Below are 72089 nucleotides of genomic sequence, written 5' to 3'. Positions count from 1 at the left end.
AATGTCAACTTATCATTAAATAGGTTAAATAAGCCATTCATTCAACATTAAAATACCTATTTTAGGGGGTCGGCCCCATGGCCGAGTGGTTAAGTTCACATTCTCCACTTTGGTGGCCCAGGTTTCACCAGTTCAGACCCTGGGCACAAACCTAGCACCACTCATCAAGCCATGCTGAGGTGGCATCCCACATAGCAGAGCAGGAAGGACCTACAACTAGAATATACAACTAGGTACTGGGGGGCTTTGAGGAGAAGAAAGAAAAAAAAGAAGATTGGCAACAGATGTTAGCTCAGGTGCCAATATTTAAGGAAAAAACCACATATTTTAAACGTTTATTTTCTTTGAATTTTTAAAATTAACTTTTTCTCTGTTTTCCAAGTTTAAAAAATAATTTAGTATATCCACTTGTGTATTTGATTCAGAGGAAAATGAATAGCACAGAATATCTTAATAGTCAGAAAAGACCACTTAGCTTTTGTTATGTGGTATCCATGGAGGAACATTGAAGCAAAATCACCAGCAGACTCAAAAATCTGCTATACAACATCGTGCCTATAGTTAACAATGCTGTATTGTGCACTTAAAATATTGTTAAAAGTGTAAACCCCTGTTACGTGTTCTTACTGTAATAAAAAATTATCTTAAAAATCTGGTCTGATTTAATAACCTTTTGTTGGAAAACAGCTATACTCACTTCTTTCTGGAGTGTCTCCGGCTGTTTTCATTCTACAATGGAGTGTTTATTAGGTACTATAGAGACTGCATGACCGAAAAAGCCTAAGCATTTACTATGTGGCCACTTATGGCAAAGTTTCCTAAACTCTGCCCTAGAATTTCTAAACATTTTCTGATCCTTTCTCAGACACTGCTCTAGCCCACCTAGGATTCTGGTACTCTAGGACAGGGAACAGCAAGCTTTTCAAATTTGGTAAGTTGTTAACCATTATTATTTTTTTTTAACATTCTTTCTTCTCCATTTTCACTCTGCTTTTATTCTGCAACACCCATGTGATTGTGTGCCATTGGTCTCCTGGGCTCTGTTCGCATTTCTTCATGTTTTTTCTTCCTTTACCTCAGACTAGATAATCTCACTTTACTTCAGTTTGCCAATTCTTTTCCTGTCTACTCAAATCTGCTCTTGAATCCTGTTAGTGACTTTTTCAGAAAGAAAGAAAAAGGAATGAAGAAAAACGAGAAGAATCTGAGACCTGTAGAACACCAAGAAGCTTATCAAGACATAAAAAATGGGGTCCCAGGAGATGAGGAAAGAAAGGGACAGAAATATTATTTGAGGAAATAATGGCTAAAAACTTCCCAAATTTGATGAAAAACATTAATCTACACATCGAAAAAGCCAAAAGATATCCATGCCAAGACACATTACAATCAAACTGTAGAAAGGCAACATAAGATCTTGAAAGCAGCAACACAAAAGTGATTCATCATGTAAAAGAGATCCTTACTAAGATTAATAGCCAATTTCTCATCAGAAAACATGGAGACCAGAGGCAATGGAATGACATCTATATAATGCTGTATGAAAAATCCTGCCCACCAAGAATTCTATCTGAAAAAATAATTCTTCAAAATGAAGGAGAAGTCATGACATTCACAGATATATAAACTAAGAGAATTGGTAGCTAGTAGACCTTCTACAAGAAATGCCAGAAGATTTCTTCAGGCTGAAATGGAAGGACGTTAGACAGTAACTTGAAGCCATATAAAGAAATAAAGAACACTGGTAAAGGTAACTACATAGGTAAATATAAAAGTCAGTTTTATTGTATATTTGGTTTGTAACTTTCTTTTTTTCCTACATTGTTTAAAAGACAAAAGCAATAATTATAAATCTATGTCAATGGGAATACAATGTATAAAAATGTAGTTTTTGAAAATAACAACAAAAGAGGGAGAGAGAGAGGCGTATAGGAGTAGAACTTTAGAACAATATTGAAGCTAATTTGATATTAATTACAACTAGAATATTATAAATTTAACATGTTAATTGTAATACCTAAGATAACCACTAAGAAATTAATTAAAATATACAGAAAAAGTAATGACAATGGAGTCAAAATGGTAGACTACTAAAAATTAGACACAAAGAAAGACACTATTGCAGGAATTGGGGAACCAAAAATATATAAGATATTTAGAAAACCAATAGTAAATGGCAGAAGTAAGTCCTTCCTTATCAGTATTTACCTTAAATGCAAATTGATTAAACTCTCCAATTAAAAGGCAGAAATTGTCAAAATGGTTAGAAATACAACAATAACATGACCCATCCGTATGCTGTTTACAAGGGATTCACTTTAAATCCAAAGAAACCAATAAGTTTAAAATGAAATGATGGAAAAGATATTCCATGCAAATAGTAGCCATAAGAGTGCTGGAAATACTATGCTAATATATGATGAAATAGACTTTAAGTCAAACGTTGTTACAAGAGACAATGAAGACAAATATATATTGATGAAAGAACCAATTTATCAAGGAGGTATAAAATTATAAACACATGTGCACCAAACAGCAAAACACAAAAATATATGAAGCAAACACTGACAGACTTGAAAAGAGAAATAGACAGCTCTGCAATAATGATTGGAGATTTAAACACCACACTTTGTATGATGGACTGAACAATGTAGAAGAGATTAACATGAAATGGAGGACTTGACCAACACTATAAACAAATTAGACCTGACAGACATATACTGAACATGCTACCAAACAGCAGCAGAATAGATATTCTTCCCAAGAGCACATGGAATATTCTCCAGGGTAGAGAATATGTTAGGACACAAAGGAAGTATTAGTAAAGTTACAAAGATTACAATCATGCAAAGAATCTTTTCTGATCACAATGGAATGAGATAGTATCAATAACAAAAGAAAACCAAATGGAAAATTAAACAACAATTTTAAACTACCAATGGTCAAATAAGAAATCACAAGGAAATTTTTAAAATACCATGAGATGAAATAAAATGAAAACCCACACACCACCTCATGGCATGCAGCAAAAGCAGTGCTCAGAGGGAAATTCATAGCTGTAAATGTCTACTTTAAGTGAGGGGAAGATTGAAAAACCTATAACCTAAAATCTATAAACACATTAAAATCTATACACACATTAGGGAACTAAATAAAGAAGAACAAACTAAACCCCAAACTAGAAGAAGAAGGGAAATAATAAAGATTAAAGTGGAGATATATGAAATAAAGTTTTTAAAAACAATAGAAAACATCAATGGAACCAAAAATTGATTTCTTCAAAAGATCAACAAAATTGACAAACTTTTTGCTAGAAGGAATAAGAAAAAAGAAAGAATCAAATTTCTAAAATGAGAGATAAAAGTGGGGCTATTACTACAATTTTACAGAAATAAAAAGGATTATGAGAGAATACTATCAACAATTGTTACCATCAAACTGGATAACCTGGATGAAATAGACACACTGCTAGAATCATGCAAACTAATAAAATTAACTCAAGAAGAAAAAGAAAGTCAGAGTAGAATTATAAGGAAATTGAAATAGTACTCAAAAACCTCCCCAATAGAAAAACCCAGGAACAAATATCTTCATGAGTGAATTATACCTAACTTTAAAGAAGAGTTAACAACAATCCTTTTCAAAATCTATCAAAAATTTAAAAGGAGAGAACACTTTCTAACTATTCTATGAGGGCAGCATTACCCTGATAACAAAGCCGGACAAAGACAGCACATAAAAAAAAAAAAAAAAGCCTGCAGATTAAAGCCCCTTACAAATATAGATGCAAAAACCCTCAACAAAATACTAGCAACATGAATCCAGCAGTACATAAAGAGAATTATGAAACATGACCAACCAGAAACTGTTCTAAGCATTCAAAGGTGATTCAACATACAATCATACAAAAATCAGTCAATCAATAGGAATAAAGGGCTAAAAACCAGATGATCATCTCAATTAATGCAGAATAGGCACTTGACAAAATTCAACACACTTTCATGATAAAAAACACTCAGAAAAATAGGAATAAAAGGAAACCACCTCAACATAATGAAGGTCCGATATGAAAATCCCACACTAACATCACAGTCAATGACGAAAAACTGAGAAATTTTCCTCAAGATCAGAAAGAAGGTACGGATGCCCACTCTTGCCTATTCTATTCAATGTAGTACTGGAAGTCCTAGCCGGAGCAATTAGGCAAGAAAAAAAACCAAAAGGCATTCAAATTGGAAAGGAAAAAGCAAGTAATCTCTGTTCATAGATGACATGAATTTATATGCAAAACCTGTAAAGAGCACACACACACACACACACACACACACACACAAACTCTGTTAGAGCTAACAAGCAAATCAAACAAAGTTTCAGGATAAAAATTAGTATGCAAAAATTGTATTTCTGTATACTACCAATGAGCAATCCAACAAGGAAATAATTCTGTTTAAAGTAGGGTCAAAAAGAGTAAAATACATTAGAATAAATTTAACCAAGGATACAAAAGACACATACTTTGAAAACTACAATATCAAGAGAGTGAAAGGACAACCCAAAGAATGGGAGAAAACGTTTTTAAATTACAAGAAGTCCCAAATAAGTAGATACATAAGCGATGTCTACCTTATAAACATCAAATACCCCCAAATTTATTACAATTTTAATGCAATTCCCATGAAAATCCCAACATCGATTTTCACTAAACTTTTATTAGCCATATTGATATCGACCCTGAAGTGAGTTCACTCACCCGTTGCGCAGCAAGCCAATCTCTGACACCGGGTGTGATGGAAGAAAGTAGAAATTTATTATTGCACAGTGCTGAGCAAGGAGAGAAGGCAGCTAACACTGAAATTCCAAACTCCCCAAAAAGCTAAAAGGAAGGGTTTTTATTTGGGGTTTTACATAGGGGAGGGGGAGCACATGGCCCTGCTGGTTGGAGCTTTCCCACCAGCCTGTCTTTGGCCTTGAGACACTTGCAGAGAGGAGGGAGCCCGTGGCCTTGCTGGTCAGCAGCTTTCCCACCAGCCTGTATCTCTTTGTGGGGAGGAGGTAATGAATCCAGGCTCTTGTCCTTGGCTGTTTCTGTCTCCATGGATGATAGTGGATTCTGGAGCCAGGGAGTAAGCAGGGAATGAGTGTTTTGTTTTTAACCCCATATATGCTAGGTTTAATGTAGGGAAACTGACATCAGGGTCGGTATCAATATGAGAAAGCAAACGAATAGCTAAGATAACTTTGAAGAAAAATTAGGAAAGGGGACTCATACTAACAGAGATTGAGACTTACAGGCTGCTATCATAATTAAGACAGTGAAGAATTTACAATAGGATAAAGAGGCCAAAAGCAACATAATACGTGCATGCATAAATATAGGATAAATCACAAAAGTAGCATTATAGGTAAGTGGGAAAGGAAGATCTTCTTCCTCTGCCAGGTGTCTTTTTTCCCTTCCCTCCTTCCTCTCTTTTATCAAGGATGTGGATATGGTGGTTGGAGCTCCAGCCATCTTGTACCACAAGGAAATCTTGAAGTGAGAGACGTGCTGTTTGCGACAGTGAAAAAATATGATACCCTTCCAGCCCTGGCAGACTACCTGCTGGCTTATTTTACATGAAAGAATAGTAAAGCTCTTTCTTGTTTAAGCCACTGTTCAGGGGTTGTTACTAGTAGTCAAGTGCAATTCCTAAGTAACACTCACTATTTGCTTTCTTCTTCCCATACAAAAATGAGAAGTTAGGCACAAATAGAGGTGAGAGGGGAGGTTATGCAATCTACTTAACAATCTTTTGAAATTATAGTGATAAGTATAGCATCATCTTGACTACTGAGTTATGCATTCAGAACCCTATTCTGTCTCCCAAATCGAGTGGAATAAGAATTAATCAAAAGTGATAAATGCAGAAATGTGAGGGGTTTAGCAGGAGAAAAAATAAAGTACAAATCAATTCCCCACTACTTATAGGTTAGTGTCTGAAAATACTCCCTTTCCTTCTTATATGTTCAAAAACATTTTTTTTCTGTTTGGGTTTTTATTTTTATGATATTCTCTAAAATTTATTAATATTTCGTTTTTGAAGTACCAAATATGTTGAATCTGCAAGACACTTATAATCACAAAAAATGATCTCAATATTGCTTTAATCATTCAGCATCAATGTTAACAGTTCTGTAACACTCATTCATCACTATTTTTCCATTCCCCATTTTAATACTTTAAAAATACATGCTAATTAAGTGTACTTCAATAAGCAATTCCCAATATCTTTTTTTGTTTAAATATAATTGACATATCACATTGTATAACTTTAAGGTGTGCAATGTGTTGATTTGTTAGAATTATATGTTGCAATATGATAACCACCATAACAGTAGCTAACACCTCCATCATGTCACATAAGTATAATTTCTTTCTTGCGATGAGAACATTTAAGATCAAGTCTTTTAACAACTTTCAAGTATATAATGCAATATTGTTAGTTATAAGCACAATGTTGTGCATTAGAGCTCCAGAACTTATTCATCTTCTAAATGCAAGTTTGTACCCTGTAAAGAACATGTCCCCAATTCCCCCACCTCCCAGCCACTAGTAACCAAAATTAGATTCTCTGTTTCTCTGAGTTCAGCTTTTTTAGATTCGACATATAAATGAGAGCACACAATATTTGTCATTCTCTTTGTGACTTATTTCACCTAAGAAATGCCCTCAGGGTCCATTCTTGTTGTCACAAACAGCAAGTTTACTTTTGTGGCTGAATAATATTCCATTGTATATTTGTACCACATCTTCTTGATCCATTCATTCATTGACAGACAAGTAGGTTGTTTCCATATCTTTGGTACTATGAATACACCTGCAGTAAACATGGGAGTATATATATCTTTTTGATACCGTGTATCATTTCCTTTGGATATATACCTAGAAGTAGAAGCCTGGATCATATGGTAGTTCTATTTTTAATTTTTTTTATTAAGGTCATAATAGTTTATCACATTGTGAAATTTCACTTGTACATTATTATTTGTCCATCACTATATAAGTGCTCCCATTCACCCTTTGTGCCCACCACCCAGCCCCCTTCCCCGTGGTAAGCACTGAACTGTCCTCTTTGTCTGTGTGTTTATCTTCCACATATGAGTGAGGTCATCTGGTGTGTGTCTTTCTCTGTCTGGCTTACTTCACTTAGCATTATACCCTCAAGCTTCATTCATGTTGTTGCAAATGGGACAATTTTGTCTTTTATTATGGCTGAGTAGTATTCGATTGTATGTATATACCACATCTTTATCCAAACATCAGTTGATGGGAACTTGGGTTGCTTCCACATCTTGGCTATTGTGAATAGTGCTGCAATGAACATAGGGGGTACATAAGTCTCTTTGAATTTTTGATTTCAAGTTCTTTGGATAAATACTGAGGAGTGGGATAGCTGGGTCCTATGGTATTTCTAATTTTAATTTTTTGTGAAACCTCCATACTGTTTCCCACAGTGGCTGCACCAGTTTGTATTCCCACCAGCAGTGGATGAGGGTTCCTTTCTCTCCACACCCTCTCCAACATTTATTATTTTTTATCTTGGTGATTATAGCCATTTTAATGGGTGTTAGGTGATATCTTAGTGCAGCTTTGATTTGTGTTTCCCTGATCATTAGTGATGTTGAACATTTTTCGTGTGCCTGTTGGCCATCTATATATCTTCTTTGGAGAAATGTCTGTTCATATCCTCTGCCCATTTTTTTTATCAGGTTTTTTGTTGTTGTCCAGTTGTGATGAGTTCTTTATAAGTTATGGAGATTAACCCCTTGTAGGATATATGATTTGCAAATATTTTCTCCCAATTGCTGGTTTCCTTTGCCTTTCAGAAGCTCTTTAGTCTGATGAAGTCCCACTTATTTTTTTGTTTCTCTTGTCCGAGAAGGCATAGTATTCAAAATAAAGACTGATATTAGTCTACTACCTATATTTTCTTCTAGAATGTTTGTAGTTAAAGGTCTTACCTTCAAGTAGTCGATCCATTTTGAGTTTATTTTTGTGTATGGAAAAAGATAATGGTCTACATTCATTTTTTTGTATGTGGCTGTCCAGTTTTCCCAACACCGTTTATTGAAGAGACTGTCCTTTCTCCATTGCATATTCTTAGCACCTTTGTCAAAGATTAGCTTTCTATAGATGTGTAGTTTTATTTGTGGGCTTTCAGTTCTGTTCCATTGATCTGTGTGTCTGTTTTTGTGCCATTGCCATGCTGTTTTGATTACTATGGCTTTGTAGTACATTTTGAAGTCGGTGATTGTGATGCCTCAAGCTTTGTTCTTTTTTCTCAAGATTACTTTAGCTATTCAGGGTCTTTTATTGCCCCAGATGAATTTTAGGATTCTTTGTTCTACTTCCATGAAGAATGTCATTGGGATTCGGATTGGGATTGCATTGAATCTGTAGATTGATTTGGGGAGTATGGACATTTTAACTATGTTTATTCTTCCAATCCACGTGCATGGAATATATTTCCATTTATTTATGTCATCATCCATTTCTTTCAGTAATGTCTTATAGTTTTCATTGTATAGGTCTTTCACCTCCTTGGTTAAATTTATTCCTAGATATTTTATTCTTTTTGTTGCAATTGTAAATGGGATTGTATTCATGAGTTTTCATTCGGTTAGTTCATTATTAGAGTATAGAAATGCAACAGATCTTTTAAGTTGATTTTGTACTCTACAACTTTACTGTAGTTGTTGATTATTTCTAAGTGTTTTCTGATGGATTCTTCAGGGTTTTCTATATATAAAATCATGTTGTCTGCAAGCAGTGAGAGTTTCGCTTCTTCATTTCCTATTTGTATCCCTTCTATTCCTTTTTCTTGCCTAATTTCTCTGGCCCAGACTTCCAGTACTATGTTGAAAAAGAGTGGTTATAGTGGGCATCCTTGTCTTGTTCCTGTTCTCAGAGAGATGGCATCCAGTTTTTGCCCATTGAGTATGATGTTGGCTGTGGGTCTGTCATATCTGGCCTTTATTATGTTGAGGTAATCTCCTTCTATCCCAATTTTGTTAAGAGTTTTTATCATAAATGGCTGTTGGATCTTGTCAAGCGCTTTCTCTGCATCTATTGAGATGATCATATGGTTTTTATTCCTCATTTTGTTAATGTGGTGTATCATGCTGATTGATTTGTGGATGTTGAATCATACCTGTGTCCCTGGTATAAATCCCACTTGCTCATGGTGTATAATCTTTGGAAGTATTGCTGTATTAGGGTTGCCAATATTCTATTGAGGATTTTTGCAGCTATGTTCATCAGCAATATTGGCCTGTAGTTTTCCTTTTTTGTGTTGTCCTTCTCAGGTTTTGGTATCAGGCTGATGCTGGCCTCATAGAATGTGTTAGGAAGTATTCCGTCTTTTCCAACTTTTTGTAATTGTTTGAAAAGGATAGGTGTTAAATCTTCTTGAATTTTTCATAGAATTCGCCAGGGAAGCCGTCTGGTCCTGGATTTTTATTTTGGGGGAGTTTTTGATTACTATTTTAGTCTCTTTACTTGTGATTCGTCTATTCGTATTCTCTATTTCTTCTTGATTCAGCTTTGGGAGGTTGTAGAAGTCCAATAATTTATCCACTTCTAGATTGTCCAATTTGTTGGCATATAGTTTTTCATAGTATTGTATTTCTGTGGTATCCATTGTAACTTCTCCTCTTTCATTTCCGATTCTATTTATTTGAGCTTTCTCCCTTTTTTTCTTTGTGAGTCTGGCTAAGGGTTTGTCATTTTTGTTTATCTTCTCAAAGAAACAGCTCTTTGTTTCATTGATTCTTTCTACTGTCTTTTTTTTTTCAATTTCATTTATTTCTGCTCTCATTTTTATTATTTCCCTCCTTCAGCTGACTTTAGGCTTTGTTTGCTTTTATTTTTCTAATTCTATAAGGTGTAGTTTGAGCTTGCTTATTTGGGATTTTTCTTATTTGTTAAGGTCAGCCTGTATTGCAATGAGTTTCCCTCCTAGTACCACTTTTGCTGCCTCGCATATGAGTTGGTATGGTATGTTTTCGTTTTCATTTGTCTCCAGATATTTTTTGATCTCTCCTTTAATTTCTTTGATGATCCATTGGTTGTTTGGTAGCATATTGTTTAGTCTCCACATCTTTGTTCCTCTCTCAGCTTTTTTCTTGTAGTTAATTTCTAGTTCCATAGCATTATGGTCAGAAAAGATGCTTATCATTATTTTAACCTTCTTAAATTTATTGAGGCTTGGCTTGTTTCCCAACATGTAGTCTATCCTTGAGAAAGTTCCATGTGCACTTGAGAAGAACATGTATGCTGCTGTTTTTGGATGGAGTGTTCTATATATGTCTATTAAGTCCATTTGGTCTAGTTTTTCATTTAATTCCGCTGTTTCCTTGTTGACATTCTGTCTGGATGATCTATCCATTGATGTGAGTGGAGTGTTGAGATCCCCTACTGTTGTTGTGTAGTTATTAATATCTCCTTTTAGGTTTGTTAATTGATGCTTTATGTACTTTGGTGCTCCTGAGTTGGGAGCATAGACATTTACAAATGTTATGTCTTCTTGGTGGAGTGTCTCTTTTATCATTATATACTGCCCCCTTTGTCTCTGTTTACCTGTCTTTTCTTGAAGGCTACTTTGTCTCATACAAGTGTGGCAACACCTGCTTTCTTTTGTTTGCCATTAGCTTGGAGTATCATCTTCCATCCCTTTACTCTGAGGCTGTGTTTGTTGTTGAAGCTGAGATGTGTTTCCTAGAGGCAGCACATTCTTGGGTCTTGTTTTTTAATCCATCTCGCCCCTCTGTGTCTTTTGATTTGAGAATTCAATCCCTTTACATTTAGAGCGATTATTGACATATCAGGGCTTAATGCTGCCATTTTATCATTTGTTTTCTGGTTCTCCTGCATTTCCTTTGGTTCTCGTTCTGTGTATTTTGGACTTCCAATTCAATTAGCTAGTTTTCTGTGCTGCTTTTCTTAGTTTTCTCATTATTTATTATTTGTGTCTCTGTTCTACTTATTTGTTTAGTGGTTACTATGAGTTTTGTCTGAAAAATCTTCTAGATGAGATAGTCCATTTTCTGATAACCTCTTATTTCCTTAGACTAAGCTGATTTCATCCCTTTCCTCTTCCCCTCCTAAGTTGCTTTTGTAAGATCTTATTCTATCTTGTGTTGTGAGTTTGTGGTTAAAATGACAAGATTATATTTATTTTTGGTGTTTTCCTTCCCTTTATCCTTAACGTTATACTTGAGTTTCACTAACATGTTCTGATGGATAGCTACAGTTTTCTGATTTGGTCTTCCTATTTATCTCCTTACTCAGTCTTTATAACCCTTTTCATCTTTTTTTTTTCAGGTATGAGGGCTTTCTTCAGGATTTCGTTTTGGGGGGTCTTGTGGTGATGAACTCTCTTAGCTTTTGTTTATCTGGGAATGTTTTTATTTGTCCACCATATCTAAAGGATATTTTCACCAGATAGAGTATTCTTAGCTGAGAGTTTTTGTCTTTCAGAGATTTGAATAGATCATTCCACTCTCTCCTAGCCTGTAAGACTTCTGCTGAGAAATCCACTGAAAGCCTGATAGTTTCCTAAGTTATTTTCTTCTGCATTGCTGCCCTTAGTATTCTTTCTTAGTCATTGGCTTTTGCCAGCTTCACTACTTTATGTCTTGCATTAGATCTTTTTACATTGATATAGTTAGGAGATGTATTGGATTCTTTCACTTACATTTCCAGCTCTTTCCCCTGGTTTGGGAAGTTCTCCACTATTATTTCTTTGAACAAACTTTCTCCTCCATTCTCCTTCTCTTCTCCCTCTGGAATATCTATAATCCTTATGTTGCATTTCCTAAGTGAGTCGGATATTTCTTGGAGACTTTCTTCATTTATTTTTAGCCTTAGTTCTCTCTCCTCCTCCATCTGAAGCATTTCTATATTTCTGTCCTCAATATTGCTGATTTGTTCCTCCATAATACCAGCTCTATTGTTTAGGGAATCCAGATTCTTCTTTATCTCATTAATTATGTTTTTCATCTCCAATATGTCTGATTGGTTCTTCTTTATAGCTTCAATCTCTTTTGTGAAGTAGCTCCTGAATTCATTGAACTGTCTATCTGCATTTTCTTGTAACTTGAGTTTTTTATGATAGTTATTTTGAATTCTCTGTCATTTGTATTTCTGTGGGTTCAGGGTTGATTTCTGGGTACTTGTCATTTTCCTTCTGGTGTGGAGATTTAATATATTTTTTTCATACTGCTAGACAGAGTGGATTTGTGCTTCTCCATTATAGTAATATTTAATTGTCACTTCCACCTTCTGCCATTGGGTAGGGTCAAGAGCTGCATATTCTGAGCCCACCATGACCCATGGCTCAGTTCCCTGATGTTGAACTGCAGTGCCAGGAAGGAGGGAGGGGCACTTTATTTCTCCTCTGTGATCTCAAGGGCTTTTCACTCTGCCCTCACTATCTGCTTTCCTGGGGTGTTAGCTTGATGAAGACATCCCCATGATAGCCAGCCACCTCTGTGTGAGGCTTTGCCCTCGATGTGAGGGACCTTGGAGTGTGGTAGTGTTCCCAGGGAGGGCCTTCCCTTCCTCCATCTCATCCCCCCCAATTTCCCTGGGTCATTGTACTTTGGGAGGAAGATAAGATTTCTCTTACTCCGTTCCACTTCCTTAGAGGGCAGCTCCAGCACCACCACCTTCCAACATGTGGCTGCATGTGTCTCTCAGATGTCTTTTGTGTTGTGTGTGTCCCATTGGAATATGAGTGGCCTCTTCATTGTATCTTAGAGGGGAAAGTTTATAGGGAGAGTTCACTCTGTCATGATGCTAAAGTCTTCTATTTTTAATTTTTTGAAGAACTTTCATACTGTTTTGCATAGTGGCTGACCCAATTTACATTCCCACCAAGGGTGCACAAGTGTTTCCTTTTCTCCACATCCTCACCAACAGGTATCTCATATTTTGATGATAACCATTGTAACAGGTATGAAGTAATATCTCATCATGGTTTTGACCTAAATTTCCCCAATTATTAGTGATATTGATCACCTTTTCATATACCTATTGGCCATTTGTATGTCTTCTTTGGGAAAATGTCTATTCAGTTCCTTTACCCATTTTTTAAGTGTACTATTTGTTTTTCTGTCATTGAATTGTATCTGTGCCTTATATATTTTGGATATTGACCCCTTATCAGATATACAGTTTGCAAGTATTTTACCCAATTCTGTAGGTTGCCTTTTCATATTGTTGATGGTTTATTTTGCTGTGCAGAAGCATTTTAGTTTGATATAGTCCCACTTGTTGATTTTTGCTTTTGATGTCATATCCAAAAAATCATTACTAAGACCAATGTCAAAGAATTTTTCCCTATGTTTTCTTCCTGGAGTTTATGGTTTTAAGTCTTACGTTTAAGTGTTTAATTCAGTATGAGTTAATTTTCATGAATGATATAAGATAAGGGTCCAATTTCATATTTCTGCATGTGGTTATGTAATTTTCCCAACACCATTTGTTGAAGTGACTATCCTTTCTCCAGTGTCTTGTTTCCCTTGTCAAATATTAGTTGACCATGTAAGTGTGGGTTTATTTCTGGGCTCTTTATTCTGTTCCATTTGTCTGTGTGTTTATTTTTGTGCCAATGCTGTACTGTTTTGATTACTAAAGCTTTGTAGTATAGTTTGAAGTCAGAAAATGTGATGCCTCCAACTTTGTTCTTCTTTCTCAGGATTGCTTTGGTTATTTGGGGTCTTTTGTGGTTCCATACAGATTTTAGGATTGTTTTTTCTATTTCTGTGAAAATGTCACTGGAAATGTAATAGGCATTGCATTGAATCTACAGATGGCTTTGGGTAGTACATTTTAACAATATTAATCCTTCCAGTTCATGAACGTGGTATATCTTTCCACTTGTTTGTGTCTTCTTCAATTTTTATCATCAAAATATTGTAGTCTTCATTGTACAGATATTTTCATTCTCTTGGTTAAATATATTCCTGTGTATTTTTTTTGTTTTATGTTATTGTGAATAGGATTTTTATTTGTCTCTTTTTGAGATGTTTTGCCATTGGTGTATAGAAATGCAACTGTTTTCTTTATGTTGTTGTACCTTGAAAATTTGCTGAATTTGTTGATTAGTTCTCCAGCAGTGTTTTGGTGGAATCTCTAGGATTTTCTACATATAAGCTTATATCATCTGTAAACAAAGAAAATGTTGATACTTCCTTTCATATTTGGATGTCTTTTATTTCTTTTTCTTACCTCATTGCTTTGGCTAGGACTTCAAGTACTAAGTTGAACAGGAGTGGGGAGACTGCATATCTTGTCTTGTTTCTGATCTTAGAGGTAAAGCTTTTAACCTTTTATCAATGAGTATTAAATTGGCTGGGGTTTGCTGTAATGGCCTTTATTGTGTTGAGGTATATTCCTTCTATACCAAATTTTTCAGGGTTTTTATAATGAAAGAATGTCGTATTTTGTCAATTACTTCTTGTCCATCTATAGTATGATTATGTGATTTTTTTCTCTTTCTTTTTGGTGAGGAAGATTGTCATTGAGCTAAGATCTATGCTAATCTTCCTCTATTTTATGTGGGATGCTGCCACAGCATGGCTTGATGAGCAGTGCTAGGTCAGTGCCTAGGATCAGAACCTGTGAAGTGGACAACATGAACTTAACCACTACATCTCAGGGCCAGCCCCAATCATATGATTTTTATATTTCATTGTATTAAAATGGGGCATCCCATTCATTGATTTGCATGAATTGAACCATCCTTGCATCCCAGGGATAAATTCTCCTTGACCATGGTGTATGATCCTCTCATGTACTGTTGAATTTGGTTTACTAATATTTTGCATCCATATTCATCAGGGATATTGGTTCTTGGGTTTTTTTGTAGTGTCCTTATTTGGCTTTGATATCAAGGTATTGCTGGCCTCATAAAATGAGTTGGAAGTGTTCCCTTCTCTTCACTCTTGTGGAAGAGTTTAAGAAAGATGAGCATTAATTCTTCCTTAAATGTTTGGTATAATTCACCAGTGAAAACATCTGGTCCTGTTCTTCTCTGTGTTGGGAGTTTTTAAATTACTGACTCAATATCCTTACTCATTTTTGGTCTGTTCAGACTTTTTGTTTCTCCATGATTCACTTTTTTGGGGTTTTTTTCTAGGAATTGATCCATTTCTTCTATGTTATCCAGTCAATTAGCATTTAATTGTTCATAGTAGTCTCTTATGATCTATTGTATTTCTTTGATATCAGTTGTACTATTTCCTCTTTCATTTATGATTTTATTGATTTGAGTCTTCTCTCTTTTTACTCTGTTAGTCTAACTAAAGTTAGTCAATTTTGTTTATTTTGTAAGAAATAACAGTTTTATCAAATCTCTGAAAGGAAAAGAGCTCTCAGTTTTATAATAAAATGTTTACTTCAAAGTGCAGATGTTAACAAACAGCTGGACTTTGGAATTTATGTTCTGATTATTACATATAAAGCTCAGATATATTTGAAAGAGGTTCTCTGTTCACATTTTTGAAATAAGAAAAAAAATGAATTTCCCATTCTAAAAAGCAGTTGGCATAAATGCTTGGATTGCACATCACATTACTGTAAGGACACTTCTGCCTTCTGGAATTTTTTGGTTTGCTCTCAAAGTTTTAGGGAGGCAGGCAATGTTTAGCTGAGGTTTCATGCTATGCTGAATCTAATAGTTTGGGTTATTATCAGAATCCCACCTACAGTGCTTTACTGTAATAGTTGTGCATTGAACAGCATCCCCTCATGAGAAAAATTTATATGCTGAAGTCCTAACCCCAGTACCTCAGAATATGGTTTTATTTGAAGACAGAACCATTGAAGAGGTAGATAAGGTAAAATGAGTTCATAAGGTGGGCCCTAATACAATGTGACCAGTGTCCTTAGAAGAAGAGATCAGGACACACATAAAACACAGATCCAGGGTGGCCATTTAAACACACAAGACAATATTCTTTTTGTAAATATTTGTCCACAAATATTTGATAGAGTGGTAGCACTCTATCAAAACATTCAGGAAAATGTTTAAATCTGACCCTGAAATGGGAAGAAGCCCTCTCCTGACCTCTCCTGAGCTGATGGTAAAAATTTCACTGCCATTGGCCATTGCTCTCACCTGCGCAATTTCAAATGGCATTCCACGCTCAGATTGGAGTATGTTGGAAATCCTGACATCAAGTGGCTGAGGAGGGCTAAAACTTTAGTCTTCTGCTGCTCTCAGCAAAGTTGGCACCATTGATTCCCCGCAGCTAAGTTCTAATTTTAGGTTTCTCTAGGGGCTGTCACGTTTTCCCTCAATTTCTAAAAGAACTTGTGATGTAGAAACTATTTTTTTTCTGTTTTATTATTTTATCGCTGAAGTGGAAAGTGAGGCACAGAGAGATTGAGTAACTTGCTGGCCATCATCATCATCATTATTATTATTAGAAACTGTCAGAACCAGGATTTAAGTACAGGCACTCAACTCCAGAATCTATGCCTATCTCTGGATTCCTTTAGGATTACTAACTACAAAAATAGTATTTATCTAAAAGTTGAAATAATAACCAAATAAGTACACAAATGCTTGGCTTCTGGCCCAGATTCTGTCACCTCAGGGAAGAAAACAAACCTGCTTGCCCACAACGCTGTGTGTTAGTACCTGCTGCAGGTGCCACACCATAGCACTGTCTCCTGGATGGGATTGGACAGTGCACACGAAGCAGAGACTCCTAGCTGCTCCTCAACTCTCCTCTTCCTCCTGGGCACACAGCTGGGCCACGTCACCCAACCTGAGGAACAGAGTTTCTTGGGCAAATTAACTTGCCTAAAGTTATAAACTGGAGTGTGGAGAAGGCAGGATTCAAACCCAGGCCTTTAGGCAGCACTCTGAGATTGCTGCACTCTCTAATTCAGCGTGTATGTTTTCACCTGGGAGCAATCTTTCCTAAACTCAGATTTATTTCTCTTTTTATTAAGATGACTTCCTGCTTTTAAAAGTAAGAATGGAATATTCTCTACTTCCCCATAAATCAAATTTCTCCCAGAACATCCATTGCATGGGTAAACTTTGACCTGATTTTCTCAGTTGCTGCTTTGATTGGGACCACCCAAATCTTTTCACACATCCACTGATTTCCATCTGTTTGTCCTTCTTTACAAGAGGACTGCGTGTCCGTGGTTGTGTGGGACTCAGAGTTGAGGCCAGTTCTCTCAGAGACTGCATGGGTCATGGGTCATGTAGTTGGGACCCAATTAACAGTGGCAAATCTTAGATATTCTTCAGTCTATTTTTCCTTAAAGAGAGGACTTGTTATCTGCAAGGAGTTGAGGAGAATGTATAGCCGGAGGTAATCCGTGGTCAAAATCTTCACTGCTTTGCTAAAGGGCTATGTTTATTTGGTTGCCACCCAAGGTTAACCAGGGAGCACCAGTTCTTTTTTGAGTGTGTGTGAGATTCATAGCAGTTTACATCATTGTGAAATTTCAGTTGTACGTTACTTCTTGTCTGTCACCACATAAGTGCTGCCCTCACCCTCTGTGCCCACTCCCCACCCCCATACCCCTGCTGACCACTGAACTGTTTTCTTTGTCCATGTGTTTGTTTATATTCCACATATGAGTGAAATCATCGGGTGTTTGTCTTTCTCAGTCTGGCTTATTTCACTTAGCATAATACCCTCCAGGTCCATCCATGTTATTGCAAATGGGATGATTTTGCCTTTTTTATGGCTGAGTAGTATTCCATTGTGTATCTATACCACATTTTCTTTATCCAATCATCAGACGATGGGCACTTGGATTGTTTACATGTCTTGGTTATTGTGAATAGTGCTGTGATGAACATGAGGGTGCATATGTTAATTTGGATTGTTGATTTCAAGTTCTTTGGGTAGATACCTAGTAGTGGGATAGCTGGGTCACATGGTAGTTCTATTTTTAGTTTTTTTGAGGAATCTCCATACTGTTTCCCACAGTGGATGCACAAGTTTGCATTCCCACCAGTAGTTTATGAGGGTTCACTTCTCTCCACATCCTCTCCAACACTTGTTGTTTTTGTCTTGGTAATTATAGCCATCTGACTGGTATAAGATGATATCTCATTGTAGTTTTGACTTGAATTTCCTTAATAATTGGTGATGTTGGACATCTTTTCATGTGTCTGTTGGTCATCTGTATATCTTCCTTGGAAAAATTTCTGTTCATATCCTCTGCCCATTTTCTTCATCAGGATGTTTGGGGGGTTTTTGTTTTGTTTTGTTTTGTTTTTTTATTTTTTTCCTTTTTCTCCCCAAAGCCCCCTGGTACATAGTTGTATATTCTTTGTTTTGGGTCCTTTTCGTTGTGGCATGTGGGACGCTGCCTCAGCGTGGTTTGGTGAGCAGTGCCATGTCTGTGCCCAGGATTCGAACCAACAAAATACTGGGCCACCTGCAGCAGAGCACACAACCTTAACCACTCGGCCACGGGGCCAGCCCCGGATGTTTGGGGTTTTTTTGTTGAGTTGAGGTAGAACCTGATCTTAACTAGTACGACCACCTTGATTAGGAAAAAGATGCAGCCATATTTATTTTCGCTGCCAGCACCATTTCACTGCCCTCATGACACAAATAGGATGGAGGATTTCTCCTTCTTAACATGCTAGTACCTCCCTGTCCCCCCGGATCACAGGTATGTGAGTTTTAGGCATCTGTGTGGTTTTGCTGAGTATCCACCCATTTCCTCTCAAGGCCAGTGGTGACTCATGGTTAACAGACCCTTTTTTCAGTGTGGGAAATTCTGCAGTGTTGCCACGTGAAGGGCACCATTCCCTACTTGGAAGTGCTGGTATGTAAGTCCCTGTTTTTATGCTCTTGTGTTCAATTCCATGAGAAATGATACAGGAAACAGTTAAATACATATGCTGTATTTTAAAATGAGAAATACATTATATATTACTAGTAAACTTATTCATAGAATCACATACTATGAAAATTATGAAATTTATGACAGAAAGAAGATCTTTAGTTATTATTCTCATCCAATTCCTTCAACACACACTTAAGAGAACTCAAAACAACATATTTTAAGCAGCACTGTGCTCTCAGGGGCAGAAGACAGTAGACAGCAGAGCACAAGGTGCAGGTGTGAGCACTGCCCACACCTCTCAGCAGTGGTGTGACACTGGATGAAGTAGTGATGCTACATCTCACAAAGGCAAGACACAGCTGCCCCCAAGGATTGAGACACTGGTGGTAGCCATTATTCTGACCTACTTCAGTAATGCTGATGCAGAAACTGGCAGCCACCATTAGATTCCTTCCTCTAACCTGTGAGTGCTCAGGCCTGGCCCACCCAGTACAGCACTGGAGGCAATCAAGTGCAGCCAGGCAGCAGGCATCCTGCCTCAGGGACTGGCTCCACCCACCAAAAGCCAACAATGTACTTTAGGCAGCGTATGTGAGCCTGTGGGTAGCAGGGCACATGGGCCTCCAGCAGACATGCCACTGGCCATTACAGGTAGATATACAGGAGATCTTTGCTGCCTTCCAATGCCTGAACTGATTGTGAGCTGCCATGCTTGGGTTGGCTCCATCCATTTGCGCTCCTGAGAGAGCCAATAAAAACCATATGCCAGAGCAAGCTGCACCATAGTCCTGCAGCAATTGTGAGCCCCTGAGCCTAGCAACCAGCCATGCAGGAGCCTGATTCACTTAACAGCAAAACAGCAGTAGTTGTGTGCTATTAGACCTCACAACCAGCCATGCCAGGGCTTGTCCCACCCAATAAAGTGACCATAGCAGCTGCAGATGGCTGAGCCTTACAACCAGCTGGCCTGGGGGCCAGCCTAGTCTACCCTTGTGCCTAGCAATGTGCAACAATAGTAACCTTATCAACACAGAAGGGTACACACAGCCCACACAGAGGACACTCCTGGAACATTTGGCATAGGTGAAAAGAGAGGAGCACATTGCTGGGTGCCCTAAGGCCTCTCTTACATAAGGCCACATTTCAAACATTTGGAGATGTAATTTATCTACTTAATACATAGGTATAAGCACAGAGAAGTAAGCAAAAGGAGACAAAGGAACATGTTTCAAATAAGTGAACAGGACAAATCCTCAGAAAAAGAAATAAACAAAACAGAGACAAACAATCTACCTGATAAAGACTATAAGTTAATTGTGATAAAGATGTCACTGAATTTGGGAGAAGAATAGATAAACACAGTGAGAATTTCAATAAATAACTGGAGAATATAAAAAATAACCAACCACAACTGAAGAATACAATAATGAAAATGAAAAATTCCCTAAAGGGAATCAATAGCAGAGTAGATGACACAGAAGAACAGATCAGCGATCTGGATTAAAGACTAGAGGAAGTCACCCAAGCTGAATAGAAAAAAGAAAGAATAATTAGAAAGAACAAGGACAGTCTATGGGACCTCTGGGACAACAGAAAGCATACTAACATCCATATTATAGGGGTCCCAGAAGGAGAAGAGAGAGACAAAGGGGCAGAGAACCTATTTGAAGTAATAGTAGCTGAAAACTTTCCTAACCTAAGGAGGGAAACAGACATCCAGGTACAAGAAGCACAGAGAGCACTAAACAAGATAAACCCAAAGAGGCCCACACCAAGACATATTATAAGTAAAATGTCAAGAACTGAAGAAAATGAGAGAATCCTAAAAGACACAAGAGAAAGGCAATAAGTTCCATATAAAGGAAACCCCATAAGGCTATCAGCTGACTTCTCAACACAAACTTTATAGGATAGAAGGGAGTGGCACAATGTGTTCAAAGTGCTGAAAGGGAAAAAACTACAGCCAAGAATACTCTACCTGGAAGGGTTATCATTCAGAATGGAAGGAGAGATAAAGAGTTTCCCAGATAAAGCAAAAACTAAAGGGGTTTATCACCACTAACTAGGTCTTACAAGAATTGTTAAAGGGACTTCTTTAAGAGGAAAAGGAAAGACTACAAATATGAATAAGAAAATTATCAAAGGAAAAATATCACTGGTAAAAGCAAATATACAGGAAAGGTTGTGGATCAACCACGTATACAGCTAATGTGAAGGTCAAGAAGTAAAAGTACTAAAAGTATCTATTTCCATGACAAGAGGATAAAGGAATACACAAAAATAAAAGAGGTAAAATGTGATACAAAAAATGTAAAATGTGAGAGAAGGGGAAAAGAGCAGGGCTTTTAGTAAGAGGTCAACCTTAGAGACCACAACTTAATATAGATTACTATTTACATTGGTTATTATATATGAACCTCATGGTAATCACAAACCAAAACCTATAATGAATACACAAAAAATAAAGAGAAAAGAACCCAAAGATAACACTAAAGAAAGCCATCAAATCACAAGGGAAAAGAGCAAGAGAAAGATAGAGAAACAGAGAAGAACTACAAAAACATCCAGGAAAAAAGTAACATAATGTTAATAAGTACATACTTCTCAATAGCTACTTTAAATGTCAATGTACTAAATGCTCCAATCAAAAGACATAGGGTAGCTGAATGGATAAAAAATGTATATCCATGTGTATGCTGCGTACAGGAGACACTTCAGATCTGAAGACACAACCAGACAGTGAAGGGATAGAAGAAGATACTCCATGCAAATAGCAATGAAAAGAAAGCTGGGGTAGCAATACTTATATCAGACAAAATAGACTTTAAAACAAAAACTGTAACAAAAGACAAAGAAAGACATTGTGTAATGATAAAGGAATCAATCCAAAAAGAGGATACAACACTTGTAATATCTACACACCCAACATAACAGCACCTAAACACATAAAGCAATTATTAACAGGCAGAAAAGGGAAAACTAACAATAACACAGTAAAACTAGTTTTATTCAGGCTAAAAAATCATACGCAACAGCCCTACCAATTTTTTACTAAGATATTTGAAATTTAAAATGTAGAAATAATATCCCAGGAAAATATAAATTACAACAATCGACTCAAGAAGATATAGCAGGAGATGTCGTCAAGATGGCAGCGTGAGCAGAGTCTCAACTCATCTCCTCCCACGAACACAACCAAGTTACAACTATTTTTGAAAAAATTACCCTGGACAGAAAACTGAAAACTGGATAAAAAGAACCCCCACAACAAGGGACAGTCCTGACTGAGGCAGAAGAGGCAGAAATTCCTGCTGGAGAGGAAAAAAGTCACCTTCAAGAATAGCAGAGTTTCTCAACTGGCCAGGTGGGAGCCACCCTAAGGTACACAGCCCTCCCTGGAGGAGGGAGGTCCAGAGTGGGGCCGATACTGCTATAAGCATCCTTCAGAATCAGCCTAACTGAGATGAAGGTCTTACTGGCTGGCTTCATTGGCTTTTATGCAGTGAGGATACCCCCAGAAAAGCTATCGGCCAAAAGCTGAAAAGACCCAGGTCTTAAAGGGCCCACACACAAATTCACTCATTGCAGCAACCTAAAATCACCAGAGAAGGCTGACTGTCCTTTGGTGAAATGAGATTTACCTGGTGGGCTCTAGGGGCATCTTAGTGAGAGGAGTGACCTCTCCAGAGACTGAGACATTGGTGGGGGCCATTGTTCTGACCTGGTCCAGGTGTGCTGACACAGACCCCACTGGGACCTTGAGGTTCTTCCATTGGCCTGTTGGCCCAGGGGTCTGCCATATCCACTAGAGCACAGATTTAATCCAGTTCAGCCAGGGCAAGCAGCCCGCCCTAGGGACTGGCCCCACCTACACCAAGCCCTCAGCTACGTTTGGGCCTTCCTTGACTGGGTGCCTTGATCCTCTACAGCCAGGCGAGTGTGTCTGCATCTGTGGGGCAGGGCCTGTGTGAGGACCAGGTGAACTGTGGGGGGCATTGGTGGAGAGGTAGGGGCCTTGGCAGTGCAGCATTAGGGTATGCTACAGGGGGTTGAGAAGTGTGCATGGACCAGGAATGTGTTGAAGGTGTGTGTGGTCCTGTGGGGGGTGAGGCTTATCAGTAGCAGCAGACCTGTGCTTCACAAATAGCCATAAAAAAGATCAGCACCAACTTCCAAAGCCTGAAATAATTGAGTGATCTACTGCGTAGGGCCAGCCCCATTCAGCTGCACTCCTAAGAGAATTGAAAACAGCCTTGTAGGCCTGAGGCCTATCACAAATGTAAGCCCCTGAGCCTAGCAACTAGCTACACTGGGTACCAACCCAATTTAAGAGGAAAACTGCAATGGGAGTGTGCTGATAGACTTTGTAGCCAACACTGCTGAAGCTCCCCAAACCAGATTTACAAACAGCTGGCCAGGGAAGGAAAGACTAGACTCCCTGGGTACCTGCAGTGGGAGCAACCCTGCCACAGCAGAAAGACACAAGTAGCCCACAAAGGGGTCACTCCTGGATCTTCTGGACTGGTGACGAGAGGGAAGCACATTGCTGGGCCTCATAAGGCATCTCATACATAGGGCCACTTCTCCAAGATCAGGAGACATAGCCAACTCACCTAATACATAGAAATAAGCACAAAGAAGCATAATGAGGAGACAAAGGAATACTTTCCAAGCAAGGGAACAGGACAAAACCCCAGAAAAAGGACTAAATGAAACAGAAACAAGCAACCTACTCAACAAAGAGTTGAAACAAAATATCATAAGGATGCTCACAGATATTGGGAGAAGACTGGATGAACACAGTGAGCTCATCAGCAAAGAAGTGGAAGATATAAAAAAGAACCAATCAGAAATGAAGAATACAATACTGGAAATGAAAAATTCACTAGAGAGACTCAATAGCAGAGTAGAAGATGCAGAAGGACGGATCAGTGAGCTAGATGAAAGACTAGAGGAAATCATCCAAGCTGAACAGAAAAAAAGAATTAGAATGAGAACAGTCTAAGGGAACTCTGGGACAATATCAAGTGTGCTAACATTTGGGTAATAGGTGTCCCAGAGGGAGAAGAGACAGATAAAAGGGCAGAAAATTTACTTGAAAAAATAATAGATGAAAATTTCCCTAACCTAAGGAAGGAAACAGATATCCAAGTACAGGAACCACAGAGAGCTCCAAAGAAGATAACCCCAAAGAGGCCCACACCAAGACATATTATAATTAAAATGTCCAAATTTAAGATAAAGAGAGAATCCTAAAAGCAGAAAGAGAAAGGCCACAAGTGACATACAAAGGAAAGTCCATAAGGCTATCAGCAGACTTCTCAGCTGAGACCCTACAGGTGAAAAGAGAATGGCACGATGTATTTAAACCGATAAAAGGAAAAATCCTGCAGCCGAGAATACTCTACCCATCAAGGTTGTCATTCAGAATGGAAGGAGAGACCAAGAGCTTCCCAGACAAGTGAAAATTAAAGGAGTTTACCACCAAGAAACCAGTTCTGCAAGAAATGTGGAAGGGACTTATTTAAGTGGGAAAGCAATGACCACAAATAGAGCTAAAAATAAATAAATGAATAAATAAAAACACAAAAAAAGCCCAGGCAATAAAATCACTTCTAAAGCTAAAAATATAGTAAAGGTAGCAGATTAACTACCTGTGAAGATAATATGAAGGTTAAAAGACAAATATACTAAAATCACCTATTTCAATCATAAGAGGGTAATGGATGGACATACACTAAACAAGAGAGTATATGTGATTTAAAAAACACAAAATGTAGGGGGAGGGGAGTGAAAAAGTAGAGCTTTTAGAAAGAGGTCAAGCTAAAGAGTCTGTCAACTCTATATAGACTGCTATATACATAGAATGTTAAGTAGGATCCTCATGTAATCACAAATCAGAAACATATAATAAGCAAGCAAAAAAGTAAGACAAAAGAAATCAAACATATTACTAAAGATAGCCATCAAACCCCAAGGGAAGAGAGCAAGAGAAAAAGACAGGAACAGAGAAGAAGTATTAAAACACCCAGAAAAAAAAAGTAACAAAATGGTAATAAATACATATTCATCAATAGCTATTTTAAACATCAATGGACTAATTGCTCCAATCAAATGCCATAGGGTGGCCAACTGGATAAAAAAACAAGACCCAGGTATATGCTGCATACAAGAGACACACTTCAGACCTAAAGACACTCACAAACTGAAAGTGAAAGGATGGAAAAAGATATTCCATGCAAATAGCAAAGAAAAGAAAGTGGGGGTAGAAATACTTAGATCACACAAAATAGACTTTAAAGCAAAAGTCGTAACAAGAGACAAAGACAGGCACTACATAATGATAAAGGGAACAATCCAACAAGAAAATATAACACTTGTAAATATCTATGCACCCAACATAGGAGCACCTAAATATATAAAGCAACTATTAACAGACATAAAAGGAGAAATAGACAGTAACACAATAATAGTAGGGGACTTTAACACTCCACTAACACCAGTGGATAGATCATCCAAACAGAAGATCAATAAGGAAACGCTGGCCTTAAAGGACACATTAGACCAGATGGACTTAATAGATATATACAGAACCTTCCATCCAAAAACCACAGAATACACATTTTTTTCAAATGCACATGGAACATCCTCCAGGATTGATCACATATTAGGCCTCAAAACAAGTCTCAATAAATTTAAGAAGATCAAAATAATGCCATGCATCTTTTCTTACCACAAAGGTATGAAACTAGAAATCAACTACAGGAAGAAAACCAGAAAAGCCACAAAAAAATGAAGATTAAACAAAACGCTGCTGAACAACGATTGGGTCAATGAAGAAATCAAAGGAGAAATAAAAAAATTCATGGAGACAAATAAAACTGAAAATATGACATACCAAAATCTGTGGGATACAGCAAAAGCGGTTCTAAGAGGGAAGTTTATAGAAATTCAGGCATACCTCAACAAACAAGAAAAATCCAAAATAGACAATCTAAAAGTGCATCTAAAGATACTGGAAAAAGAACAACAAACAAAGCCCAAAATCAGCAGAAGGAAGGAAATAATAAAAATCAGAGCAGAAATAAATGAAATAGAGACAAAAAAATAGAAAAAAATTGATGAAACCAAGAGCTGGTTCTTTGAAAAGATAAACAAAATTGACAAACCCTTAGCTAGACTCACCAAGAAAAAAAGAGAGAAGGCTCAAATAAATAAAATCAGAAATACAAGAGGAGAGATTGCAATGGACACCTCAGAAATACAACATATAATAAGAGAATACTATGAAAAGCTATATGCCAAGAAATTGGATAATCTAGAAGAAATGGATAAATTCTTAGAAACATACAACCTTCCAAAACTGGAACAAAAAGAGGTGGAGAATTTGACTAGACCAATCACCAGGAAGGAGATCAAAACAGCAATCAAAAACCTCCCAAAAAATAAAAGTCCAAGACCAGACAGCTTCCCTGGTGAATTCTACCAAACATTCAAAGAAGACTTAATACCTATCCTCAAATTCTTCCCAAAAATTGAAGAGGAGGGGATGCTTCATACAAAGCCAACATTATCCTGATATCAAAACCAGACAAGGACAACACAAAAAAAGAAAACTACAGGCCAATATCACTGATGAACATCGATGCATAAATTGTCAACAAAACTCCAGCAAATCGAACACAACAATACATTAAAAAGATCATACATCATGATCAAGTGGGTTTCATTCCAGGGATGCAGGGATGGTTCAACATCTGCAAATCTATCGACGTGATACACCACATTAACAAAATGAAGAATAAAAACCACATGATCACCTCAATAGATGCAGAGAAAGCATTTGACAAGATACAGCATCCATTTATGATAAAAACTCTAAATAAAATGGGTATAGAAGGAAAATACCTCAACATAATAAAGGCCATATATGACAAACCCACAGCAAATAGCATTCTCAATGGAGAAAAACTGAAAGCTATCCCTGTAAGAACAGGAACCAGACAAGGATGCCCACTGTCACCACTCTTATTTAACATAGCATTGGAAGTCCTAGCCAGAGCAACCAGGCAAGAAAAAGGAATAAAAGGGATCCACATTGGAAAAGAAGAAGTGAAACTGTCACTCTTTGCGGATGACATGATTTTACATCCAGAAAACCCTAAAGAATCCACTAAAAAACTTATAGACACAATAAAGGAATACAGTCAAGTTGTGGGATGCAAAATCAACGTGCAAAAATTGGCTGCATTTCTATACGCTAACAACGAAGTAGCAGAAAGAGGAATTAAGAATACAATCCCATGTACAATTGTGACAAAAAGAATAAAATACCTAGGAATAAACTTAACCAAAGAGGTGAAAGATCTGTACACTGAAAACTATAAAACACTGTTGAAAGAAATCAAAGAAGACACAAAGAAACAGAAAGATATTCCATGCTCTTGGATTGGAAGAATTAACATCGTTAAAATGTCCATACTTCCTAAAGCAATCTGTAGATTCAACACAATCCCTATCAAAGTCCCAACAACATTTTTCACAGAAATAGAACAAAGAATCCTAAAATTTATATGGAACAAAAAAAGACCTCAAATAGCCAATGGATTCCTGAGAAAAAAGAACAAGCCTGGAGGTATCACACTCCCTGATTTCAAAATATACTACAAAGCCATAGTAACCAAAACAGCATGGTACTGGCACAAAAACAGATACACAGATCAATGCAACAGAATCAAGAGCCCAGAAATAAACCCACACATTTATGGACAGCTAATATTTGACGAGGGAGCCAAGAGCATACGAGGAGAAAGAAGAGCCTCTTCAATAAATGGTGTTGGCAAAACTGGACAGCCACATGCAAAAGAACGAAAGTAGACCATTCCCTTACACCATGCACAAAAATCAACTCAAAATGGATTAAAGACTTGAATGTAAGACCCAAAACCATGAAACTTCTGGAAGAAAACATAGGCTGTATGCTCTTTGACGTTGGTCTTAACAGCATACTTTCAAGTCCCATGTCTGACCAGGCAAGAGAAACAAAAGAAAAAATGAGCAAATGGGACTACATCAAACTAAAAAGCTTCTGCACAGCAAAAGAAACCATCAACAAAACGAAAAGACAACCTAACAATTGGGAGAAGATATTTGCAAACCATATATCAGATAAGGGGTTAATATCCAAAATATACAAAGAACTCAGACAGCTCAACAACAAAAAAGCAACAACCCAATAAAAAATGGGCAAAAGATCTGAACAGAGATTTCTCCAAAGAAGATATATGGATGACTACCGGGGTCCATCCATATGGACATATGAACAGAGATTTCTCCAAAGAAGATATATGGATGGCTGCCGAGGCTAACGGCAGAGTCCAGGTTCCCGCGGGAGACGTGGCGGTGGGGAAAAACTGGGGGAGGGGAAAATAAAGAGGACGTGAGACTTGGGTTGGTGTTAGCAAGTCCGACTTTACCGTGCACAAGTGTCGTTTATATATTTTTCAGGATTAGTACAGAAATAGTTCTACAAATATTCTCAGAGAGATAAGGAAGTAAAAAACGAGCACAAGAATATTTATTAGCATTCTATTCTATAGAGCATAAGGTTAATGGTAGTCTTCTCCGCAATTAACTAGTGTTTGTTGTCTCTAAGCTAAAAGAGATAGGTACCTAGGCATCTGTTATAATTCATGGTAAAGTTACATCAAAGAGAGAAGGTCCAGGCCTCCAGACAGGACAGCAGTCCGTCTGGTTACAACCTGGTGGAGCCATCCCTGCCTCCCTCAATCATTTACGCCATTAGTGTAGATGGTTAATGGGAACAAAAGGTGACTCCAGGGTGTCTTATCCCCAGGGCTATCTGCATTCTCAGCGGGCAGTTAAACATCTTTACTTTCTCGTGCCCTTTAGGGGGTGGAAGCATTCCTTTGTCTTTTAGATTGTAGAGCTAACAGTCCCTTAAGCACACCGCCAGAGAAAGTATCATTTTGTTAGTAAAGGGCTGAAAAGCTAAGCTAAAGTATATATCTTCAAGAATAAAAAAGAGAAATAAGTATACACATAACCTTGATAGAAAGCATGCATATAATTCAGAAAATATCAGGGGTGTCGGCCGGCCATTCTTCACCGAGGGGCATCCCGGCACCCCTCGGCCCTTCTACTCATCAATTGTTTATTATTTATGGCTTTTAGGAGAAAACCTCTATAACATTTTAACAGAAAGCAGAAGGTCAAGAATAATATATAGATACTTCTTGATCATCCAATTAACCAGCAAACTTAGAAGGACGATGCATATATATATTTAGACAAAGAACTGGAGGCAGAAGGAAACATTAACCAGATGGAGGCCATAAACCTAATTCGACATCTTATCTGAGCAGGATTCCTTTCTGCTTGTCTCAAATGGGACTGCGTGCTCCTCCATTAGTTAACTGAAAAATATCTTGAAAGTTACCTGCAGGTGGTCACATTCTCTTACTATATCTAATTTTCCTGGGAGGTAGTGCCTCCCAAGCAGCCACCCAAAGGAGTGAAAACTGGAGGTTAAGAAAGGAAAAGGAATGAAGGGCAATTAGAAGCAGCACAGGTTTCAGAACTATGTGAGGGGCTGGCCGGTTATTCTTCACCAAGGGGCGACCCTGCACCCCTCAGCGTTAATCGGCTGGGCCCTGTCAAACAGCCGATCAAATGATGTAGCCATGGCTCCCAGCATCTCCCCCTTTTTTACTTTTTAAGGCCAACAGATGTAATTCTGCCGAAACCCGACTTATAGAGTTGAATATTAATTTGAGAAAGATTGGTAAAAGGCAAAGACAAATCATTAGAGCACCAATGGTGACAGCAATATTAACAATAAGGGAGCTCCAATTTTTCTCCCCTACGAAAGAGGTCAGAGAGGTGAAAAAGTTGGTGGCTACTTTGGAAGCAGAAAAGGATTCTTCAGCCTGATTAATATTATTAATTTGTCTATGTAAATTACTAATGTCTAAACTAAAGTCTGAATGGTTCCATATTCCCTGAATATGATTTTTAATTTTCTCCCAGGAGTGTAGGGATTGATTTACCTTAAGAGGAGTCACACAGATCCATCTATAGGACACATGACATCGCAAGGCCAGTCTAACCTTCAAATTTGTAAGTTCTTGTCCTATCTGTAATATTGCCTCTTCCAGAGCGTTTACCTTTGCCTCCAGTTTTTCGTCTATTATTTCTTGGGTAGTTAGGGCAAGAGTGGTATTCTTAGAAAGATCGTCTACATAAGAGGCAGTATGTATTTGTTTACTCAGCGCTACAGCAGATACAGTGAGAGAGGTTGCTAATGTAATCAAGGCTGAGATACCCAATATCAAAGCAGTGATAAATCGGCGGGGGCGCTGTAAGAGATCAGTGGCCTGTTTTAAAGTAAGCAATCCAACATCATCATACCAAGGTTCAGACAAATGAACGGGTAGCATAAGATAGGGGGGTTGTTGTAATATCATAACAGTTTCCACGTCTATATCAGGATTTAAACAATTAGTCAGAATACAATTGGTACAGGTAATGTTATATATGGAACCGTCCGTGGTGGGTAGAATAGTCATTGCACGACTGTGAGTGGGCGCAGCCAGGAAAACATAAGGGGCAGGAATACATGCCTTAACCTTATAGGACTGGGACCCCACTGGCCTATTTAGGATAATGTTGTGTAGAGCGGCTACAGCCTGCCATAAGTGAGGCTGGACCTCACCAGAGTCAGCCGACAATATGGGGGGAACCCAGCCATTCATATGCCAATGATCCACTGCCAGTTCAGGAGCTATGTAACGATCTGACCACCGGTATTTACCAGTTTCACGTAAATAATTTCTGTAATCTTTTGAAGGGTCCTGACAGCTCCAATCAAATATCTCACCAGGAAAAGAAGGTATTTTTATCACAATTTTCGATGAATACATACACTCCCTCCACTTTGGGAAGCCAGCTCGTTTGCCAACCGACGTCCAGTCACTATTAGTAGGCAATTTCTCTGGGGATATTGTCCTTCCAGGACAAGTAGGATATCCTGGAGGGTGGATGGCAGAGTTCAGAACCCTGGGGCCCATGTCCCCAGGCAGTAATAGTTGCAGGGACCATAAATCTCTCCACATTCCGTTAGGGGAGTCTGTAAGTAACCCCTTAATAGAGGTTCCAATACAGCCTGCTATGTTAGTTGCTGGCAGTGGAGCCGGCATCCGAACTACAGGGTGTACATTAAAGCATATAGGGGGACTGCTAGAGGTACCTTGAAAAGAAAAATCTTTGTTAATGTCAATTTTATCATGGTATATAGACAGACCTCCTAATAACTCAGGATGGTCATTCGTGACAGGAATCTGTCCTTCCTTCCAGGTTACTGGATGGAATAGAGGGGGTTTAGGAACATAAGCCCAATATTGGGTAAGGGAGGCAGAGGTCTTTCCTGCCTGACAGGCAATCAAGGCTAACATAGCTAGAAACAGAGTAGAGGGGGAAATTGTACCCCCCTGCACCCGAACTAAGTGTTCTGCCTCTTGGGTAAGGTGTTTTAGTTGACCCCATGTAGGAATTGACGCAGCTCGAGTGGCTTTAGAGCGCGGATATGGAGGCGGCGGCGATCGAGGAGGAAGACGCTGATAGGGTGCGTCACGGAGCGAAAGCCACCGCATCTGGATCACAGGAGGATGATCCTCATCAGTCTCTGTCAGGGCGCTGTTGTCCGTTCTTCTCAACGGAGGAAGGGTCCGGCACCGCCTGCTGTACATGCCGGATCAAACGATCAGGAATCCACAAAGGAGAGGAAGCGTCCTGTAGAAATATACAAGCATATCCTCCACCGCTAGTTAAGAGAATATCAGGACCTTTCCACTGTCCTGTAAGCAAGTCCTTCCACTTAACCTGTGGTAAAATTTTTTGTTTATTATCATTCCAATGTCTCATCATAGGTGACTCACCATGAAAATCTAAATTGAGAAAATTTATTACAAATAGAGCATGACTTAGTAAATGTTGGGGAGAGCTATATTTGAGCTCTCCTCCTTGTAATTTTTCCAGTTGTTGTTTCAGGGTCTGATGGGCTCTCTCAACAATGGCCTGACCCTGAGGATTAAACGGAATACCTGTGCAATGTTTAATTTGAAAGGTTTTGCAGAAATCTCGAAAAGCCTTAGAGGTATATGCAGGTGCATTGTCTGTTTTTAGCTCTAAAGGCTGTCCCATATAAGCAAAGCAGATAAACAAGTGTTGAATCACATCTTTAAAGGCTTCTCCTGTTCTGGCAGTAGCCATAATAACGTGAGAAAAAGTGTCTACACACACATGTACAAAGGAAAGCTTTCCAAATTGAGGAACATGAGTTACATCCATCTGCCACAGACAATTAGAGCGAAGACCTCGGGGATTTACTCCCATGGGCAGGCTGGGCATAGTAGCGGGACAGGCAGTGCAATTTCTCACTATCTGTCTCGCGGCTTCTCTGGAAATTTGAAACTGATAACGAAGGGCTGTAGCATTTTGGTGGTGCAACTGATGAGCCTGGGTGGCTTCCTCTATGGCTGAACAAACAACTATCTTTGTTGCCTGGTCAGCTAATTCATTGCCCCTATGGATAGGCCTCGGAAGACCTGAATGTGCACGTACATGTCCCACATAAAAGGGGTGGGAACGTTCTCTAATTAATTTTTGTAATTGACAAAGCAGCGCCGAAATGGTAGTCTTATAAACAGGGATCGTGGTGGTTTCAATTTGAGGAAACAGACAAATTATGTATTGTGAATCAGAGTAAAGATTGAATTCCTTATTAGACAGTTCTCTAAATGCTGTAATTACAGCAATCAACTCAGCCCTTTGAGCAGAGGTTTCATTAGTCTGTTGTGTTTTACAACTGTCCCCTATTACTAGGGCTGCCCTCCCATTAGAGGAGCCATCTGTGAACACCAACGTTGCCCCAGCTATGGGCCCCTTCTGACATCTAGTAGGAAAGATAAAGGGATGTCTCTTAATAAATTGTAATATGGGGTGTTTAGGAAGGTGAAAAGACACAGTACCTGAGTAACCTGCAAAAGAGACCTGCCATTCATCATCTGTTTGAAATAGGTAATCACATTGATTTTTAGTATACGGAATTACTATGTTAACAGGTTCCTTTCCAAATAGTTCTATGCTTCTTCTTCTCCCCTTTGCTATTAATTGAGCACATAAGGCTGGATAAGAAACAATAATCTTTTTAGGAATGGCAGGGAGGTGTAACCATTCGAGAGGCCCTAATTGCCATAAACAGCCTGTGGGAGTGACAGGCGTAGGGAGGACTAAAAGATTCCAAGGCATCGAATAATCTATTTGATGTAATTGGTGTTGTGTTAAGGCCTCCTCTACCTTTTGTAGGGCTAAAGTTCCTTCAGGTGTTAGAGTTCTTTCTGAGGTGGGGTCACTCTTCCCCCTGAGCATTTCAAACAGGGGTTGTAACTCGGCTGTTGTGAGTTTCAAAAAGGGCCGAATCCAATTTATATTCCCCAAGAGCTTTTGAAAGTCATTTAAAGTTTTTAAGGAATCTGTTCGTAATTGGATATTTTGGGGAGTCACTAAATCAGTGTGAATGACTCGACCCAAATAATTAATGGGTGGATTAGTCTGTATTTTTTCGGGTGCCACTTGTAGGCCATAAAGAGTCAAAGCCTTGACTGTTTCTTGTAATACTTGTTGTAAATAACTTCTATCTTGATGTGCCAGCAATAAGTCGTCCATGTAATGGATCAAGCAGGTAGAAGGATATTTTTGCCTGACCTGCATTAAGGCCATATCAACAAATTTTTGGCACAGCGTTGGGCTGTTTTTCATTCCTTGTGGCAGCACTTTCCACTGAAATCTCTGATAAGGTCTCCTCAAGTTTTCTGAAGGTAAGCTAAAGGCAAATCGGGGCCTGTCCTTAGGGTCTAAGGGGATGTTGAAAAAACAGTCTTGTAAATCTATAACCACAACAGCAGCCTGAACTGGGACTGCTATGGGAGAAGGCAGTCCCGGTTGTAGGGCCCCCATATCTTGCATGGTCTCATTAATGGCTCTCAGATCTTGTAATAATCTCCATTTTCCAGATTTCTTTTTGATAACGAAAATAGGAGAGTTCCAGGGACTATTAGAAGTTTCTATATGTCCCAACTCCAGCCGAGTTTTAACTAATTCTTGGGCTGCTTTCAATTTTTCAGATGGAAGAGGCCACTGTTCTACCCATACTGGAATATCAGACTTCCACGTTATAGGGTCTGCAGCCCTTTCAACAGCGGCCCCTAAGACAAATTTGATAGCTCACAGTCAGACTCATATCCAAATCCTCTTTTGTCTTTATTAGGTTGTGAAGAAATCGAGAGTCGAGCATCTTGTTCAGCTTTGCCCAAACTCTTTTGAGGATTATATTTCGTCTTTAACATCTGAGCCGTGACCTTATCGTCAGGACTGAATAATAATATCCCCATTTGAGGCAGGACATCTCTCCCCCATAGAGTAACGGGAATAGCTGGGATTACATAAGGTTGAAAAGTTCCAGTATTGTTTTCTCCATCTGACCAATGGAGAATTTTGCTACTTTTGTTAGCCTGTGGGGCCTTTCCAATCCCTACTAAGGTGTTTGGTGTCACTTGTATTGGCCATGAAGAGGGCCAATCTTTTCCAGCAATACAAGAGACATCTGCTCCAGTATCTAAGAGCCCCTCTATGGCTATCCCTTCCACTATAAGTTGCTTCACAGGTCTTTCAGATGTAATTTCCTGCAGCCAAAAGGCCATGTCGCTAGAGCCAAAACCATCCTCACCTCGTGGGGCTGAAGTTACTGTTTTCCCTAAGGAATAACACGGTAACAGTAACAGTTGAGCTATTCTTTGACCCTTAGCTATAAAATGAGTTTTTGTGGGGGTGTCAATCATAACTTTTATTTCCCCCTCATAATCTGAATTAATTACCCCAGGAATAACTGACAAATCTTGTATCGAAAGGGAACTTCGTCCTAAAATTAGCCCCACAATTCCTTCTGGCAGAGGTCCCTTAATTCCTGTTGGGATAATAGTGACTGGGACATCTGGAGTTAGTATTGTTGTGGTGGAGGAATGGAGGTCCAGCCCTGCACTCCTCGGAGTGGCTCGGAGAAGTTCGAGGATTGACCGGGGGGAAGAAATGGATTTAAGGTGTTGATCCCCATCATTGTCCGGGCCCGGGGAGGGCCCTGAAGCCGGTTTCCCAAGACCGCAGTTTCATTTGTAGTGCCAGTCTGGGAAGTAATGTTTTGGCTAGTAGGGGGCAATACAGTCCCATTTTTATGGTATTTAGACCTACACTCTCTCGCCCAGTGAAATCCTTTTTGACATCGAGGGCAAGGAGCCCGAGGGACATTTTTATCTTGAGGGATCATCTGGGCATCGCTGACTTTATCAGAGGATATGGCAGCCGTTCTTTCTGTAGGGCAATTTCTGCTAACATGGCCAACCTGACCGCAAGAGAAGCAAGTTATATTTTGATTTTTTGGTTTTTGAGTCATGGCTTGAATACATTGTAAAGAACTTTCTCCCTTAAGTGCTGTGGCCATAGTCACTCCCTGAATAAAAGCAGGAGTGAAATCAGCACATTGTTTCACAAAATCATTAAGTGTGCCTTCCTTACCTATCAGACGGAGTAATGCCCGACAGGCTTCGTTTGCATTTTCAAAAGCCAATTGTTTGGTCAGAATATCAGCGGCTTCTTCATTAAGAATCACCCTTTTCACTGTCTGAAGTAGGCGGACAACAAAATCTTCATAGGCCTCCTGAGACCCTTGTTTTATATTAGTCAAGGGCGTTGCTTTGTTAGCGCTGGGAGGCAGAGAGAGCCAAGCGTTAATAGCGCAGTTAGTGACCTCGATCAGGGCTTGTTTGTCCAAATATAACTGTTGATGGGAACCATATCTACCAGTACCAAGCAACATATCCAAATTAACAGTATCTGATTGATTACGGTCGCGATATCGATCTGCGACACGTTTTGCACCGTACTCATATTCTGATTTCCATAGTAAGAAATTACCCCCTGACAAACAGGTTCTAGCTACTTGATACCAATCATAAGGAGTCATCCATTTATTTGCTATAGCATCTAATAGTGTTTGTGTATAAGGGGCTGAAGGCCCATATTCCGCACAAGCCTGTTTTAATTCCTTTAATATCTTATAGGGAAGAGCTTCCCAAATAACTTGCATGTCAAATTCATCAGTATACAAGATGGGACAACATAATTTAGGTTCGAAATCCCCTGCCAAAATCCCTTCTCTCAGAGCATCGCGGACGCGAGAGGCAGAAGGCTGATTATATGCCAATGTGGCTGGGGGAGGTCCAAGGAGTTTTCTCTTAGGGAGAACTCGACTTTTGGTCGACACGGCAGGAAAAGCTTTTGAAGACGGGGCTCTTGGTGTTAAAACATCATCAGGATATCTAGCAGCCTCATAGTCTAAGTCCGCCTGATCAGTGGGGTCGAGAGCATCATTAACATAATCGGGCGGAGGGGCCGAGGCTAATGATATAAGGGGTTGTATCTCATCCTTGTCTTTCACCTCTTCCTTCTTATTATCTTTTGTGTCTTCATCTTCTTTAATTCTTAAATCTTCAGGGACGGGATCTAAAGCATCCCTGATAAGACTCCAAAGGGCAAAGGCATTTGCCGGGACCCCAACCGGCCCCTTTTTTGTATACGTTTTTCTGATAGCTTTGCCCACTAAATTCCAGGTTTCTAAATTTACAGTTCCCTCTTCAGGGAACCAGAGGCATTGTTCCTGTACAAAATGTAAAAATCGTGCAATCTGCCCCCGAGGTATTTTGGTGCCCCTTTTATTTAACATGCAGACAACAACATCTATAAAAAACTTACGCTCCTTAGACTCAGTCTGTCCCATAGTGAAGGAGGGTCAAAAGTTCTTAATATTTCTTACTCTTCCTAACCTTATTTCACTCTCCCTTTCCGGAGAGGGACTAAAACTTCTCTATTTTTTATTTCACTCTCCCTTTCTAGAGAGGGAGAGGGACTAAAACTTCTCAGTTTTTTAAGTTCCGACCTACTACCTGTCTGTCCTTTCCTCACTCTCCCTTTCCAGAGAGGGGCTAAAGGGGGCTCTTCTTTCCAGCCCTAGGTAGGAACCTATCGGTCCGAGAAGAGGGGGGAACTTACCCGTTGGGTCCCTGTTCGGGCGCCACTTGCCAGGGTCCAGCCTGGGCAGAGTCCAGGTTCCCGCCGGAGAGGCGGCGGCGGTGAAAAACTGGGGGAGGGGAAAATAAAGAGGACGTGAGACTTGGGTTGGTGTTAGCAAGTCCGACTTTACCGTGCACAAGTGTCGTTTATATATTTTTCAGGATTAGTACAGAAATAGTTCTACAAATATTCTCAGAGAGATAAGGAAGTAAAAAACGAGCACAAGAATATTTATTAGCATTCTATTCTATAGAGCATAAGGTTAATGGTAGTCTTCTCCGCAATTAACTAGTGTTTGTTGTCTCTAAGCTAAAAGAGATAGGTACCTAGGCATCTGTTATAATTCATGGTAAAGTTACATCAAAGAGAGAAGAAGGTTCAGGCCTCCAGACAGGACAGCAGTCCGTCTGGTTACATCCTGGTGGAGTCATCCCTGCCTCCCTCAATCATTTACGCCATTAGTGTTGATGGTTAATGGGAACAAAAGGTGACTCCAGGGTGTCTTATCCCCAGGGCTATCTGCATTCTCAGCGGGCAGTTAAACATCTTTACTTTCTCGCGCCCTTTAGGGGGTGGAAGCATTCCTTTGTCTTTTAGATTGTAGAGCTAACAGTCCCTTAAGCACACCGCCAGAGAAAGTATCATTTTGTTAGTAAAGGGCTGAAAAGCTAAGCTAAACTATATATCTTCAAGAATGAAAAACAGAAATAAGTATAGACATAACCCTGCTAGAAAGCATGCATATAATTCAGAAAACATCAGGGGTGTCGGCCGGCCATTCTTCACCGAGGGGCATCCCGGCACCCCTCGGCCCTTCTACTCATCAATTATTTATTATTTATGGCTTTTAGGAGAAAACCTCTATAACATTTTAACAGAAAGCAGAAGGTCAAGAATAATATATAGATACTTCTTGATCATCCAATTAACCAGCAAACTTAGAAGGACGATGCATATATATATTTAGACAAAGAACTGGAGGCAGAAGGAAACATTAACCAGATAGAGGCCATAAACCTAATTCGACATCTTATCTGGGCAGGATTCCTTTCTGCTTGTCTCAAATGGGACTGCGTGCTCCTCCATTAGTTAACTGAAAAATATCTTGAAAGTTACCTGCAGGTGGTCACATTCTCTTACTATATCTAATTTTCCTGGGAGGTAGTGCCTCCCAAGCAGCCACCCAAAGGAGTGAAAACTGGAGGTTAAGAAAGGAAAAGGAATGAAGGGCAATTAGAAGCAGCACAGGTTTCAGAACTATGTGAGGGGCTGGCCGGTTATTCTTCACCAAGGGGCGACCCTGCACCCCTAGGCGTTAATCGGCTGGACCCTGTCAAACAGCCGATCAAATGATGTAGCCATGGCTCCCAGCAGATGGCCAACAGGCATATGAAAAGATGCTCAACATCATTATCTATCAGGGAAATGCAAATCAAAACTACAATGAGGTATCACCTCACTCTGGTCAGAATGGCTATAATTAACAAGACAGGAAACAGCAAGAGTTGGAGAGGATATGGAGAGAAGGGAACCCTCGTATGCTGCTGGTGGGAGTGCAAACTGGTGCAGCCACCATGGAAAGCAGTATGGAGATTCCTCAGAAAATTAAGAATAGATCTACCATATGATCCAGCTATCCCACTGCTGGGTATTTATCCAAAGAACAACTCAAAGGCATAATGATACCTGCACCCCTATGTTCATTGCAGCATTATACACAATAGCCAAGACATGGAAGCGACCTAGGTGCCCATCAAGGGACGAATGGACAAGAAGAAGTGGTATTTATACACAATGGAATACTACTCAGCCATAAGAAATGATGAAATTCCGCCATTTGTGACAACATGGATGGTCCTTGAGGGTATTATGCTGAATTAAATAAGTCAGAGGGAGAAAGTCAAATACCGTATGATTTCACTCATAAGTAGAAGATAAAAACAATGACAAACACATACCAATGAAGATTGGATTGGTGGTTACCACAGGGGAAGAGGGGGGAGGGAAAATGGGGTGATTAGGCTCACATGTGAGGGGATGGACTATAATTAGTTTTTGGGTGGTGAACGTGATGTAATCTACACAGAATTAGAAACATATTACAATGTACATCTGAAAGTTATATAGTGTTATAATCCAATGTTACTGAAATTAAAAAGAAAAATTAAAAATAAAATAACAATAGCAATAAAATTAATTAATTAATTAATTATTTAAAAACAAAGTGTTATTGGCCAAATGTCACAAATAGATTTAATTATTTATCTGATGAAATGAGTTCCCTGGCATTGTGTAACTATGAAGGAATTCCTCATACAAGAATTACCCTTTCCAATAATAATTTACCTACCACTAAAGCCATTGTTCTTCTGCAAGAAAAGGTCACAACCCAATGAAGAATATACAGATCATTACTAAGATATATGTACATACTTGAGATAATGATATTTAAGCAAAGCCCAATTGCCATGCTTCAAAGGGTCCCCTAGGAAGTGGAATGTGGCCTTGTGACCCATGAAGTAGTTTCCTTGGATTATATTTTGGACATATAGCATGATGAATATAGACTTTAAGAGCCACTATGAGAGAAAGTTTCCAAAAGTATTGTTTTTTGCATAAAATCATCTTTTCAGGTGCCAATGGGTTAATTGATGTATAGTCTGGAGCAGTGGCAATTGTGCTCCAATAGGCATTATGGGCTTTTTATCAGGCCCAAACCACATCTGCATGGTGATGCAAAAATTCCTCCTTTTTGTTGCCATATTTGTTCCTCTTCTTCCATGGTGATTTCTTGAGCCATGTAAAAGAAGGAAATCGTTTACTGCATTAGCAGTGTTAATAGGAAGTAGAGGGCATTCTTGAGGCTAGAGAGGATATCCATCCTGGTAATGTCCTTGCTCATCCTTTAGGTAAGACCCATCTGTAAACCAAATTAGATAATAAAATATAGTTGTGGTCGTTTTCGTCCTATGGAAGGAAGGTATCAGGGTTAAAGTAATGACTAGAATTACAACTGATAACATTATACCACGGCATATTACAAGTTTTTAAAAAATTTCATCATTTTTAAAACACTTATGTTAGTAACATATACCCTTGTATGGATATCCATAAAAGAGGCACGGTATCACTTGACAATGCTTCCTGTGTAATTTAACACACCAAACAAGCCTAATTAGTTTATTATCTCCCTCTTTATAGGAAGAGAACAAATTCTTTGAGAAGTCCCAGGAGCCCACTGGAAATTGTCAAAGTTACTCTCAGGTCAAGAGAAGATTTCATTTACGATTTGAATTTTGGAGAGGATTGTCAAAAATATCAAAAGTTTCAAAAACACTTGGTTAAACAGGATCATAGGTCACTGTGAAGCATGCTTAGTTATTCATTTAACCATGGTGACAATTAAAGACTTTCAAGCAAATCTGGGAAATTAAATAGCTGTAAGAAAAACCTTAGTTCCTCTGATTAAAGATCTGATAAAAACAATATGGGAAATTTATTTTCAAAGAAAACAAAATCCCTACCCTTCTGGTAGACTACTCAAATGTAAAGAAAAATGAAAAGAAATTTATCTCTTTGTCAAGAGCAGACTGAAAGTCCAAGAAAATTATCCTTTTAAGAGAAAGAAAACCAAATTTTAATTTTTGCACCAGCTTACTTTTGATATTAAAACTTATTCACTTAAACTCATTTTAATCTTAGCCAGCTTAACCATGCACAAAACTCTTTACTCAGGGTTCCTCTTCCACAAACCTTCTATAACTTTCCTTTTTCAATCAGAATTTGTCCCATTTCTTCTCCCCTTCCCAGTACTCTAGGATAAATTTATCTTTCCTAACAAAACAAACAATCTCCATTCCCTATACCTTCTTTACTAAAAACATACATCTTACATTCCTTAATTTTTTATTGGCATCCTCTGGATTCGCAGACTTACAAATACTGTCTAGAAACATGTGCTTTCTTATAGAAAATTTCTCAGCATGGCACAAAACATGTTTATTAATAAACCCAAGTATTTTTCTAGTTGCTTTGTAATACAAAGCCAAAGGTAGATAAATCTATGTTCAGTAATTAATGTTTAATATTTTCTCTTGAGGAAATGACCTAGATACTCAATAAATTTTTATCATTTAACTTTAATTTAGCAAAACTCTACAGTTTCAAGTTACCAAAAGATTTTGAAGCTAAATACATATACCATAACACATTATTGTTAAAAATTTCACCCCAAAACTTTTATCTTTTTCACATTTATTTAGTTTACTTGTTCCAAATAATTATTTTTATATTGCCTACAAAGCATCATGAGACGTTAGGCAAAGTCAGATATTATTCTAAGTTGTCATTTTTGTTTTTTTGCTGACAAATTTTGTAACAGAGATAACATGTCTGTATCATATCCAACGATGGTAACTCTGGAAACATGTTTATTTCAACCAACCAAAAAAATTTAAATAAGCTTTCATTTACCAAATGTTGTTTTATATCACATTAACTTGAAAGACATTTTCATTAGTTTCCATTACATTTATATAAGTGCTTACTTTGAGCCTATTAAATAGAGCTCTTTTAGAAATTATACCATCTGGAGGTAAAAAATATGTATATCACATATGTATAATACATATATAGCTACACATACACAGAGACTCCACAGGTATTGTTTTAAAATTATGGTTGTGAATCAGCAATAACACAACATTGTAACAATACACACATAAGATACATTATAACAGTAATAAAATCTCACCAGTTATGAAAGAATAATTGAATCCAAATATTGTTTCTGGCAGGTGGAATAAATTAAGGTTATCTGCTTAGATGGCTAAGGCTTTTTGTTACTAACATTTGTAGAGAAGACACTTAAGATGTGAGAGTTTGGACAAGGGTACTTCTACAGACACTTTTCTTTCCTTTTCCCCTTTTTCCCCCTTCAGTCTTAGGAATGGGTAATGGTCTCGATAACAGTTCCTGGAGAGGTTACAAGCTTTTTGAGATGAAGGAAATGGGTGGAATCTGAACCGCCTCTAGAGCTGCATTTCCAGTTTTGCAGGAATTTGTAAGTTAAGGATGGTTGCTGTTAATTCCTCAAATTGGGCTGTACCTTAAATGACACGGATTGATCTACCTGTCCAACTACATCATCACTAATTTGCTTCTTTCCCTCTGGGTGCTTAGTTTTATTCTAACTTGGGGAAGAAGGCCTAAAAAAATTTCTATCAGGCTCTGAGTATCAGATTCCAATTTGGCCAAGTTTCTGATTGTAAGCACTTTCAAATATTTTGTCAGGTATCAGCCAGGAAAACAGTAAGTATACCTGGCAGTACTGAACAATTCCATCAATTTTTAATTTTAATTTCCCCTTGACTGTTTAAGGGAATAATGTAGCAGTTTCCCAGAAAATCTATCAGAGTCTCATTAACTCTGGGAGGGGCTCGTATTGGGCCCTCCTTTGAAGGTAAATTACAAGAGTATATGTAAAGCCATGACGTAATAGACTTTTCTTTTAGGTACGTCTTGTAACTTAGTTTTTTATTAGCTTGTTGCAACAAAACTTTCAATAAGGTTATTTTGGAATTTTGAAGTCTTTGCCTTTAAGTGCACTTCTTAAATGATCTTATCTAATTGGAACTTTCCTTCTAATGGCCAGTGTAACTCCCCTGCAGCTGGCTGGCAGCAGTTTGGTAGGACCCTTAGCTGCAAAGGGTGTGAAACCCACATTTGTGTCCAACCAACTCTGACCACAAGTGAGGGGCAACCACACTTTTGACTGACTGTATTTTGGAGACCCCAACCTGATGATTATCAAGCCAAGTCCTCAGGACATGAAACAAGCTTAGTAATATTTTTCTGCTCTTTATAAATATTTACAACTTCTTGAACCTTTAGTTTTTGAGCAACTGGGCTGGAAGGAGGTGCACTTGACTCTTTAAAGATGAAAGATTTCTCTGTTCTGCTGCTCTTAAACCTAATGTGCAAAAAACAAGTTTTGGAAGCTTAAAGAGCCCCAAAGTGGTCACCATAATCTTAAATTATCCCGAGTTATCTTGATCCAAAGTTGCAGTCATTTGTAGTTATCCCTATTTTGTTAAGCACTTGCAAGTGTCACCATGAAGCCAGGTGGGGTTCCAAGGGCAGGCTGCCCATTTGGGACCTGGTCAGCTTTTGGAAGTGTGATTTCCCATTTTCTTTTAGTTTTGTTTTACTATAAAGTCTGAACAATTTCTAGGGACAGTACAGTGAGCCATAAATGTGCTGTTTTTGAGTGTCACTCCATAAAAAAGGTCATGAACACACTCTTACATGCCTCAGTTTCTCCTACCAGCAGTCTAAAACTTCTGTGGGGGCTTGGAGGACTGGAGAGCCAGTCCTTGTGTGCATCCCTGCAGGAGTCTTTAATTAATTGATGTGAATTAAAATAAAGCTACCTGTGGGACCACCGTGCATCACAAGGATTGATCCTTTAACACTCTCACCAGGTTCTTGGTCACCTGAGAACGTCTTTTGGCTGGGAAAAGCTGATATCCTTTCTCTTCTGAGCTGAACAAGTTCAGACTCTCACTTGTTTATGAAACAATTTGTTCAGAGTTTATAGACACTATTCTTTCCAATTTAAACCCAAATTAAAAAGGTCAGCCTGTCCCATCCACTCCAAAGTTCCCCATAGGCTCCCTTAGCCTAAGAAAATCCCTCTAGGTTCTTCTTACCTAGGAAATTCCCCCTAGGTCCCTCTTCCCTAGTATATGTACTGGTATCCTTTGAATTTTCTAGTCCTGAGAACTTAAACACTTCGTTTAAATCTCTTAGACCTTTTAGTTTAAAAAAAATGAGGTCCAGATTTCAGGAGAACTCACTGAGGCACCCAAAGGATGCAGTGAAGCTGGGGCTGGCGGTGTTTAATGGGCCCCCATTGGTAGTGAATACTGGTTCAATGTAGATTCCAGGTGGTTGACAGTGAATTTCTCTGAAATCCTGCCAACTACACCAAGAAATACAAATAATCAATCTATAAATCAAAATTGGGGTGAGTTTTATTATATGAGCCTATCTGAGGACCACATAGTCTCGGAGAACACCTTCTCCAAGGAAGTAAGCTCTCTGAAGAAGTTGGGTGCACAGCATGGTTATATACCATCTTGGAACACAAGGATCATACATCAAATATGACAAAAAAATGCCCCTTGTACTACAGTCACAAGATGTTTTGCTGGCACAGCACATCACTGGTCACATGATTAACACAGCAGGTTGGTGGTCAGCACGTCACTGGTCACATGATGAACACAGCAGGTTGGTGGTCAGCACGTCACTGGTCACATGATGAACACAGCAGGTTGGTGGTCAGCATGTCACTGGTCACATGATGAACACAGCAGGTTGGTGGTCAGCACGTCACTGGTCACATGATGAACACAGCAGGTTGGTGGTCAGCACGTCACTGGTCACATGATGAACACAGTAGATTAGAAATCAATCCTTAGTTTTTGGGAAGAAATGCTTATCTTTAAAGAAATGCTGATATTGTGGGGAAGACATACGTCCCTATCTTTAAGGGCATCATTCTTGGCTTTGGGACAAACGTACAATGCATGCTTGACAAGTCACATGAGGCCTTTCTGGAAAAACAAGGTTAGGCTGAATTAGTTTTAAACCCAGTGGCTTCCTCATATACCTCAATATATCTTACTGCTTTTCATTTATACATCAAGTAACATCTTCTTCTTAGATCCTACTTCCATTTACCCATGTACTGTCCAAGTGCTTCTTTATTATACTTTGTGTGAATTGATTTATCTGAAATTTTTATCAATGGTACACATTTTCAAAGTTTGAAGTGCTAATTCTACAGAATGTACTAAAGCAAACAGGAGACTCCTTTCCTCCATTTTCTTTTCATCAAAAGCAAAAACTTTCCATTCTTTTAATTTTACACTCTTTTTGTATTTACATAAGAATCTCAATAATACGCATGTACGTTTACTTTTTGATTTTTCTGTTTTAGGCATCATCTTCAGAACTGGCAAAAAGGAAGTTAGCTCCTCCCTTCTCACCCCATCCCCTGTGCATTCTCCATCTCTCCATGTCTCCATCTCTCCGGTAGTGATAGTGCAGACTGGGTTTGATCAATATTCACTGCTCATATTATTCTGATTCTGAATGCCCTTTAGAATTTAGCTACTTGGTAAGTGTAATTATTTCGCCATTCCTGTAAAAATGATTGTTTTCCTGGCAGTTATAAATTATTATGTATTTTTTGTGTCATTTAGTTTCTAAATACAGCACTGTATTATTTTCTTAGGGCTGCATTAACAAATTACCACGACTGTTAGGAGGCTTAAAACAAGAGTAATTTATTATCTCACAGTTCTAGAGGCCGGAAGTCTGAAATCAACATCGTGGCAAAGCTCCCTCTGAAGCCTCCAGGGAAGGGTCCTTCCTTCCCTCTTCCAGCTTCAGGTGATTCTTGGCATTCACTGGCATGTGGCAGCATCACTCCAATCTCTGCTTCTATAACCTTTTCTCTGTGTGTCTCTGTGACATCTTTTCTTAGAGAGACATCAGTCAATGGATTTAGGGTGGGCCTAATGATATCATCTGATACCCTTAACTGATTATATCTGTAAAGACCTAATAAGGTCACAATTGAGGTTCTGCATTGGCATGCATTTTGGGGAGACACAATTTGTGATGGAATGAAAGTGCTTCCCTCAAATTCATATATTAAAGACTTGACCCCAATGTGATGATATTAGGAGGTAGAGCCTTTGGGACAATTAGGCTTAGATGAAGCGATGAAGGTAGAACCCCCATGATAGTATTAGTAGCTTTATAAGAAGAGAAAGAGACACCAGAGCTTCCTCTCTCCACCACGTTAAGACACGGCAAAAAAGCGGCCATCTGCAAGCCAGGAAGAGGCTCCAAATAGGCTGGTTCCTTGATCTTAGACTTCCCAGCGTCCAGGACTGTGAGAAATAAATGCCTGTTGTTTAAGTCACACAGTCTGTGGTATTTTGTTATTGCTATTTGAACTGACTAAGACTCCATTCAACCCACTACAAGTACTGATGGAATAAATGAAAAACAATAAGAAAAGTTAATACATAGTGAGGTGTACGAGGGAGCCGTTTGGTTTATAACTAATTCAGCCTGAACTTATTTTTCCATAATAGTTTGACATGACCTGTCAAGCATGCATTCCACATCTGCTTTAAACCTTTACAATAGCCCAAAGCAAAGAATGCTGCCTTTAAAAATAGGGATGAGGGACCGACCCTGTGGCTGAGTGGTTAAATTCGTGCGCTCCACTTTGGCGGCCCAGGGTTTCGCCCGTTTGGATCCTGGGTGCGGACAGGGCACCCCTCATCAGGTCATGCTGAGGTGGCATCCCATAGAGCACAACCAGAGGCACTCACAACCAGAGTATACAACTATGCACCATGAGGCTTTGGGGAGAAGGAAAAAAAATAGGGATGAAAGCTTCCCATTACATCAGCATTTCTTTAAAGATAAGCGTTTCTTCCCAGAAACTGGGGTCAAATTGACCTGCTGTGTACACCTTGTGACCGCTGACCTGCTGTCGTAGCAAAGCATCTTGTGACTGTTGTAAAGAGAAAAAGAAAATTATCCCGTCATATTTGATGTGTCTTCCTTGTTCCAAAGGGTATATAACCATGCTGTGTACCTCGATTCCCCAGAGTGCTTCCTCCCTGGTGGAGGTCACTTCTCCTGGGCTATCATCCTCAAATTGGATCACATAATAAAGTTTCCCCAATTCTCACACAGATTGATTATTGATTATTGGTGTCAACAGTACTTACCAGCTATTCAACCTCAAACTCTGTCAAATATCTCAATCTCCTCAGAATACAGTCTTTCACATTCTGCACATTCTTCTTTTGGAGAAACTTTTCTGGAGCCTCTGATTTGCTTCAGTATGGATTCACTACCCTCTGTGTCAGTCTGCAGCTGTCACCCAAGAATTCCTGCTCACCTTTAATCCATGATTTCCAGTCTCCTTGTCTCAGGTCTTCTTTCTTGATTTCCTTCCTTATTATGCTGGAACTGTCTTCAGGAGCATCCTGGGAAAGAATATGTGGGAAGTAAAATATTTTAAGTCATTGTTTGCCTAAAATTAGCTTTTTTCTGCCCACATTCTTGATTGACAGTCTGGATATTTAACACATGCAAATTATTTTCCTTCAGAATTGTGAAGGCCTTTTTCCACTGTCTTCTAACTTCCTGTGCTACTGTGGAGAAGCCTGAAGCCATCCTGATAACCAGTCCTTTGTGGTGACATGTTTTTTGCTTTTAAGAGCTTGCAGGACTCCTCTTTCTCTCCAGTATTTTGAAATTTCACAATGATGTGCGATATGTCCATCTATTGTTCTGGGCATCCAGTGAGTCCATTCACTTTGGAAACTCATGTCCTCTTGGCTTTTTTTTCAAGTTATTATTATTATTATCATTAGTATTATTATATGATAATTCTCCTCCATTATCTTTGTTATTCTGTTTGTGAAACTCCTTTGACTTTGATATTGGACTTCCAAATCTTGTTCTCTAATGTTCTCATATCTCTCTCATTTTTTCATCTCTTTGACTTTTCCCTTTCTTTCTAGGAGATTAGCTCAGTTTCATCTTTCAAACCATCTGCTGAGCTATTTCTCCTCTTATGATTTAATTTCCAGAAGCTCTCTAATGTTCCTTTTAAAATTCTCTTCTTTTCCATAGACGTAACATTTTCTACTCTTTCAGAAAATGTTAATGACATTGGATTGTTTTTAAAAATACTTTTCCCCTTGCCTTATCTATGATTCTAAAAATAAAGCTAAAATTTTCCTCTCTTTTTGACCTTTTTCTTTCATGGGGGAAGACCTCCTGTGTCTGGTGTTGGTTTCCGCGGTTAGGATTGGGGCCACACAGCTGATGGGGCTCTGAGCAGGGGTGAGATTTGTTGACCATTAGGCTGGACTCGGGGTAATCTGACGGGCTACTTGCAGGGTATCCCAATGTTCCTGTAAGTCTTTTCTCTTGGGATAGTCACATTCCCCTCACAAGATTCTTCCAGCCTGTTAGCTGGAGGGTCAGAGCCTAGCTCCCAGTATTCTTGGAGCCAAATGGAGAAAAAGGCTGGAGTTCCCCTCATACATTTCCTTATTCCTGCTGATTTTTCATGTCACCCTCAATGCTACTACTTGCCCATACACAAGTGTTCTGCTTTGTTATATCCAAATAATTAATCCTTAGTTTTCATTCAGTGCTTTGAAGTAGGCTGGGAATTTTGGAGTTATTTGCCTCTTAAACAGTTTTCAATTAATCCTCCTCATTTTATGTGACTGCTCTATTTCCAGAGGTACCACCTTCTGTTGGGTGTTAACAAACCAGCACCATTTCCATCAATGGTGTTTTCAGAAAGGCTGGTGTTGCTTTTGTGTGATGCTTTCTGGGTATCTTGCAAGGTATACCAACCCACATCCCACACTCTCCTCCCTGTCTGTGATGGCACTGGGTGGGAGATTTCCCGAATTGGGCTCTGGTGAGGACGCCCCACTTGTAAAAGATTCAAGTGTGAAAGAACAGCAAGATGGTCGGGTGTCAGTGTTCACTTTGTGAACCCCTGAAATAGTGTGAATATGGGCAAGATTTTGCTGCCCACTTTCAAGTTGCTTCCAGAGGTTCTGGGTTTGGTTGCAGCTGTGCATAGTCTTAGAAGGCTGGACCACATGCCTCATCTATGTATCAAGTGAGATCTCTGTCATTAACCCATCAATTTTTGATACACTGCCAGCCCTCCTTTGCCTCCAAATGTGACCACATGAATCCTATTGCTCCCTGGTGCAAGAAGATTAAATGAATAAAACAACAAGGTTTTGCCTAGGATCTATCTATGAGGGAAAATCCAAGAAAAATAACTCATTTGAAAATTGAGAATGAAAACCGGAGTGATTGACTAGATTACCCAAAAAAACAAACTACCAAACACATTACCAAAGCCTATTGTTCTAGTTACAAATTATCATTATTCTTAAAATTTTTGGCAAGTCATATAGTTTAACTATTTTAAAATATTTTATTGTGAAAAAGCCTAAGTACCAGAGAGAATTCAATGCATTATTCAATGCAGACATAGAATTTAAAGACTAATAGTAAAACAATATATTTACCTACACATCCTCATTGAGATTAATAGATGGAAAACCATGAATGTCTTGGAGGTTCTTGTATTCCCTTTTCCAGACATATCCCCACAGCATCTCCTAAATTCAGTGTTAACTAGTTCCTTGCCTTTCTTTACATTTATATGTAGTCCAAGAAAAATGGTTTGGTTTTTCTGTTTTTAATCTTTATGAATCAGCCTGTATTTTCGTCTAAGACTTGTTCTTTTATTGAACATTAAGTTGTTGAGATTTATCCATAATGATGAATGGAAACCCAGCTTCTTTATTTTCTCTGGTGTATATTATTTCATTGTATGAATGAACACATCATAACTTATTTTTGTATTCTGCTATTGATGGGCACTTGTACAAATGATGTGGTCATGAACTCATTGGACTTGTTCCTGAGCACATGTGAAAGAGTTTCTCCAGGCAGATGCTAAGGTGAACTTGCTGGTGATAGGAGGTCTTACACCTCCTGTCTTCCAGGGACTGTCCCACTTTACATCTCTTGCTCTGGAGGGCTTATTAACAGCACCCTAATCATAGAGTGTGTTTACCTTTGACTTTACAATAGTGATTTCTAAAGTGGCCATGTCATTTTACACTCCTACAGCAATAAATATCATTTATAATGTAGGTATAGTTTACCTATCCTCCACATCCTCACAAAGGATATTGCAAGACTTAAAATATTTTCCTAATCTATTGAGCCTAAATTGCATATAAATCTGGTTTTCATTAACATTTCCCCAACTGCTAATAGAGTAGAGCAGTGTTTCAAATATTTATTGGCCATTGTATTTCCTTTTCTATGCAACGTCTTGAAAATCTTTGTTACTTTTCTATTGTGTTATTTCTTTTTAAAAATTGATGTTTTAGAGTTCTTTTTATTTCATTAAAATTTGCTTTTGTGAATAAAGAGTTGAACATATTTTCTCCGTTGTACGATAGGTTTCTGGAGTAGATCTATGAGTCCTCCTCCACTATCACCCAACCCAGTACACACACATTTCTGTTGCTCAAAAAGCCGGCCAAAGAACATGAATCAACAATTAAAAGAGATTTATGCATCCTCATGTTCATTGCAGAATTATTCACAATAGCCAAGACGCAGAAGCAACCCAAGTGCCCATCAATGGATGAATGGATAAAGAATATGTGGTATATATACACAATGGAACACTACTCAGCCATTAAAAAAAGGCAAAATCGTGCCACTTGTGACAACATGGATGGACCTTGAGGGTATTATGCTAAGGAAAGTAAGCCAGAGAAAGACAAATAACATACAATTTCACTCATATGTAGAAGATAAATAAACACATGGATAAGGAGAAAAGATTAGTGGTTAACAGAGAGGAAGGGGGTGGGGGTAAGGCGAAAGGGGTAAAAGGGCATATATGTACACTGATGGAAAAAAATTAGACTACTGGGAGTGAGCATGATGCAGTCTATACAGAATTTGATAAACTATAATGTACACTTGAAATTTATACAATGTCATATAAACCATTATGACCTCGATAAAATAATTTTTTTTAAAAAAAAGCTGGCCACACATGGGATTATTATCCTTTTAAATCTTGACCAATACTGTGGGTATGAAATGGTCTTACAGTACCATTTTAATTTATATGTCCATGATTACCAATGAAGTTTCATATTCCTTAATATGATTATGAAAAGTAGTTCATTTTCGTTGAAATACTTGATCACATCTTCTACCCGTGTTTCTGATGGATGGCTTGTCTTTTTCTTATTGATTTCCAGTTGTCATTTTTCTGCCTTATCTTTTTACTTTTGGAATTGAGGGAGACTAGCTAGCTTCCACCACAAATAGACCCAAATATGTAATGACTCAAACTCAGTCAAACTTTACATTCTGCTCACAGAAACTGTTCTGGACAGGTGATCACATCAGAGTCATTCAGGGATTTATGCTGATGGAGGATGATTATCTTTAACAAGGGGCCTCCAAGGCCACCCTGGGGTTATCTCCATATCATCATCTTTAAAGGAAAGGAGCAGGGGGAAATTTCTGTGGGAGATTGACTCTGGCCAGACCTGGATGGAGTACACATCACCTATGCTCACACTCCACAGCCACCTGCAAGGGAGGCTGGGAAATGCAGAGTAGCTCTATGCCCAGAAACAAGCAAAGCATGGGTTTTTGGGGAACCTAAGTGTCACTGTCAGAGACTGCCACTCTGGACACCAACTATCCATGCAAACTTGCTCACACATTGAACACACACCGTCTCCCTAAAAGAGACAAACCAAAGTCCTGTTCAGTGACTGTGTACAGTTCAAAATTCAGAATCCAAAGTGACCAGTGTGGGTCTGCCCTTCTCTCCACTTGTGTCCCCTGTCTTTACCATTTTCTCCCCAAAACACTGCTGATTTATGTGCCTAGGACATGCTGAATCAGTCATGGGAGCTTATGCTGCTCAACCTTTCACCTATCACTGATCAAGATGCCCGCTAGCATCAGGTGATGTGCTGTGTATTTGGATCGTCAGACTTTCTGCCTCTGAGGAGCTCAATCAAATGGGTAATATCCACACAATATTATAACATTACAAGACTTTTTGATATCTGCTATCTCACTTAATTCTCACAATGGCTCTTATAGTACTAATTCCACTCTACCAGTAAGAACCTGAGGTTCCCATAGTGTCACTGTTTCATCCAGTGTCACACCACTGCTGAGAGTTATGGGCAGTTCTCACACCTGCATCTTCTTGCTTTGCTGTCTACTGTCTCCTGCTCCTGAGAGCACAGCGCTGCTTAAATTTTCTTACTTTGAGTTCCCTTAAGTGTGTGTTGAGGGAACTGGATGAGAATGATCACAAAGGTCTTTTTCTGTCATAAATTTCATTATTTCCATAGTGTGTGATTCTAGGAAGGACTTAAGCTTACTGGTTATATGTAATGTATTTCTCATTTTAAAATACGGCATATGTATTTAACTTTTTCCTCTATTCTCTTGGAAATGCACACAGGAGCATAAAAACAAGGACTTACATACGAACACCTCCAAGTAGGGAATGGTGCCCTTCACATGGCAACATTGCAGAATTTCCCACACTGAAGAAAGGGTCTGTTAACCATGAGTCACCACCGGCCTTGAGAGGAAATGGGTGGATACTCAGCAAAACTCACATATCTGTGATCCGGTAGGACGGGGAGGTACTAGCGTGTCAATACGGAGAAATCCTCCACCTTATCTGTGTCATGAGGGCAGTGTAGTGGTGCTGGCAGCAACAGCAAATATGGCTGCATCTGTTTCCTAACCAGAGTGGTCATGCCAGTTAAGAACAGGTGCCACCTGGTTAACTTCAGGTAGTAACAAAATAAACGTAGCCCTTTAGCAAAGCAGTGAAGATTATGACCGTGGATTACCTCCGGCTATACATTCTCCTCAAACCCTTGCAGATAACAAGTCCTCTCTTCGCGAAAAAATAAACTGAAGAATATCTAAACATTTGCCACTCTTAATTGGGTCCAAAATACGTGACCCATGACCCATGCAGTCTCTGAGTGAACCGGCCTCAACTCTGAGTCCTGCACAACAACGGACACCCAGTTCCTCTTGTAAATAAGGACAAACAGATGGAAATCAGTGGATGTGTGAAAAGATTTGGGTGTTCCCAATAAAAGCAGAAACTGAGAAAATCAGGCCAAAGTTTACCTGTGCAATGGATGTTCTGTGAGAAATTTGATTTATAGGGAAGTAGAGAATATTCCACTCTTACTTTTAAAAGCAGGAAGTCACCTTAATAAAAAGAGAAATAAATCTGAGTTTAGGAAAGATTGCTCTCAGGTGAAAACATACACGCTGAATTAGAGAGTGCAGCGATCTCAGAGTGCTACTTAAAGCCCTGGGTTTGAATCCTGCCTTCTCCACTCTCCAGTTTATAACTTTAGGCAAGTTAATTTGGCCAAGAAACTCTCTGTTCCTCGATTTCCTCATCTATAAAATGATGACAAATAACAGCACCCACGTCCTAGGGCAGTTGTGAACATAAACCGGTTCACACTAATAAAGCCCTCAGAACATAACTTGCTACAGAGTTGGTGCTAACTAGGCATTTATTTAAAGATAGAAATAGAAGTCCCTCCATCAGTGTGCCTGGATGGGTTTCGTAGGCCACGTGTGGAGGAACTCATATCCCTCTGTCTGCAAGGGAGTTGGGTGACGTGGCCCAGCTATGTGCCCAGGAGGAAGAGGAGAGTTGAGGAGCAGCTAGGAGTCTCTGCCTCGTGTGCACTATCCGATTCCATCCAGGAGACAGTGCTATGATGTGGCACCTGCAGCAGGCACTAACATGCAGCGTTGTGGGCAAGCAGGTTTGTTTTCTTCCCTAAGGTGACAGAATCTGGGCCAGAAGTCAAGCATTTGTGTACTTATTTGGTTATTATTTTAACTTCTAGATAAATACTATTTTTGTAGTTAGTAACCCTAAAGGAATCCAGAGATAGGCATAGATTCTGGAGTTAGAGTGCCTGTACTTAAATCCTGGATCTGACACTTTCTTCTTCTTCGTCTTCTTCTTTTGAGGAAGATTAGCCCTGAGCTAACATCTGTGGCCAATCCTCCTCTTTTTGCTGGGGAAGACTGGCCCTGAGCTAACATCCGTGCCCATCTTCCTCTACTTTATATGTGGGACGCCTGCCACAGCATGGCTTGATAAGCAGTGCGTAGGTTCCCACCCAGGATCTGAACCGGTGAACCCCGGGCCTGTGCGAACTTAACCGCTGCGCCACTGGGCTGGCCCCTGACACTTTCTAATAATAATTATGATAATAATGTTGATGATGATGGCCAGCAAGTTACTCAATCTCTCTGTGCCTCACTTTCCACTTCAGCGATAAAATAATAAAACAGAAAAAAAATAGTTTCTACATCACAAGTTCTTTTAGAAATTGAGGGGAAAACGTGACAGCCCCCAGAGAAACCTAAAATTAGAACTTAGCTGTGGGGAATCAACGGTGCCAACTATGCTGAGAGCAGCAGAAGACTAAAGTTTTAGCCCTCCTCAGCCACTTGATGTCAGGATTTCCAATATACTCGAATCTGAGCATGGAATGCCATTTGAAATTGTGCAGGTGAGAGCAATGGCCAATGGCAGTGAAATTTTTACCATCAGCTCAGGAGAGGTCAGGAGAGGGCTTCTTCCCATTTCAGGGTCAGATTTAAACATTTTCCTGAACGTTTTGATAGAGTGCTACCACTCTATCAAATATTTGTGGACAAATATTTACAAAAAGAATATTGTCTTGCGTCTCTACATGGTCACCCTGGATCTGTGTTTTGTGTGTGTCCTGACTCTTCTTCTAAGGACACTGGTCACATTGTATTAGGGCCCACCTTATGACCTCATTTTACCTGATCTATCTCATTAAACCCCCAGTAATCTAGCTCTGAGGTACTGGGCTCAACACATAAATTTTTCTAGTGAGAGGACACAGTTCAACCCATAAGAACTATTACAGTAAAGCACTGTACATGGTATCCTGAAAATAATACAAAATATTAGATTCAGCATAGCACAGAACCTCTGCTAAACATTGCCTGCCTCTCTAAAACTTTGAGAGCAAACCAAAAAATTCCAGCAGGCAGTGGTGTCCTTACAGTAATGTGATGTGCAATCCAAGCGTTTATGCAAACTGCTTTTTAGAATGGGAAGTTTTCTATTCTTTGTTTTAAAGTGTGAAAAAAAGATCTTTTTCAAATATATTTGAGGTTTATATACAATAATCAGAAGATAAATTCCAAAGTTTGGCAATGTTTGTTAATGTCTTCACTTCAGAGTAAACTTTTCATTATAAAACACATAGCTCTTTTTCTTTCAGAGATTTGATTAAAAATGTTATTTTTTACAAAATAAACAAAATTGACTAACTTTTAGCTAGACTAAGTAAAAAGAGAGAAGACTCAAATAAATAAAATCAGAATGAAAGAGGAGATGGTATGACTGATATCAAAGAAACATAAAGGATCATAAAAGACTACCATGAACAATTGTTCATATGAACATATGCCAAGAGATTGGATAACATATGAGAAATGAATCAATGCCTAGAAACATACAACTTACTAGCACTGAATCAAAGAAACAAAAAATCTGAACAGATTGATAAGGAGCAAGGAGATTGAATCAGTAATCAAAAACCTCCTAACATAAAGAAGAAAGGGCCTGGTGTTTTCATTGGTGAATTCTACCCAATATTTAAAGAAAAGTTAATGCCAATCCTTCTCAAACTCTTCCAAAAAATTGAAGAGAAGGGAACACTTCCAACTCATTTTATGAGGTCAGCATTACCATGACAGCAAAGCCAGATAAGAATACTACAAGCAAAAAGCCCACTACAGACCAATATTCCTGATAAACATAGATGCAAAAATTCTCAACAACATGTTGGTAAACCAAATTCAACAGCACATTAAAAGGATCATACACTATGATCAAGAAGGATTTATTCCTGGGATGCAAGGATGGTTCAATTAAGCAAATCAATAAATGTGATACACTACATTGATACAATGAAATATAGAAATCATATGATCATATCAATAGATGGAGAAAAAAGCATTTGACAAAATACAACATCTTTTCATGAGGAAAAAAACCTCCAAAAATCAGGTGTAGAAGAAACATACTTCAACAAATAAAGACTATACAACAAACCCACAGCCAACATCATACTCAGTGATGAAGGAGTGAACACTTTTCCTCAAAGATAGGAAACAAACAAGCATGCCCACTCTCATGACTCTTATTCAATATAGTACTGGAAATCTTAGCCAAAGCAACGAGCCAAGAAAAAGAAATAAAAGGCATCCAAATAGGAAAGTAAGAAGTAAAATTGTTTCTGTTTGTAGATGATATGATCTTATATACGGAAAATCCTAAAGACATCACCAAAAAACTGCTAGTAATAATCAACAAATTCAGTAAAGTTGCAAGATACAACAACATACAGAAAACAGCTGCATTTCTATACATCAACAACAAAGCATCAAAAAATGAAACAAAGGAAACAATCTCATTCATAATAACAAAAAAATAAAATACTCAGGAATATGTTTAACCAAGGGAGTGAAGATCTGCACAATGAAGACTACAATATTTTGATGAAGAAAATTGAAGAAGTAACAAACAAATGGAAAGATAGACCATGTTCATGGATTGGAAGAATTAACATTGCAAAAAATTTCATACTACCCAAAGTGATCTATAGATTCAATGCAATGCCTATCAAGATTCCAATGTCATTTTCACAGAAATAGAAAAAACAATCATAAAATCTGTATGGAATCACAAGAAAGAACACCAAATAGCCAAAACAATTCTGAGAAAGAACAAAACTAGAGGCTTTACATTTCCTGATTTCAAACTATACTACAAATCCATAGTAATCAAAACAATATAGTACTGGCATAAAAATAGACACATAGACAAGTGGAACAGAATAGAGAGCCAGAAATAATCCCCTGCACATATAGTCAACGAACATCTGAGAAGAGAGCCAAGATACTCAATGGGGGAAATAATAGTCTCTTCAACAAACCATGTTGGGAAAACTAGATAACCACATGCAGAAAAATCAAATTGGACCCTTATCTTATATCACTCATAAAAACTAATTTAAAGTGAATTGAAAACTTAAACATAAGACCTGAAACTGTACAACTTGTAGAGGAAAACATAGCAGAAAAGTTCTTTGACATTGATTGGCAATGATTTTTTGACTATGACACCAAAAGCACAAGCAATAAAAGCCAAAATCAACAAGTGGTACTATATCAAACTAAAGTACTTCTGAACAACAAAAAGAAACAACCAAATGACAAGGCAACTGAACAGAATGGTATAAAATACTTGCAAACTACATATCTGATATGGGCTCAATATCCAAAATATATAAGGCACCTATACAGTTCAACAACAGAAAAACAATCCAATTGAAAAATGGGTAGAAGAACTGAACAGACATTTTTCCGAAGAAGACAGACAAATGACCAATATGTACATGAGAAGCTGCTCAATATCACTAATCATCAGGGAAATGTAAATCAAAACCACCATGAGATATCACATCACATCTGTTATCATGGCTGTCATCAAAAAGACAAGATAACTGTTGGTGAGGATATGGAGAAAAGGAAACCCTTGTGCACTCTTGGTAGGAATGTTAATTGAGTCAGCCACTATACAAAACAGTATGGAGGTTCTTCAAAAAAATTAGAAATAGAACTACCATATGATGCAGCAATTCTAATTCTAAGTATATATCCAAAGGAAATGAAAATAAGATATCAAAAAGATATATGCACTCCTATGTTTACCATGGTATTATTTGTAGTACCAGAGATATGGAAACAACCTAAGTATCTATCAGTGGATGAATAGATAAAGAAGATGTGGTATATATATATATATATATATATATATATATATATATATATATATACAATGGAATATTACTCAACCATAAAAAGAGGGAAATCTTGCTATTTGTGACAACATGGATGGATCTTCAGGGCATTATATTGAGCGAAATAAGTCAGATGGAGAATGTTAAATACTGTATGGCCTCAATTATATATTGAATCTAAAAAAGTTGAGTTCAGAGAAACAGAAAGTCTAATGGTGGTTACCAGGGGCTGGGAGGTGAGGGAATTGGGAACATGTTGTTTAAAGGGTACAAATTTGCATTTAGAAGATGAATAAGTTCTGGAACTCTAATGCACAACATTGGGATTATAACTAACAATACTGCCTTATACAATTGAAAGTTGCTAAGAGACTAGACCTGAGGTGTTCTCACCACAAAAAAGAAATTGATAATTATGTGACATGATGGAGGTGTTAGCTGATGCTACAGTGGTAATCATATTGCAACACATAATTGTAATAAATCAACACATTGTACTCCTTAAACTTACACAATGTGATATGTCAATTATATTTCAATAAAAAAGAAAATGGGATTTTCTTATTGAAATAGATTTAATTAAAAATTGTATTTTTAAAGTATTAATATGGGAAATGGAAAAATGATAATGAATAAGTGTTATAGAACTGTTAACATTGATACTGAATGATTAAAGGAATATTGCGATCATTTTTGTGATTAGAAGTGTCTTGTAGATTCAAATACACTTGATACTTCAAAAAAAGAAATATTACAAGTGACAGCAGCATCATGGCAGACTGAGTTCTTCCTTTTGTCCTCTCTAAGTTACAGCCAATTAGACATCCATTGACAAACAGAGAGTTCCCTACACAGTACAACAGGACACATAGGAGATCCAGACATGTATACACCTGAAGGTGAGTGGACTGGATCCCGGGAGGCAGTGGAACTAGGAGAGCAGCCCCTTCCCCTTCCCCTGGCATCAGCGATCCACAGTGCACATCCTCACACCAGCTCACATACCTGTGAAAAACAGGCACAGCTTGCTCCCTGACCATTCATCAGCAGACCCAGCCTGCTCACCTCTAAGCAGTCCCAGCAGGAGCACAGAAGGTGGGCCAACTTGCTCCCTGCCTGATTCCTGGCAGAGCCAGTATGTGTGCCTGCCCCCACCACTTCCCTGGCAGTGGCCGGGTCTTTCCAGGAATGAAGACAGTATATGAAACTCAAATTTCCCTGGCTGGGGTGGGGTACGCTGACCTAAATTTTCAAAACACATTGGCTAGCACCAGAGACCAGAGGCTACACAGCAAGCAACAACAGAATCTCTCCCTGCTTAGCCCTTGCTCCCCTATAGTGGTGGCAGGTGGAACCTGTGACCAGAGGTTTCAAGAACCACAGGAGAACTGGAGACCCAGCCTCAAGTGGTGGCACCCCCAACACAAGCTCCACCAGCTCTGGGGGCTGCATACAATTCCCAAGGTCTCTGGGCCCCTGGCAGTTATAGCAACACCTGTGAACCCAGCACCACCAGTAATGGTGCAACCAGCACCCCAGACAACCCAGGATAAGCAGCACAGGTGGTGCACAGGGCAGCAGCATCCAAGCCCACAGAGAGTCTATGAAGAGCCATTGGAGGAACACAAGATACAGGAGACCCCAGAAGGAGTAGAAGTGCTTGTAGCCTGGTGATCCTGGTGGTGACACTTGAGACTAACATGACTTCATAAGCAGCAAGACACGAGCAAATCCAGAGGCACAAGGAGTGCACCAATGATTCCCCTGGTGAGGCAGTGGAGGGTGGAAAGTGCAGGTTCTCAAATAGGAACCAGAAGTAGGAAAGAACCAAAGTAACCAAAGCCTACCCAAATAAGAAAGGTGGTTACTACCACAAATGTGCTGGCAGGGGATCAACTCATCAAACACCATAAAGAACTACAGAGACATGGCAGAACAGAAGGAGAATGACAACTCTCCAGAAACCAAACTTGAAGTCACAGAAGATTACAATCTAACTGACAGAGAATTCAAAATAGCTGTCATGAAGAAACTAAATGAGTTGCAAGAAAACTCATAAAGACAGTTCATTGAGCTCAGGAATAAAATTAATGAACAGAAGGAGTACTTCACCAGAGATTGAAGCTCTAAAAAAAAACCAAACAAAAATTCTGGAGATGAAGAACACAATTAATGAGATGAAAAGTAATGTAGAGAGCATTAAAAATAGAGCAGAAATTATGGAGGAGAGAATTAGTGACCTCAGGAATAGAAACCTAGAAATGCTTCAGGTAGAGGAGGAGAGAGAATGAAGATTTTTTTTAAATGAAGAAATTCTTTGAGAAATATCTGACTCAGCTAGGAAAAGTAACATAAGGATAATAGGTATGCCAGAAGGAGAAGAGAGGGAGAAAGGAGCAGATAGCTTATTCAAAGAGATAATAGCCGAGAACTTCACAAACCTGGGGAAGGAACTGGACATGTAAGTACACAAAGCTAGAACTCCTAATTATAACAATTTAAAAAGACTTTCTCCAAGGCATATAATATTAAAACAGTCAAAGGTCAATGACAAATAAAAAATATTAAGGGCAGCAAGAGAGAAGAAAATAACACACATAGGAACCCCCATCAGACTTCCAGATTTCTCAGCAGAAACATTAGAGGCTAGGAGAGGGTGGAAAGATGTATTCAAAATACTGAAGGACAAGAATTATCAGCCAAGAATACTCTATCCAGTGAAATTATCCTTCGATATGACAGAGAAATAAAAAGCTTCCCCAAACAAAAGCTGAGCTAGGTCTAGCTAGGTTCACTAGATCTTCCTCGCAAGAAATGTTGAAAGGAGCCCCACCATCTGAAACAAAAACACAAAGATTTACAAAACCTTGAGAAGGAGATAAATAGGCAGACAGAATTGGAAAATTGCAGCTCCATATCAGAATAGGTTAGTAAACAATTACAACATAAAAGATAAAAGGAAAGAAAGATTCAAAAATAACTATAACCACTACAATTTGGTCACAAACTTACAACACAAAAAAGAGTAATTGTGACAATAAAAACATAGGAGGGGAAGAGGCAGGGACATAACCTGCATTGGCTAATTAAGAGAAAATGCTATCAGGAAAAGGACTATCTCATCTATGAGATCTTTTATACAAACCTCATGGTAATCACAAAACAAAAAATCAGAGCAGAGTCACAAATCAAAGGTAAATAGAAAACAGAGAAAAGCATCACAGAAAACCACCAAACTGAAACAGCAATCAGAAATAGAAGAGAAGATAAACAATGGAACAACCGGAACAACCAGAAAACAAGAGATAAAATGGCAGTTATTAAGCCCTAATATATCAATAATCACTCTAAATGTAAAGGGATTGAATTCTCCAATCAAAAAACACAGAGGAGCTGGATGAATTAAAAAACAAGACCCAACAATACGCTTCCTCCAGGAAATACATCTCAGCTCTAAAAACAAACATAGGTTCAGAGTGAAGGGATGAAAGATGATACTCCAAGCATATGACAAGCAAAAGAAAGTGGGATAAGCCATACTTATACTAAACAAAATAGACTTCAAGACAAAAAGATAACAAGAGACAAAGATGGACATTATATGATAATAAAGTGATATTCCACCAAGAAGACATAACACTTATTAATATATACATACCTAACATAGGAGCACCAAAGTATACAAAGCAACCAATAACAAACCTAAAGTGAGAAATTTACAGCAACACAGTATTAGTAAGGGACCTTAACATCCCATTTATGTCAATGGATAGATCACCCAGACAGAAAATCAACAAGGAAACAGTGGCCTTAAATGAAACACTAGACCAAATGGATTTAATAGATATATGTAAAACATTCTATGCAAAAACAGCACAATACACATTTTTCTCCAGTGCACATGGAACATTCTGAAAGATAAACCATATCTTAGGAAATGAAGCAAGTCTCACTAAATTTAAGAAGATTGAAATCATATCAATCATCTTTTCCAACCACAATGGTATGAAACTAGAAATCAACAACAAGAAAAAAGCTAGGAAAGTCATACATACAAATATGCAGGACTAAAAAACATGCTACTGAACAACTATTGGATCAAAGAAGAAATCAAAGGAGAAATAAATAAAATACCTGGAGACAAATGAAATTAAAACACAACATACCAAAACTTATGGGATGCGGCAAAAGTAGTACTAAGAGAAAAGTTTATAGTAATATAGGCTTACCTCAACAAACAAGAAAAATCTCAAATAAAAAATCTAACACTATACCTAACAGAACTAGAAAAAGAAGAACAAAGCCCAAAGTCAGTAGAAAGAAGGAAATAATAAAAATCAGAGAAAAAAATAAATGAAATAGAAACTAAAAAAAAAAAAAATAGAAAGGATCAAGGAAACGAAGAGCTGGTTCTTTGAAAAGATAAATAAAATTGGCAAACTCTTAGCCAGATTCACTAAGAAAAAAAGAGATAAGACTCAAATAAATGAAATCAGAAATGAAAGAGAAGAAATTGCAACGGACACCTTAGATAATAAGAGACTACTATGAAAAGCTATATGCCAACAAATTAGATAACCTAGAAGAAATGGATAAGTTCTTAGAATCATACAACCTCCCAAAACTGAATCAAGAAGAAATAGAGAATCTGAATGGACCAATCACAAGTAAAGAGATTGAAATGTAAGCAAAAACATCCCAAAAAACAGAAGCCCAGGATCAGCGACTTCTCTGGTGAATTCTACCAAACATTCAAAGAACATTTAATACCTATCCTGCTCAAAGTCTTTTGAAAAATCGAAGAGGATAGGATGTTTCCTAAACTCATTTTATAAGGCCAACATTACCCTGATACCAAAACAAGACAAAGACGACACAAAAAAGGAAAATTACAAGACAATATCACTGATGAACACAGATGCAAAAATCCCAAACAAAATATTAGCAAATCAAATACAACAATACCTTCAAACGTTCATACACCATCATCAAGTGGGGTTTATTCAAGGGATGTAGGGATGGTTCCACCAAGCAATCAATGTGATACAAATCAATCAATGTGATACACTACATTAACAAAATGAAGAATAAAAAAAATCACACATCATCTCAAAAGATGCAGAAAAAGCATTTGACAAGATTTCACTGCCATTTATGATAAAAGTTCTCAATAAAATGGGTATAGAAGGAAAGTACCTCAACATAATAAAGGCCATATATGACAAAACTACAGCAAACATCATATTCAACTGTGAAAAACTGACAGCTATTCCTCTACAAACATGAATGAACAAGACAAGGGTGCCCACTCTTGCCACTCATATTCAACACAGTACTGTAATATTTAGCCAGAGAAATTGGGCAAGAAAAACAAATAAAAGGGATCCAAATGGGAAAGGAAGTGAAACTCTACTATTTGCAGATGACATGATTCTATATATAGAAAACCCTAAAGAATCCACCAAAAAACTACTAGGAATAATCAACAAATACAGTAAAGTTGTGGGATACAAAATCAACATACAAAAATCAGTTGCATTTCTACACACTAATAGCAAACTAGCAGAAAGTGGTCAAGAAAACAATTCCATTTACAATTGCAACAAAAGGAATAAAATATCTAAGAACAAATTTAGTCAAGGAGGTAAAAGACCTATACACCGAAAACTATAAGACATTATTGAAAGAAATAAAAGACGACATAAAGAAATGGAAAGACATTCTGTGCTTATGGGAAGAATTAACATAGTTAGAATGTCCATATTACCTAAAGCATACCACAGATTCAATGCAATCCCAACCAGAATCCCAATCACATCTTTCACAAAAATAGAACAAAGAATCTTAAAATGTCTATGGAACAAAAGGCTCTGAATAGCCAAAACAATTCTAAGAAAAAAGAACAAAGCTGGAGGCATCACATTCCTTGATTTCAAAATATACTATAAAGCAATAGTAATCAAAACAGCATGGTACTGACAAAAAAACAGACACACAGATCAATGGAACAGAATTGAAAGCCTAGAAATAAAACCACACATCTAAGAACAGCTAATTTTCAACAAAGGAACCAAGAAGATACAGTGGAGAAAGGAAAGTCTTCAATAAATGGTGTTGGGAAAACTGGACAGCCACATGCAAAAGAATGAAAGTAGACCGTTATCTTACACCACACACACAAATTAACTCAAAATGGATCAAAGACTTGAATGTAAGACCCGAAACCAGGAAGCTCCTAAAAGAAAACATAGGCAGCACACTCTTTGTGTCAGTCTTAGCAGCATCTTCTTGAATATGTCTCCTCAGGCAAGGGAAACAAAAAGAAAATTAAAAAATGAGACTACATCAAACTAAAAAGTTTCTGTTCAGCAAAAGAAACCATCAGCAAAAAGAAAAGACAACCCCCCAACTGGAAGAAAATATTTGCAAATCATATATCCAATAAGGGGTTAATTTCCAAAATACATAAAGAACTCATACAACTCAACAACGAAAAAATGAACAACTTAATCAAAAAACGAGCAGAGATTATGAACAGACATTTTTCCAAAGAAGATATACAGATGGCCATGAAAAGATGTTCAACATTGCTAAATATTAGGTAAATGCAAATCAAAACTACAATGAGATAGCTCACACCTGTCAGAATGGCTATTATTGAAAGGACAAGAAATAAGAAGTGTTGGAGAGGATGTGGCGAAATGGGAACCCTCATACATTGCTGATGGGAATGCAAACTGGTGTAGCCACTATGGAAAACAGTATGGATAATTCCCAAAAAATTAAAACTAGAAATACCATGTGATCCACCTATTTCATTTCTGGATATGTATCCAAAGAACATGAAAACACTAATTTGAAAAGATATATGCACCCATATGTTCATTGCAGCATTATTCACAATAGACAAGACTTGTAAGCAACTCAAGTGTCCATCGACAGATGAATGGATAAAGAACATATGGTGTTGGGGCCGGCCCAGTGGTGCAGTGGTTAAGTTCACACATTCCGCTTCTCGGCGGCCCGGGGTTCACTGTTTCGAATCCCGGGTGCAGACATGGCACTGCTTGGCACGCCATGCTGTGGTAGGCATCCCATATACAAAGTAGAGGAAGATGGGCATGGATGTTAGCTCAGGGCCAGGCTTCCTCAGCAAAAAAGAGGACTGGCAGTAGTTAGCTCAGGGCTAATCTTCCTCAAAAAAGGAAAAAAAGAAGATATGGTGTATGTGTGTATATATATATATATGGTAATATATATGGTTTTCATTTCCCTGATTAGTAAGGAAATTAGGGATCACCATATATTTACAGGCTAAAAGCTTTCAGAATTTTATGTCTTTTGCCCTTTTTCTTTTGAGTTGTTTGAATATTTCTTCAGGATCTGTAGGAGTTCTTTATCCTTTGTTCTAATCCTTTGTCAATAATATATATTACAGTGATCATTTCCAGGTTGTGACTTGTCTTTTCATTATCTTAAAGATCTATCCAGATAAAGTTATTTTTGATGAGGTCACATTTAGCTATGCTTTCTTTTATCATTAGTGTACTTTGAGAGGGAAATCTTTCTCTGCCTGAAGGGTAGAAAGTCTATGCATATCCAATTAGTGTTTTATTTCTACAATTATAGTTTTAATTTCTAGAACTTTCATTTGTGTTTTTCAACCTCAGTCCCATCAAGCTGTGAGCTCTATAGGTTAGGGAGGGACTGGGCTGTTGGCTTCACCAATGAATCCTTAGCATCCAGTCAGGGCCAGACATTCCGAAGATGCTGAATGGAAATCATAATCACTGAGTTGATACAAACCCCAAGGTAGATATGACCACTCATTCATTGTCCAGTAAAGAATTTCCTCTCAATGCCATTCTGCCAAGCATCAGAGGAGACCGTGATGGAAGCAGAGCATTGTTTTACAAAATGAGAACAGGGATCCAAGACCTGTCTAGACAGAGCCCATTTATTTCCAAATGTTTGGAACCCAAAGAACTGTGTGGCCTGGGGCAGGGCAGTGGTCTGGGACCCACTGAAAGTTGGTCTGACATTGTGAGTGGCAGCAGAGGTCAGGTCTTCAAGAAGGCTCCCACCTGCTAGGTGGGGGAAGGCGAGAGCAGGCCCAGTTAGCTTCAGTGGAGAGCACTGTGAGAGACGCATCGCCTCTAGACATCACGTCATGGTTCTAGATGTCACACCATGATTCTCTAGCTGTGCCCACAGCACAGGGCTTGAGACTGTTCTACATCCCACAGCACAAAGCTCTGGATGCCCTTAGGAAGGAGCTGTCTGACGTAAAACAAAATGAAGCCATGAGAAAAGACTGTTGGCCACAGCAGCTCAGAGTCATCTGGTCCCATCTCTCCATTTTTCTTCAGCCCACTCGAGGTTGATGCTTCCATTGTTTGACATCTTCAAATGCCTCACTCCTGCCTTCACTCTTCTCGCCACACTCTTTCTACAAAGCCAAACTACTTCCCTGGAATTTTCCCTGATAGAAGAGGTATGAGAGTAAACCTTGAAATACTTAAATTACTTTTTTCATCTACCTTAACTGTAAAATTACTTCAGTTCTCGTTTGCCATGGAATGGAGGCAAACTACAAGCTAATTCAACAGGAGCTCAATGTGATGGCTATTTGGAACTCCTAAGAAGCAGGCAAAATACTGCTTGCAGGGAGAGTGTGACTTCCTGCCATGAGAGAGAGAGAGAGAAACGATATTCTTTTTATAAATCTTATAGAGGCTTTGTTATATAAGTGTGAATACTCAAATACACTAATTTGCAATGAGGCATGAATTGATAGGCTGGAAAAAGAACAGCAGTGAAGTGAATTTACACTAGAGGCCCTAGAAGGTGGGACACGTAAACAAGATGAGATGTGACTGGAGAAAAAGGGTAAGAAGGATGAGCCGAAGAAAGAAAAAGAAAAAGAATCTAGGAAAAATCAGTTTGGAAAGATAGGTGCTGGAGAGAGGTGTGCCATGTAACTGGGTGGAGAACTGCCAGGGTGTAGTTTGGAGCCGGAGGTCCATCACTCCGGGCTTGGAGGAAAAGGAGCAGTATAGCCCGTACAGGTAAATCACACTAGTTGCTTCAGGTGAGGCCTCGCCCAAGACTTTGATAAAATCTCCAGGTATGGCGCCGTGGAGCTCTGTTCTTCGGTTTCAGAAACTCAGCTTTCTTGATTCTTCCATAAGCAAGGAGTCTAAGGAATCAATTCAACCAAAACCGACAAAAGACCGTGTGAATGAAAATCCCACCACCTGACAGTTCACTCAGGCGTCAGTAGAGGGCACCCCTGGCCCGTGAAGGCCAAGTTCAGACGACAAACTCGCCCGTAAACCGAGAATCAAGACCTTAACCTGGGCAGAGGGGTTAGAGTTGAACTTTCTTTTCACTTTTCTACATTTTACAAGAGTTACACAATGAGCATATGTTACTTACATGATCAGAAAAGTTATTTGAAAATAAGATATTTATTCTGCCACTTTCTGTCAATGGTATGGAAATTATACATATTTGCCATATGGCAAAATATTAATAGTTTTATCAGCTCAGTGGAAGCAATGTGAGTCTTCTTGGTATTATATTTTCAATTTCTCTATGGGTTTCACAATTTTTATAGTAAAAATTTGGGGAATACTTTGAATATAAAATTGAAAAAAATTTTGGAGGGAAAAAAGACACTAACATCCATTAATTCAAGGACAACTTCTTCCTAAATAACAGAACCAGTGTCATCGAAAGCAGTATCCTCACTGCTGGGGAGTGATGAGCAAATGTTTAAAATGCCCTCCCCTCCCCCACTGGCCCTGCGCTAACGCCTGTGCCTGACTTTCTAAGCGTGCTGTCCCCACGGCGGGGCAAGGACGAGCGGTGCGGGGCTGCTGGGGCCACCGAAGCGGGGCACGCGGACCTTAACTACAGGCCACAGGGCTGGCCCCTAAAAATCCTTGTTCCCAAAATATTTGTTGTCCCTTCTGGTTACATAAACTCTTCTAATATATCAATGATGGCACCTAAGAGTTCCGGATACTATTGTCATTTAACAAATTACCCCAAACAGAGCAGCTTAAACAACCATTTCATTTTGCTCGCTCTGACGGGTCCGAAATTCAGGACGAGCTGGCGGGTGGCCGCAGGCCTCGGCGGGGCGGGCTGCACGCGAGGCGGCCGCTCCGGCCACAGTGTTGGCCGTCGGACGAAGCGGCCGCGCGGGCGGGGGGGCCCGGCGCGCTGCCCCTGTCGCCGTCCTCGGGAAGGCATCGAGGCCCTGGCGAGGCCTGATCGCCACTCTCTTGCACTCTCTTGCTGAGGCCCTTTTCCTGAGTAGAAACTTCGGGAGCAAGCAGGCGTCTCGGAGGAGAGGCTTCCGCAGGCTTCGGCACCCTGCTCGGAAAGCTGCCCCTTTGGGCGCGCGAGGACCGGCCCTGGCTGAACGCAGGGCGGCCGCCCCCTTCCCACTCTCCCTGAAGCTGGGGGAGCCAGACCAAGACGCGCTGACGGGGAGGCGAGGGACAGCGACATGTGCCAATCCTGGGTTTCGTCCTAAAAGGAAAGAGACTTCCCCTCCCCTCCTGTTACCTTCCTTCCCAGCTGGAGCCGGGCTCGGTCTTTGGGAGCTGGGAGCCACGTGTTGAAAATGGTAGAACAAACAAATGGAAGACGGAGTCCCTGGTGGATGTGGATCGGCTGTGGCAGCCCCGAAACACCCACCCGCCTGGACTTGTGAGTGAGTGAGAAATAAACCATCTTGTGTAGGCACGATCATGTTTGGTCTCTGTTACAGCTGCCAAACTGATAGCATATTAGGTAAAGGGCCTCTGCTTTTAGTACACGTGTACAATGCATCTCCTGGGAAGGAACACACAGATCCTTGGTACGCGGCTCAGGCAATAGTCACAAGGATGTAAATCCCTCCTCCTTCCCTGAGAAAGAAAGAAAAATAAGAATAATAAAGCTGGGACTGGCTGCTGGTGTAATGGTTAGGTTCCCAAGTCCACTTCGTGTCCCAGGGTTCCCTGATGTCCCATCCCGCCTGCGGACATACACACCCCTTGTCAAGCCATGCTGTGGTAGGCGTCCCACACATAAAGGAGAGGAAGATGGGCACAGATGTTAGTTCAGGGCCAGTCTTCCTCAGCAAAAAGAGGAGATTGGCGGCAGATATTAGCTCAGGGCTAATCTTTCTCAAAACAAGAACAAAGAAGGAATAATAAAGCTGATGGGGATCAATCAGAGGATGCCAGGCCCCAGGACTTTTTTTGGAGGGTCTCCCACAACAATGGAACCAGCAGGCTGAGGGTTCAGAAGGATGTCGGGTATGTATTCCAGAAAACATTTAAGAAGGAAAAATAATCTGCTCCCTTGTCAATTAGCATTTCTGGGGCTGTGTGGACTTTCCGAATTTCTGTTGTCATATGTGATGCTGGGAAAGCCTCGCCCTCTTGAGCCCAGCGGAAGGTGCTTCTCACCAGGGTCAGGGCCACAGAAGGCTTCAACTCTGCCCCTTTGCAGGTCAAGGCGCCTAATGCACTCCTCAGAACCTCCGCATCATCCAGCCCTCTCCAAATGCTCCTTGCCCCTATCACAAGTTGGTCTTCCAGGCCTGGTGTGTGGCAGAGGCTCCCAGGGATTTCCACACAATCACTGCCTGCTTCCTTAGTAAGAGGAATCATGATTGGATTCCGCGGAACAATTACTTTTTACAGCCTTGCTGCAGATCAGTGTGTGGGTGATCTAATTCTGGCCAGGGAGTTGCAGTCAGGCTGCCTGTGAGCTTCCAAGAGAGGAACACTGGCCGCTGGCATCCCCCTTTTGCCCTTCTTCCTTCCTCTTTCTTCCTCCCTGAAATGTGAGCACAATGGCCGGAGCTCCCACAGCCAAGCAGTGACACCTAGCATAGAAGCCTCATGCTAAGGAGGGTGAGACAGAAGGCGCCTGGGGCCAGCCCTACACCACCTAGCTCTCATTCAGGTAAGGCACTGATTCGGTTTTCTGCTGTATGCAACTGAATCTGATCCGACACCTCGTCTTATCATCTTAGTATAAAGAGCCTTATTTCAGGTAAGCCAAGGGAGGAAGTAGGGGAAAGAATAACAGCCTCAGGACTGCCCAGGCCCCTTTCTCTCAACACCTATGCCTGTGCCCGCTCTGCTCCCTCCAGACACATGTGGAGGGAGTATAAGGTGAGATCAAACGTGAAACTAGGGAAAGGAGAGCGGAGAGAGAGAGATTTCTCTAGAATTTGGACTGTTGCTTTCACACATATTGGTTAATCTTCACAACCATCCCAGAGGGAGGCACTATTGTCCCCGACTCACAGGAAGAGGCTCTGGCAGGACGAATGGCTGGGCCAGAGTCAGTGGTGCCGGCAGTGGGCCCAGAGCCAGGTGCAGCTCAGGTCTATCACCCAGTAGGACCTCAGCCACCAGGCCTGGTCTCCACGCCTCAGGACAGGAGATGTGGTGCGTCCCCTCACGGCCAGGGCCCTGACCTCTGCTCCAAGTATAAACTGCCAGTGACTTGCCCAGGTTACATGGAGGGTGGGTGGGAGAACGAGGCCCCACTGGAGGCAAACCAGTGACCTCTGCAGAAATCCCATCAGGAAGCCTGAAATCCCATGTGTTTGTTAAAGATATTTAAGAAAGAAAGGAAGGAAGGAAGGAAAAGATATTTAAGAGGGTAAATGATTAAAATTATGGTGAAGGTGAATGTTTGACATGGTTATAAAACAACAAGGGCCGCCTGGTGGTGCAGCGGTTAAATTCAAACATTCCGCTTTGGCGGCCCAGGGTTCGCCAGTTTGGATCCCAGGTGCGGACATGGCACCACTTGGTAAGCCATGCTGTGGTAGGCGTCCCACATATAAAGTAGAGGAAGATGGGCACACATGTGAGCTCAGGGCCAGTCTTCCTCAGCAAAAAGAGGAGGATTGGTAGCAGTTAGCTCAGGGCTAATCGTCCTCAAACAAAACAAAACAAAACAAAACCAACATATAGGGTATTGTAGGGGACTGGAATTGGCCACCCCAAGATTCGTCTCTTTGGCATGAGGATTATTTGGGGCTGGTTACTTTTAAAAAACTGCAGACATGAGAGAAACTCTGAGAAGTAGAAGTTACCCTTTGTTAAGATACATTTTCATTATAAAGGAAATCTCCATCTGTAAAGGTGTCTCCATCTCTGTACCAGGAAGAAGGGGGTTGACCTTATCTCTAGAAACTCTCATCAATGCAGAAGGCAAGGACTTAAATCTGCATAATAATCTTACTCGTTTACTGTACTTGTGTGGTAATCTCCCATAACCAACACCCCCCCACCCCCAACATCCTCCTTTGTCTTTAGCTGAGGGTGATATTTAAGGTAAGAGCTTCTGCCATTTTGGCAAGTTACTCACTTTTTCTGAGTCTCTCCCATGTATACATGTTATAAAGCTTTGTTTAATTTTCTCCTGTTATTCTGTCTTATGTGAATGTAATTCGTTGTCTGGCCAGAGGACCCAGAGTGGGTAGAAGAAATGTCTTCCTTCCCTACAGCATATATAAATGATTAACTTATATAAAGCTAAATAAATATTTATGTAACTTTATGAGTTTTATTGATAAATAAATATTTTATTTATTTATTTACATATGTGAGAAAGAGGCCTGATAGGTGTAAACAGGGATAAGGAGTGTGGAAGTGTGAATGTTTTTTATTACTATATTATCTGTTTCTGATTTTCTGAAAAGAACATGTATTGCTTTTGTAGTAAGAAAAAAAGTAAATGATACCTTTCATTTTAAAAGAGCACTGATTGTATCTAACACTGTAAATGCAGACCCCCTACACCCTGGCCCCTAGCCCACCCATGTCCCTGACCCCACCTTCATCCTCTGCCCCTTAGGCCTGGCCGAGTTCTGAACACATCTGGCTGAGTCAACTGAAGGCTCAGGGGGGGCTTGGCCAGAGATTCCACCCAACACACTTGTCCACACTGGGGGTAACTCACCCCACAAATAAGATCCCTCAGAATGACCTGAAAAGGGAGGAGGGCAAAGGCTGAGACTTTGGAGGGGACTTAGAAACAGCTTTCCTCAGGAATGACGGGCAGAGAATGGCAGGAAGTGGAGGAGGAACGGCTGCAGGGCAGGGCAGAGGCAGAAACCCCAAGGCCAAGGCCCAGGAGTCCTGAGCTGGCCCCAGTCACAGCTGGGCCCATGAGCACACCAGGTCCCCACGAGGCCTTCCATAGGCAGCTGAGACCCTCCACCCATGGGGACTTGCAACCTGCACAAGCCAAGCCAGTCAGTCTCCAGACATTTCAGTGACGGCTCACCTGGCATGAGAACCACAATGAGCTGGGTGAGCTCTTTGGAATTATCTTTAAATCTCCCAACTCAAGGTGAGAATTCTGCAGTACGTAATGACATGTTT

The 72089-nt window shown here is 39.3% G+C and overlaps 1 long non-coding RNA gene across 1 annotated transcript; it reads right to left on the bottom strand.

The window, feature by feature from the left end:
• Window positions 1-26047: 26047 nt before the first annotated feature.
• On the bottom strand, window positions 26048-47156 carry LOC106825532 (uncharacterized). Its single transcript, XR_011505691.1, has 3 exons — window positions 47067-47156; window positions 37052-37139; window positions 26048-31681 (listed from the first exon to the last, which is right to left on the bottom strand). It is a non-coding gene; the product is annotated as an uncharacterized lncRNA (long non-coding RNA).
• Window positions 47157-72089: the final 24933 nt, after the last annotated feature.

This window comes from Equus asinus, chromosome 9, assembly GCF_041296235.1.
Source record: "Equus asinus isolate D_3611 breed Donkey chromosome 9, EquAss-T2T_v2, whole genome shotgun sequence".
NCBI lineage: Eukaryota > Metazoa > Chordata > Mammalia > Perissodactyla > Equidae > Equus > Equus asinus.
The sequence above is the reverse complement of the archived record's forward strand: the minus strand, read 5'-3'. Positions and strand labels throughout refer to the sequence as shown.